We start from the raw sequence: 72,089 nt of genomic DNA, 5'->3' as shown, positions 1-72,089 counted from the left end.
GTTGTGCGAGCTATCGGCACGGCCGTGCCAAAATGAAAATTGCCTATAAATTGCAACATTCACTACTGATCAAAATGTTGGGTTTTTCTCCATGTTTCTGGGCGATTTCTGGGTTCCGAAGTAGTCCTGATCAGACCACTTTGAAGCTTAAAGACCGAGTGGAAGCATAACCGATCCAACCCATCAATTCCTTGCTTGTTTATGGTTCGATTCCTTGTTCTTGAACATGTATTCTGATCATTTTGCAAGTTATGAGCTGATGTTAGTTTATGTTTAATGTAGTATTATGTAATAGTAGTAATGAACTTGTTTCTTGAATAATCTTTATGTTGTAATTTTGTTTGTATGAAACTTTAGTACTTTTTCATGTTTGAATCTTCATGATTATATAATAAACGTTTCATTGATGTTGAGTTCCTGATTATGTTTGATTATTTTGGATAATGAATCTGTGGTTAGTGGGATGGTAACTATTTCTTGATTAATCACTTGTTTGTAAACTTGTTTACACCATGAGACTTGAGAGGGGTATTGGTTTTATCTAAGATATATCTTATTTTGATTAGGAATACTTTCTTGCATGTAAGGGTTCTATTGAATTATATGGTGTTGATTACATGTTCTTGCATGCGGTTTATGATCCTTGTTTAGTAGTTTTGGTCTGAAATTGCTGACATGGTAGATTTGTGTTCAAGACTTGTAAAGGTGAAATATGTTGTTATATGATCTACTTAAATGCTTATCCTCGTGGCATAATTGTGACCATCGGTATTGCTTTCTTTGATAAGTGAGGTTAGAAAACTCGTAGCGGATGACTAATTTATCTTTAAAGGTTCACATGAATGAATATCAATAGCTCGCTAAAGAATGAGTTTAGATGGTTAACGTGTGTTTATCGCGTTAACTTTCCGAAGAATCATCATGTTAGAAAATTCCTAGCGGATGACTAACTGTCTCGAAATTGGAAAATTGATTAAGTGCTTTTGTGACATATTTGATAGATAACATGTTTAGGTTGTTTGTGAAACAAGATAATAGTATATTTATGTTTTAGATGTAATTTTAGATAATTTATTTAAACAACCATTCACCTTTCCTTATATCTGGTAAAACACTGACAAAGATTTAGTACATTATAACGCCCGTGTTCCATGGATCGATATCTGGCTCTTACCAATACTTTGCTGCATATATGACGGGATACACTTGTCCTTTGTTGTGTGTGTTTTAATGTTAAGGTATAAACCATTTTTATAAATATAAAACACCCTTTCGTCGGGCGCGGTTGTAAATGCTATAAATAAATGTGTATAGCCGCGCCCACGTCAAGTTTTTGGCGCCGTTGCCGGGGACACGGCGAAATTAATGGAGCAATCCGAGTTATTATTTTACCGGTGTACAAATTGTGAATATATTTGTGAATACTCGTACATTTTGTATTTATTTTGTTTTGTTTTATTTACTAACTTGTGAAAATTTAGTCTGGCACGCCCAACTAATTTTTCTGTTTTACTTTACTAACTCACTAACATACTAACTTTTTATTTTATTGTTCGACTAACATTTTTCATTTATTTATTTATTTAATTCAGTTATGTGTTCGGAATCGAACCATTTTCTTTTATTCTTTCATTTCAGTTATTTTTAATTCAGTCATTTCATTTCTGTACTTCATTCATTTATTTATCTATTTCATTCTAGTACAGTTATTTTAGTTATTTAATTTATTTTATTTTAGTTTTTTCATTTCTGTTTATATTTACATTTATTTATTCGTTTATTTCAATTCAGTTATTTCATTCGTTTCAATTCAGCCATTTCATTCATGTTTTTATTTATATTTATGCCCGTGTTCGGAATCGAACCACTTATATTTATTTATTTATTTCATTCATTTATTCATTCTTGTTCATTTATTTATTTATTTAACTGCTTTTTTATTTTATTTACTCATTTATTTATTTTATTTTACTCCGCGAAAATAAAATAAAATTTTCTGATGGATTCTGATAAACGCATTAGATTTTCAGAGACAAAAATTTTCACTTCTGATGAAATTACCAGATTTTCTTGTAAATTCTAATGGATTTATCAGAAATTCTGATGGAAAGAAAATTTTCATCAGATTTTTATCAGATCTTATCAGATTTTCTGATATATAAAATAAAAAATAAATAAGTAAAAAAAAGAGAGAAGACTTTCTGATTAAATCATCAGATTTCTGATGAATTTATCAGATTTCTGATGAAGTTATCAGAATTTCATCAGATTTTTATTAGATCTCATCAGATTTTCTGAAAACAAAAAAAAAAAAACAATTTTTGGATGTAAATAAGTAAATAAATAAATAAATACATATGTCTAATAAATTGTATGTATATAGTATAATAGTATTATTATTTATATTTATTTTACTTATATTATTATTTGTTATTTTTCCGTATAATGCATTCTTTATTACTTACAGGTTAATGTCCACAACCCCTGTACCCGCTATTGCTGAGCTAGCCAATGAACCAGAAAATAACCTAAGAAGAAGCAGGCGGCTTCGCGAAAGATCACTTATTGTGGCACAAAGGATTGCGGTCACAATCGACGAACCAATGATACTTTCTTATAGCGAGAGTTCAGAGGACGACAGAGGAAGCATTATGGCGGAGGACGACCAGCCTTTGAATGTGACCGGACATCCAGGAGGAGAGGGCTTGCTACCCAGCTGTGACAACTGGTGATTTACGGCTCCTAATTACGTGATTAACAGATGATTAACGCGACTACGACGGATACCGACATTATTTTTACACGTTTTTTTTAACTCTGAAAATATATTTTTACTAGGCTATGGTGATTTCGGTTTTAAAACGTGTCTCATTGGAATTACGGGCCACTTACACGTGAGATGGGCTTGTGGGCCCTGGGCCCAAGCCCAAAACTCACAAGCCTAAACCTGCACATAATATACTAGATCTTATAAAATCTCTACTAGATTTGAAAATCCTTGCCAAATCTCTACAAAATCTTATTAAGATCTACAAAATCTTATAAGATCTATATAAAATCTTTACAAAATCTAAACAAGATTTACAAAGTCTATACTAGATTTATGAAATCTACACAAGATCTTACAAGATCTTAACATCTAAACTCTATAAACAAAAGGGTAAATCACACAAACTCTTTCATACTCACAACTATATACACACACAAAAGAAAATGACTTTCCTGTCTCTCTCTCTCGGTTATATATCAGACCAACAAACACCTTGCAAACCTAAATAAAAAAAACAAACAAACACAAAGATTTCATTATCTCCATTCAACATCAGATAATTCACACACACTCATAACTTAAATTGAAACCTTGTTCTCACAACACACTCAAAGTTCAAACATCATCCATCTCTCACATCCTACTCTAACTCTCTCGATCCCCCTTCTCTCTCTGATGAAACCGCCGGCAAGGAGCCGGCCGGTACCGGCCACACCCCTTCGTCTCCTCGGTAACCGACCGACAACACCCACCTACACCCCCCCTCTCTCGGCTACAAGGTCCGACCGGTGAACCCGGCTCTGCCGGTGACGCCGAAGATGAAGATGCGGACTGATGTCGAAGTTGATGATGATGAAGGTTGAAGCCGTTGATGATGAGGCTGCGAAGACAATGATTCAGCATCAGCTCCTGAGTTGGCTCGAGCTGGGTTCAGATCTGATCAGATTCAGGTCATTTGGGTTCAAATTTTCAGATTTCGGTTTCAGGAGCCGGGTTTATTTTGGGCTTTATTCCGGGTCAAAGTTACGGGTTCAGGCTCTGTTGTGGTTCGGGTGTGGATGTCGTTGGTGGACGTCGGAGCCGCGCCGACGAACGACGGCGGTAGTGATGGTGATGTCTTAGGATCTGAGTTTGGATTGATTGTGATTTGTGTTTGAATTAAGATGGAATTATGAGTGAGTTGTGCAGCGGAAATTAAATGGTAGCAAACTTTTCACAATCAAACAGAAGAAATGCTTTCAATCATACATTTTCAACACAGAATCAAATGATTAAATTTATTTCAAACTTTGATTACAATGCATGTATGATTCGCAAACTCCCCCTCAGCCCGAGCTCAGTATTTGTTCGTGCAGGAAGAAGATGGTGAATGAGCTAAACAGAACAGTACTCTACAGAACAGTACAGAGTACTGTTCTATTTATAGGCACTAGCAAACTACTGAGCATCTAAGCTGACGTCACCATGAAAGTGACATCTAACCTCCTAACAAACTCTTAATAACTGACCTATACAAACACTGCTATGCTAACTACTGATGTTACAATTCAATACATAAAGTAAACATAAACTGCTGCTGCATCCTTCCACTGCTGTGAACCCAGCAGTACTTGTCATGATCAGCAGTGCTTGAAACAAGGCAGTAGATTGAGCAGTAGAGCTTTAGTTCTTCAATAGACTTTGACTTGATCAACAGTTGTATGTCAGCATTTTGCATGATCAGCAGATAGGAGGTCAGCAGATGTTGAAACCACTTCCAAGGGGAGAGACTTGCAACCAAACATCTGCTTATTCTGGATCCACTACTCTGATCCAGTTTTGGCTTTCATTATTTGTTCCTTTGGCAGGGTTCAATCCCAACAATCTCCCCCTGGAACAGATAATGCCAAAAATCTTCATTATTGCAGATCTTTATTGCCTCATCAGCAGTTCCCTTATTTGCCCTTTGAGTTGCAATTCAAAGGTTAAGGCATCTGTATCATCATCATCATCATCCCTGCTAAGTGGAATCTTCAAGACTCTGGCCAAGAGCTTGTTCCCTTGTTAATTTCTTCACTTCTCCACTAGACTTGAACACTGTCAGTACGTGGGTCTGTTTATCAGTTTTCCACTTTAGTACTTTTGAGCCTGGTGGGTTTCTTGGGAGATTTTTATTTGATGAGGTATTTGGTGATGCTGGCCTATTCATGACTGGCTGAGCAGTACTTGCAGATTGGTCCAACTCAAGAGTTTCTTCAATCATTCTTCTTATGCCTTCTTTCACAAGGTCATCACCAGCAATTAACTCTTGAGTTGTTTCAGCATCCAACTGGTTTTGACTCCTTCTTTTGTAGATGGAAGCACCAGCGGGAGCAGTGGTTCTTTTGGCTTGCAGCTTTGATGGTCTTTTCGAGACCTCTGCTTTGGAGTAGTCAGGCTTTTGTGGAGCTGTTGGATCTTTCTTCCTAAGTTCCTCCAACCTTTTATAGGTGGCCCTGACCCTAGCTTCTCCCCACTTTGACACAGAGTTCCTTGACCCATAATCAGCTGTAATAAGCTCCTCTTTCATTCTCTTCAACTCTAATGCCTTTTCAGCTTCAAACTGTTTGAATTTTTCAGGAGGAGTCTGCTTGACCTTATTTTTGATCATTTCATGAATCCTGGCTACTTCTTTTTCAAGCTCAGGAATGGTCCAGTTTTTGTACATGTGTTTTGTCACACCCCCAAAATCCACCCACGGAGTGTCACCGCTTGGGAGCGTGACTGACCAGGATCAAGCCACCAATCATATAGGACAACGTAAATAGTAGAAGTAAATGTAATTTAACCAAACCAATACATATGTAAGATGTTCAAAACATAAGTATAAATTCAACGTTTAGCGGAAGCATATGAGTAAAAGCCCAACATAAGTAAAGTATGAAATGTCAAATGTTTAATCAAAGCATTCACGATCCTTGTCCACAACGACCGCGCCTCCAGTGCAAGCTCCATGAATACCTATGGTCCTGCAAGGCATGTAACAGAAAGTCAACAACTAGTTGAGCGAGTTCACAGTAAGTATGTTTGCAATAGTAAGTTCGTTGCATCACCATGCGGTATTAACTAAGTCAATTGTATGTTCATTTAGTGGGGGCTTCCCATGTGTGTATGTACTAGACTAGAGGTAACCATAAGTGTTCTTCTTAACCGGAGAACAGTAGTACGTACGAGGTTTACGTAGGTTTTACGTAAGTGTCCTTCTTATCCAGAGGACAGTGGTACGCGGGGGTTTACGTAGGTTTTACGTAAATGTCCTTCATAACCCTAGGATAGTAGTATGTATGAGTTTACATAGGTTTTACGTAAGTGTCCTTCGCAACCTGAGGACAGTGATGAGTACAAGTATACGTAGGTTTTACGTATGTATCATGCGCATCCGAGGACGATGGTAGATAGTCTAGTAACAATGTAAGTACAATCCCATTCCTTCAATCCCATTCCCAACCCCGGGAATCCCATGCCTTGGTAAGAGTGTGAACTCACCTTGGTTTGCTCGGTATGTTATTGCTTCTAGTGTTAATTAATGGTTAGGCCCGTTACACACGACCTAAGGTACATTGCACATAAACTCAATGTAAGTGTTTACGTTCAATTAGGGTTTACAAATTCCTTGATGTCCAAACAACTGTGTTCCGTGTGATAATCGTGTACAGAATGACATGACATAGATTGTTCATACATACAGTATCATCCAGTAACATACAGTATCTTACAGTAATATACAGTAGCATGGAACTTAGCATTAAACAATAACTAAAAACTCAGACCAAGCATCCCCTTATGAAACTCGGATCTTTATAAACATTAACAACAAAGTTCGGTCCAAACATCACCACAAGAAATCCAGACTACACATCATCACAAGAAGTCGGACCATACATATCATATGAAACTCGGACAAGGCATCATAGCATAAAACTCGGACAAACATTCCTTCTAAAAACTCGGACCAACACCCCCTTTAAAAACTCGGATCTAGATACTCCTTTACAAATTCGGACCATGTTAATCATTCATAAAAGTCGGACCTAGACAACACCTCTTAAAAGTCGGACCAACAACACTTCTTAAAAGTCGGATCATGTTCAATCAAAAATTCAGATTATATATTATTCAACAAACCCGGACTAGGCATACCCTCATAAAAATTCGGACCATATGCATTCTTTAATAAAATTCAGACCATTGAAATACTTACAAAACTCAGACTATGTTTCATTCACAAAACTCAGATCAAGCATTCAAATCAAAAATTCGGACTAAGCATTCCACTAATACTCGGACTTTGTGACTTCACAAAACCCTGACACAATCCCCGGACTAAAAATCATGCGAATATTCAAGGCTAATTCACAGTTTTCAATGGAACAGTTACGTTTGCAGACTACGAAATTTTTCATACATTCGCAGTGCAGTAATCTAATCAACAATCAAACATCTCTATCATATCAGGCATCTTAGTGTCAAGCAAGTGATTACACAACTAATCATAAACCATTTCACAATAATCAGAACTGCTCAATAAACACAGAACCATTATTTGGAGAACTAGGGTTTGCAAGAATCAAATAATCATTGATTAACAGCAAATAATCATTAAACATTTACCTTGGATTGATTCTAGATGGATTGGAAGATCAAGATTGATGCAAGAGCACTTGTGTAGCCAAGAATGATGAGAGAAATGATTGTAGAGAGAATGATTTTGAAGTGACGTATGATTGAAATTGGTGAGAATGATTACGGTTAAGGGGTTTTGTTTTATTTTCATTATTACCACTAAACACCCCTAAGTATCATCCTTTACACAAAACACACACACTACATATAATTTACAGTTTCATCACCAAGTTCATGTATTTGTCAAATCATTCGTAAAATAACACATAACCATGCAACAATCACAATACACTTTGTCAAATCACAATGTATACAGTTACAACGCAAACAATTTGTGTAAGTAAGCAACTAAACAAACAGTGAACGTGCAATAAATGCGAAAGTGGAATCTCGGAAACTCGAATTGTCACATGTTTCTCCCCCTTGTATTTCTTGTAGGTCATGATGTTTTCAATGTAGTCTTTTCTTAAGGACTCATCTGCCCTCTCAGAAATTTGCTGACATACATTTTTGGTAAATTGCTCCAAAGCTCTGACCTGTGTGAGTAAAAACTGATAGTTTTGCTGAAATTCTCTATCAGACTTCCCTTGTCTATTTTTGATTGAGATATCCTCTGCTTGCATGGCCTTGATTCTCAAATATTCTTCAATATTATTTGGCCTGGGATATCCTTCAATCGATGGCAAACTCCTTTTAGCAGGGTCATCCTCATAATGGAAAGATTTGATTTCTTCCCTAACTGCTATGAGTTCCAAAGGAAATACAACACCTGCAGGAGGTAATGGCTTTTGGATTTGAGCTGAAGATAGAGGAATGGGTTTTGGAATTGTGACAAGTGCTTGGGATTTTGAAGCTGTTGGTGGTGGTGATGGAGAATCATCATCTGGTATGATCACCCTTCTCCTTTTTATTTTAGGAGAGGCAGTGGTTTGTGATTGACTAACAGCTGTTGAAACAACTGGTGTTTCAACCACTGTTGTCATTACAGCAGATGTTGTAACATCTGCTGTCTTCTGCTTTTTGGCAGGAGGTGATGGTGGAGATGTTGTTTAAAGTGGTGATAAGGCAGTGGTAGTGGTGTGTGGTGAAGTGGTGTGTGTTGAAGTGAGACCAGTTGTTGTAACAACTGAAGTACCAGCAGATGTTGGTACAACAGAAGTTGCAACAGCTGTTTGGGTGGAGGTTTGATGTTGGTGGCTTTTGGACAGTGGTTTTGAAGTATGCTTTGGAAGACTGGATAGTGTGGACTTGGGTTTCCTTACTTTTCTAGTAAGATTTCTTTTTGGTACAGGATTTTGAACATCCTTTACACCAGAACAACCCTGCGCATTCAGCTCCATGAAAGCTCTTTTCTCCTCATTCCACCTTGATAAATCCTTTGCCGCTCTATCCCTTTTTACACTTATGATACCATCATCAAGTGCATTATGGGTAACATCAACCTTCTTACTACCATCTGGGAAGGGAATATTTTTGAGCATTGCATCCTTTTCTGGATCAAGATACAATCCATTATCAATCCCTTTCTTTGTCCACTCCTAGACCCAAATGGGTTTAGTTTAGCCCAAACTCTATTATTTCACTAATACAAAGCTAAACCCGCTAACCGTTTATCGTATAACTAATTACAAGATATCCAAAGACCAAATCTAAGCTGTTGTCACAAACATGCACCAACAGCATTATCTGTGGAGATTTCATCAATAAACAGAACTGTTGGAGGAGCAATGCCAGTGGTTGTCAACAGATGGGCCTTGATAGCCTTGATGTCATCTTTTGTATCCTTGAACCTAGTCTCCATTGTATTTTTCAGATCTTGAACTTGTTTTTCATGTTGCTGTTCAGCCAGCTGATGTTGTTGTTGGAGAAAAGGTTGAAAAAGGTTCCAGAGCTCATTTGTAACGTCTGCTGGTGGAGGAGCAGGTGCTTGAGGTGGAACAGCAGTGGATTGTACCATTTGAACTGTTAATAACTGTTGCAGCATGTGTTTGATTTCTACAACAGATGTATCCAGCTTTTCAACTCTTGCCGTCAATTCCTGGTACTTTAAACCATCACCCAATTTAATGGGATCATTTGATTTCCCACTAGTAGTGGTTTTATCAGATGTTGAGGTAGGGAGTGTACTCCAAACATCAACAACTGATGCCCCTTTGTCTTGGTACTGGGGTCTTCTTCCTTCAACACTTGATAATCTTTTAATGGCACCAGTGGTTAATACAAACTCACTAGCAGATAATAGAGGTGTTATGGAAGGAATTGCCTCCAAGGAAGTCTTATTGATGTAACCACTGACCAAGTGTAAACCTGTAGGTTCAACACTTGTAGTGGCTGCTTCACTTGGATTACCACCAAGAGTTACTTGTAACTCAAGGGGTGTAACCTTCTCAGGTTGTGTTGGTGGGTTAGCAAAGATTGATACATCAAGCCCAGTCTCTTGTTGAGGTATATTCTCATGAACATGTGAGTGAGAAGGACTGGTTTGTGCTAGGTTCAAATCAATTGCATCCAACAGTAGTTTGGTGTTTGGGGGAATTGGGGATGTGAATGTGGGTGTAGAAAGATGAGTTGCCCCGGGTATTGGGCTATGGATGATGGAAACAAGTGCTTCTAGAGCATCATGATGTGGTGACCCTTGTTGTACAACCTGTTCTTTTTGTGAAGAGACAGGAGGAGTTTCAGCTAGGGTTTGAGATATTTTTACCAACTGCTGTGAGGGAGTAGCAGCAGTGGTTTTTTGTGACTTTTGTGCTGTCACAGGCAGTTGCTCTGGTATCTCATCCTCCAGAGTTGCCTTTTTGGTGGGTTTAGGGGGTTTTTGATTTTTCTTTTTCTGTGGCTTTTTGGTGATTTTAGGTGTGGGTTTCAACGCAGTTGGTTGGCTACCTTGATCACCTTGAGCAGTGGGCTCAGCAGCAGATACCTAAGGAGCAGTGTTTGCTACTAAAGTCTGCTCAGGCACCTCTGCTTGTGTTTTGCAAGGTGTTGACATTCTTGTAAATGTTTCAGCAGTTAAGTTGTTTATCTGAAAAGAGTCACCTTGGTTTATTACCGCAATATCATCTTTACTGAATATTTTCTCAAAATAATAACTTAAAAATCTTGGAAACAGTAAAAATGATTTTGTTTCAACATTTTTGACCAAATCATTGAAGATTACCTGGGAATAGTTAAAATTTTCTTCTTGAAGTATAGCATATCCCATATTTTAAATCTTCAATGGTATTTCATTAAAAGAAGTGGTTTTATTTGAAACACACATGAGGAGGGTATGGAATAAAAATCGTGTTGCAGAAGGGAAGAAACCTTTTTGTAAGGTATCCCTCTTCATCATCGTGTCTGCATACCCTCGCTCAATGAAGTCAATTTTTAACTCGTTTTTAGGGAAAGAAATTTTACCTTCCTGATCATCGAGCTGAAAGACCTCTGATATGGATTGCGGTGTGATTCGGACTGCTTTCTTCTGCAGAGTAGAGTTAATGGCTATGACATCTTCACCTTGTTTTTCAAGGGTACAATTTTTCCAAAACTCTCTCTGAGTTTGCAGGTAAATGGGTGCATCAACGGTTAACAAAGTTTTGTACTTTGATGCGTTGAGCATATCAAGGATGGAATCAAATGTATCGATGTTGCCGGGTTTTATGAGAAGACCCAGAAGATTATGAGACGGTTTGTGTGGGATTTCTGTGGAGGTAGCCTTTTGAGAGGCCCCTTTGGAAGATTTTGTGGATGATTTCGATTTTGTCATTTTGAGGATGAGGATCGAAAATGAGATTGTGAAGAATTTTGATGAAATGTGATGGAAACTGCTTTGAGAAGAGAACTTTTAAGAATTCAATTCGACAGTGAAACCCTGTTTGGGGTTTGAAAGGGGGTTTTATGGAGGAAAAGTGAATGCTGACGTGGCAGCGGTTACAAAAGGTCTGACCACTATGTACTGTCCGCATGCCATCCTCTGGTGAAGTGAAGGACAGTACTTTTGAACAGTACGTTATGTGAAAACAACTGGTGAAGACAGTAGTTGTAATGGTAATGGAGAACAGTGGATGCTTTTAACTATCAGTGGATAGCACAGCAGTGGATACCACACTGATTTTGAACATCAGTGCTTATCAGAGGAAAATGAGAACAGGGAATGACTTTCAGCAGTGGACAGACGTTTGAAGTAGAGCAGACTTTTGAACCCATCAGTGGTTATGGCAGACTTTTAGGATTTTTAATGAAAAATTCATTTTTAGCTATTTTTAAGGATGGATTTTTGATTTTCTGAAAACATTTTAATGCTTTTATTCATAGAAAAATAGGATTTTGCCTGCTATTCCATGTTTAGCATGCCAATCCTAGAGATCAAGCTTTCAAAGGTGGATGTGTCTAATGCTTTGGTTAGCACATCTGCCAGCTGATCTTTAGTTGGAACATGATGCAGAGAAATCAAACCTTTTTCATAGCAATCCCTCACAAAGTGATGTCTGATGTCGATGGGTTTGGTGGTTGAGTGGGAAACTGGATTTTTGACGATATTTTCTGCTGCCTGGCTGTCTAACATGAGTGGTGTCTTCAAGGCAGTGATACCAAAATCCAGTAACTGATTTTGAAGCCAGAGCAGTTGGGTTGTGCAGCTTGCACCAGCTATATATTCTGCCTCAGCAGTGGATGTGGAAACAACTGCTTGCTTTTTGCTTTGCCAAGACACTAAGCAATTGCCTAGGAATTGACACCCTCCTGAAGTGGACTTCCTTGTTTTATCACATCCAGCAAAGTCACTATCTGAGAAACCTGAAAGCTCAATTTTACCATCAGCTGGATACCAGATACCAAGTGTGGGAGCACCTTTGAGGTATCTGAATATCCTTTTTACAGCAATAAGGTTTGACTTTCTAGGGGCTGATTGGGATCTTGCACAGACACATGTTGCAAACATGATATCTGGTCTAGATGCAGTTAGGTACAATAACGACCCAATCATGCTTCTATATAAGGTCTGATCAACCAAATCATCCTTTTCTTCAGACATGACCAATTTATTGGTTGCAATGGGTGTACTACATGGCTTACAATCATCCATATCAAATTTCTTTAAAAGTTCTTTGGCATATTTGCCTTGATGGATGAAAGTACCATTTTGCAGCTGCCTTACTTGGAGACCAAGAAAGCACTAGAGTTCACCCATTGCACTCATTTCAAACTCAGCTGTCATGAGTTGCCTGAACTCTTCACACATTTTATTACATGTGCTTCCAAGTATGATGTCATCCACATAAATTTGGACAATCATCAAATCCTTCCCTCTCCATTTTAAAAACAGTGTTTTATCAATCCTGCCTCTGGTGAAAACAATGGAAAGTAAAAAGGTGGACAGAGTTTCATACCAGACCCTTGGTGCTTGTTTCAAGCCATGCAAAGCTTTATTTAGCTTGTAGACATGATCTGGATTAAATGGATCCTCAAAACCTGGAGGTTGACAAACATAAACCTCCTCTTGAATCTTACCATAGATGAATGCACATTTGATATCCATTTGATACACCTTGATGTTGTGGTTGACAGCAAAGGCCAGAAAGAGTCTGATAGCTTCAAGTCTTGCTACAGGGGCAAATGTTTCATCATAGTCAATGCCCTCTTCTTATCTGAAACCTTGAACCACCAGCCTGGCTTTATTCTTGACAACAATACCCCTTTCATCAGTTTTATTTTTGAAGACCCATTTTGTGCCAATTGGACTCACACCCTCTGGCAATGGAACAAGCTCTCATACTCGTTGTCTTCTAAACTGTTGGAGCTCCTCTTGCATGGCTTCTACCCAGCTGTTGTCTTTCAGTGCCTCTTGGTACTTGACTGGCTGATGGAGTGATAGAAAACCTGCAAAAAGACAAATGTTTTGGGATTGCCTTCTTGTGAGCACCCCTTCATTGATGTTGCCAATGATTTGATCTGGTGGATGAGATTTCAAGAAGATGAGCTCTCCTTGGTATGGAATAATGGCATTGAATGGTGAAGGCTGCAGATGTGTATCATCTGAGCTAACCACTGCTGGTGTCTTTGATGACCCAGCAGTGGCTTCAAAAGGTGGTGGCATAGGGGGTAAAGGTGTGGGAACCTGCTGACTTTGATCCACTGTTTGAGGACTTTTGTCAGCAGTGTTTGATGAGGTGGAAGCAGTGGTTCAAGGGCTACTTTGGTCAACAACTGTTGAGGTAGCAGTGGTTGAGCTTTGACAACTGTTTTGAATAACTGATGCTCTCCCTATTGGAGCAGACTTTTGAGGAATGATGATCTCATATCCATAGTCTGATGATGAATCTTCTGATGGACTTGCACTATTAGTCTTGACAGCAGTATTTTCAAAAGTGAATTTTTCAAGATCAAACAATTCTGCAGGGTTTGCAGGGATTTTCATTGATGAAAGTTCATTGAACTTTACATTCAAAGTCTCTTCGACTGCTTTGGTCCGTGTGTTGAACACTTTGTAGGCCTTAGCAGTGGTTGAGTATCCCAGATGGTATCCCATATCAATTTTGGCTGCAAACTTTGAGATAGAATCTTTTAAGTTTAAAATGAAACATAGGCAACCAAAAATTTTGAAATATGAGATTAATGGCTTAATTTTATACAGAATTTCATAAGCAGTCTTTTTGTGCCTGGGGTTGATCAAAACTCTGTTTGGACATAACAAGCAGTATTTACTGCCTCTGCCCAAAAAGTTAATGGCAAACCTGAATCTGCAAGCATGGTTCTGGCAGCCTCAATCAATGTTCTGTTCTTCCTTTCAACAACCCCATTCTGCTCTGGTGTTCTAGGGATGCTGTACTGCCTTACAATCCCTTTCTTCACACAGAAGGCATCCAACTCCTTATTTTTGAATTCTGTGCCATTGTCACCCCTGAAGACTTTTACTGGAAGGTCAAATTGCTTTTCAACCTGTGTCACAAAGTCTTGCAAAATGCCTGCAGTCTCATCTTTTGAGTGTAAAAAGAAGGTCCATGTAAACGTAGAGAAGTCATCAACAATAACCAAGCAATATCTCTTCTTTTTGAGACTCATGACTTGCACTGGGCCAAACAAATCCATGTGCAGCATTCACAAACACTGGGTTGTTTTGGACTCTTCAATGGGCTTGAAAGAGCTTTTATGCTGTTTTCCTTTTAAACAGCAAACACAGTGTTCAGGACATGAAAACATTTTTTGTGGTAAGCCTCTCACTAAGCCATTTTTTGAAATTTCATTGATTGTCTTGAGATTTGTGTGTCCCAGTATTTTGTGCCATAGCTCTGTCTCTTTGTTAGAGACAGCTGAGAACAGACAGGCATCAGCTCTGGGACACTCTCTTGACATATCAACAACATAAACATTGCCACTTCTTTGAGCAACAAGTTTTGTTTTTCCTGATTTAATTATTGCTTCAATCTTTTCAACCATTTCTGGTCCAACAATCTTACAACACTCCTTTGTGAAGAATGTCCCATACCCCTTGTCTCTCATTTGTGAGACACTCAGGAGGTTGAATTTCAGATTGTCTATTAGATTGACATTTTCAAATTTTACATTTCCAGACTGAACTGTACCAGACCCCAGAACTTTCCCTTTACTATTATTCCCAAAGGATATATCACCCCCTCCATGGATTTTGAAATCTTTGAGTAGGGCTTTACATCCTGTCATGTGCCTGGAGCCTCCACTGTCTACATACCAAAGACTATCTAAGCATGCAGAAGCTCCCTGCACATGAAGTAAAAGGATTAGTTCATTAAGGTTTCCAAAGCCAATAAGGCTTTGGATGGGGTCTCAACAGTGTCTGAGCTGATGACAGATGCATGGACAGCGGTTAGCTCAGGGGTTTGAACATTTTTGAGAATGTTTTTCTCTAACCACTATTGGAGGTCTTGACCAATCATCTGTTGATAACCAAAAGGATACCTGTTCACTTTGGGTTTAGAGGGCTTTTTGTAAGTCTCATAAACATGTGGGATCCTATTGTATGATGGTTGTCCCTTACCTCTTTTGAATTGATTGGCATGGGGTGCATCAGTCACCTGAACATCTCTTTGAACAGATGTTTGGTTCAGCTGGTTTGTGACAGCTGTTTGGACTGGGACGAACAGTGGTTGTTTCTTGGTGAACTTAACAGATGATGCTGATGAACTTAAGAATGTTTTTTGCAGTGTACTCTTTCTTCTTTTCATCAAAGTTTTTGAGATACACACATTCCTTAGTTTTGTGGTTATTTTTACCACAGATGGTGCAGCTTTCAGCAGGAACAATGACATTTGTTTTGTTTAGATCATGTGCTTTTAGATGAAAACAATCTTTCTTAGATGATTCCTCTTTTCACAAAAATCACAAAACAGGTTTTTAATCTTTTTTCTTTTCTTCCTTTTCTCAGATTCCTTTGCAACAGAGTTTTGAACCTCTGTTGGGATATCTTTGATAGGAATGACCCTTGCTTTAGGAGCTTTTACACCATCAATGGTTGTGAAATCCATGGGTTTGAAGTTTTCGAGGATATCACACTCATCAAACCATGTGGGTTTAAATTGGTATTTCTCAATTTCTTCAAGAGTTGAAGATCCCACAGATCTTTCCAGAGTAATTTTGTTACCAAGTTTGTTAGTTATTTTAACTTCTTGGCCACTTTTGTTGGTTGGAATGATTTCAGAAGAAACAACTTGTATTGCAGCAGTGTTTACAAGATCATCATATTTTCTATGTCCTATACCAAACTTGACATTGCTTTTAAGCTGTTTCTCAAGCATAACCTCATACCCTTTACAAGACTCCACCCATCTTTCACAGGTGATCTGGGTAGACTCCAACTCCTTTTTGCAAACTTGGTATTTTTCTACCATAGTTTGGATTTGAGTTTTGGTTATGCTTTGCTCTTCTTTTAAACTGCTGATCACTTTATCTTTTTCAGCCAATTTGTTTTTAAGTTCTTTTAATGACTTTTCAAATTTGACTTCATCAGATAAGATTTTATTCCAAAGGTTTTCATTTACCTGTTTGATGTTAGCAAATACATTAATACATTTGTCTGAACACAGTTTTTCAAGAACTTGAGGTGATACCTTAGCAGCAGCCATCATGGCACAGTCACATTGATGATCACCTTCTTCATCAGCTCTCTTCTTTTCCTCTTCCTTTTTGTCTTCTTTGGACCAGGGCTCAGACAGTGGTTCAAGCAGGGTTTCTGAATTTTCTTCCAGCAGTAGTTCACCAGCAATTTCAGTAACCACTGCTTCAGCAACTTCATCCACTGTTTCAGCACTTAGCTGTTCACCTTCAGTTTCTATCCCTTCTGGTATTGACTCTAATGCCATCAAAGAAAATTCATCATCAAAAGTATCATTAGAGGCATAGAGAGCAAAATTTTCATCACCAAGTTCTTCAGGCATGCTGCTCCAATCAACAAAGCCTTGTGTGAAAAAGCTTTGCTGATCTCGTTGTGTCACAGTTGGAGCAGTTTGTTGAGGTGCAACAGGTTGCACTTGTGCCTGAGGAACAGGGGTTTGAACATACTAAATTTGTGGAACAGTGATTTGAACATAATGCACAGGCACAGGGGTTGCAGCATAATGAGCAGTGTTAACATGTGCTGCAGGGGTATATTGGGTATAGTGCACAGTGTTTTGTTGCTGTGGTCTAGGGTTTGAGCCAGGGTGAGTAATTATGGGACCAGTGGTTTGACTCCTACATTCCCTAGCAAAATGACCTAGCCTATTACACTTGTAACACTTGATTTTTGACTTATCCAACCCAACCCTTAAATTCCCATGAAGCCCTAGGAATTTTCTCCCTGTTCTTTTGTAGAATTTGCTTGTTCTAACACTAAGCAAAGCCAATTGATGCAAAATGTCCATCTCTTCTAAGTCAGTGGGATCAAAATGTTGCAAATCATTTAGTTCAAAGCATAAGTTATCTGACATCTGGTTTTCAATATTTGCAATGAAAGCATAATTTGCAGAGTGAGAATCAGAGTTGTTAAAATTACCACCAGCAGTTATGTCAATAAAATGATCATAACTCTGATCCTTACTGCTGCTACCAGATTCTTCCTGACCAAATAGAGTTGTGCTGCCAAATGAATAGTCATCAGCAACTTTTCTAGACTCTTGCAACTTCCTTTTCTGGTTTAACTCCCTTTCATAGCTCAGGAGTCTACCATGGAGTTGGGTCAGGGTCAGATCTTTGAACTCAGCTGAATTTCTGGTGACAAAAGCAATTGTGTCCCATTTTTCGGGCAATGATCTAAGGAACCTGCTATTTTGAGTTGCATTTGGAAATGTAACTTTAACAAGCCTTAGTTCACTGATGAGACAACTGAAACGTTCAAATTGTTGGGTTAGTGACTCCCCTTTGATATGACAAAATGTTTCATACTGTTGATTCAGAATTTCCCTGTTGTTTTCAATAACCTCTTCCGTTCCCCCGAATTGTTCCTTCAATGCATCCCATAATTCTTTGGCACTGTTAATCATAGATTTTGTTGGGTAGTGCAGAGGCTATGATGCTAAATGCTTTGGCATCAAGTTCGAACTTCTGAAAATCAGATTCAGTGTAATTTTCAGTTGGTTTAGGAACGAACTTCTTGGTGTCCTCAGCACTTGGCACCATAGGAACATGAGGACCGAAAACAACAGACCTCCAACATCCAGTGTTTTATTGAGCAAGGATGTGACACATCCTTCTCTCCCAGATGTTGTATTCATTTCTTTTAAGCATTGGAGGTTTAAAAAGCGAGCCAATGTTATTTTTATCATCTTGAGACTGTGACGACATCCTGGTTGTTTTACAGGCACTGATTAATCAACTTTATCGGTGATTAAACCTTGCTCTGTTTTTCAACAAGACGAACAAACTATCAGTATCAACTATTTCGAGTTGAACTATTTACGTCAAAATGATTGTTAAATCAAATTTGACTGTCCAGACTCTGATACCAATTGTTAGGATCTGAGTTTGGATTGATTGTGATCTGTGTTTGAATTAAGATGGAATTATGAGTGAGTTGTGCAGCGGAAATTAAATGGTAGCAAACTTTTCACAATCAAACAAAAGAAATGCTTTCAATCATATATTTTCAACACAGAATCAAATGATTAAATTTATTTCAAACTTTGATTACAATGCATGTATGATTCGCAAACTCCCCCTCAGCCCGAGCTCAGTATTTGTTCGTGCAGGAAGAAGATGGTGAATGAGCTAAACAGAACAGTACAGAGTACTGTTCTTTTTATAGGCACTAGCAAACTACTGAGCATCTAAGCTGACGTCACCATGAAAGTGACATCTAACCTCCTAACAAACTCTTAACAACTGACCTATACAAACACTGCTATGCTAACTACTGATGTTACAATTCAATACATAAAGTAAACATAAACTGCTGCTGCATCCTTCCACTGCTGTGAACCCAGCAGTACTTGTCATGATCAGCAGTGCTTGAAACAAGGCAGTAGATTGAGCAGCAGAGCTTTAGTTCTTCAACAGACTTTGACTTGATCAGAAGTTGTATGTCAGCATTTTGCATGATCAACAGATAGGAGGTCAGCAGATGTTAAAACCACTTCCAAGGGGAGAGACTTGCAACCAAACATCTGCTTATTCTGGATCCATTACTCTGATCCAGTTTTGGCTTTCATTATCTGTTCCTTTGTCAGGGTTCAATCCCAACATGATGGTTATTCTGGATCGATTCAGATTCATTACGGGTCACGGCTTGGTTTCGGGTTCTTACGGTCAGATTATTGGTTCAAAGTTTAAGGTTTGGGTCAAGTTTTGGTGCGGTCAACAGCGGGTCAAACTTCGGTCAACAGAGCAATTCGGGTCAATGGCTTGGGTCAACAGTCAAAGCCAGTTAATGGGTCAGCTTGGTTCAGGACAAATCATGAAGCGCTTTAACCGAGTCAACTCGGTCAACCGGGTCAACTCAGTCAACGTGAGTCAACCCAGTTGACTCGGTCAACTCGGTCAGCCTATTCGACATTCCGATACGAAGATTGGTAAAATATTAACAACAAGAATTAATTACGTTGTTTTTATATACTTTTAACTCATTACGTGAAAACGATCTCGAACTGATCTTTTTAAGTATACTTTACATTTTTACATAACTGACGAAATCTCATATATTGATTATATTGTTTGAATCTTGTTGAATTTGGAGAAATAACGACAATTGGTGTTGTCGAGGCCGTCCAAAAATAGAGGAAACTCTGCCCGTTTTTCGAGAAAATCCGTAAAATAAAACGAGTTTTATTATAAAACAAAACGTACTTTATTGTAAAACAATAATTATTGTTATAAAGGGACTTTTATAAAACAAGATACAAATATAAAGTTTCTTTGGACGACACTTTACAACTTACGAAAACAACAATTTGGAAACTATTTACAACAACAAACATAGTTATTTTGAACTTCGGAAATTCGACGAATCCTTTTATAAGAATAAATATAATTTATATATTTATTTCGAACGTAAACTCGAATCCTTTTATAAATAAATATAGTATATATATTTATTTCAAACAATCGCGTAACACGAATTCGTTTTATAAAAATAAATATAGTTTTTATATTTATTTCAAATATCGTACCACACGAATTCCTTTATAAAAAAATATAGTTTTATATTTATTTCAAACTTCAAACAACCCGATGATATTTTCGCAAAATAAATATAACTTTTTATATTTATTACAAACGCTGAAACGGCGTATACGTATATTATGGCAAATATATCCAAGACGCAATATATATAATACAAGTTTATTATATATTACTTTCATACGAATATTCCTATATACACAAACGACTTCCTAAGACGACTAACGAGATTCTACCGAAATATTTATATATTTTTATATAAATATTTATATATTTTAAATCTCACGAGAACTAAGTGTTTTTCAAAGACTTAGTAAACTATTACCGACATTAGACGAAACTTAACGAATACAACTTCCTCGTTTCTATTAAGTTATGAACGTGCCGTCAAATCGTTCGGTTAACGATTCGGTAGAGCTCGGTGACACGTAGTTTAGTTACCGCTTTTGGTTAGAAACTTATAAGATATTCCGTGATTAGGGATATTGTAGAATGCACGCTAGCTACTTCGCATTCTTGGAACGACATCACGAAGTCGTATATAGCTAGCTTTGCACAGGAATATTAAGGTGAGTTCATAACCCCACCTTTTTACGGTTTTACATTTTTCTAAACCTTTTCGGGGTGGAAAGACATGCACTTTTTGAAAAGCATACAAGAATTACATATTTCTAAACCATTTTACAAGCAAGTTTTAACTGACGCAAATGGTTTACGAAAAGCTTCTGTTTTATACCGATTTTTCAAACAAGCTTATTTTTCGAAATGTGCATACACACGAATTCTAGTTTTCTAAACTACGGAAAAATACAAGTACCAAGAGGTACATTAAACTAAGGAATGACATAATAGATCATGCCACGAATAGGGTAACATAAGCACCATTAATCGTGTACATACTAAGACCGCAGAACAAAAGGTTAGATCTAATGGGTGTTCGGGCAGCCACACTCTTGGTGATAACTAGTACCAAGTAGTGCTTTTGTGTCTCAGTCGTGAATCGACAACTAGAAAAATGCCTATGGTTTGGATGCTTCCTATGTCGTGTCATATGTTAGTGGCCTCGTGAACCATTAACAATCTCGTATTCCTTACATATACAGAACTCAGTTTCAATACGTCTTTATGAATTACGTACTATGCTCTATACAAATTCAAAGCACAAGATTTTGCATGCATGTTGTCAATGTCGGGGTGGACATTGACGGTTATACAAGTTTTACAAACACAAGAGTTTACATTAGCAAGGTTTTTGCGAATATAATGCGTTACAAATACAGAGTTTCCATACAACATGACAAGAAAATGATTTTAAATTCGTTTTCTCAACAATACTTCAAAAATCGGTTAATCAAAAAGATTTGTTTCAAATCTTTTCCAAAACAAACTATGAACTCGCTCAACTTTATGTTGATTTTTCGCATGTTTCTTTCTCAGGTTACTTTTCAAAGTTATGGCACGGTTGGAATAGGAGAACCATGAAGAGTCGAGTACTTAGTGGGCATTCATTTTCTAGAAGTCTTAGCTTTATTTGCTTCCACTGTGCAATGAAGATACCAGTCCAGTCACGCCAGCTCTGATAATTTTGGGGTGTGACACCAGCATCGCCCGACCTACGATAGCAGCACCGAGTTTTGAAATCAAATATAGTATAATTAACATGGTACAAAACTCTGTGCAGTTCGATGGAAAGGATCACGAGGATCCAGGTCGACACATCGCGTCATTTCTCGAGGTATGTTCGACTTTCAAAATTCGAGACGTTTCTTAAGACGCAATTCGTTTGTGACTCTTTCCATTTTCTTTGCGAGACAAAGCCCGATCTTGGCTTTTGTCACTTCCAGCAGGGTCCATCACGACTTGGAACGAGATGGCAGATCTTTTTATGCAAAAATACTTTCCGCCGGAAAAGACAGCTAAGCTTAAGAACCGTATAATGAAATTCAAACAGGACCAAGGAGAATCTCTAAACGCTGCTTGGGAGAGGTTCAAAGATCTTCTGATGGATGTTCCACATCATGGGTTGGCCAAAAGACAAATTGTGTTGAACTTCTACCAAGGACTCAACTACGACTCACAAGAACGCATAGACGTATATGCAGGAGGCGATCTTGGAACTAAAACACCAACGGAAGCCTACGTAATTATAGAGAAAGCTACCTTGAAGTCGAGTTCACGTCACAGTGGAGTGCGAAATAAAGCATCATCTATTCCTGGAGTTCATCAGGTGGATACGTATACGGCTCTTGCAGCGCAGATCGGAGCTTTGGCAACAAGGTTTGATCAAGCTCAGAACGTTTTGAAGGTACAATCATCATGTGAGCAGTGTGGAGTGTCACACGAGCATGGTACTTGTGAGCAGGGTGTTATGTTTACTGGCCACGAAGAAGTGGACTATCTGGGCAATCAAATAAGGCCCTAAAATAACCCCTACAGCAACACGTACAATCCGGGGTGGAAGAATCATCTAGACTTTGGGTGGAAATCTGGTTTTGGGAACCAAAACCCACTCGGATACGCTCATCATGCTCGCGCGCCACAGCAGCCCCAGGCACAGCCTTATCAGTCTCAAGGTTAATCCTTCCAGCCTCATTACCATCATCAAGGCTCCGGGAGCAGTTTCCAGCCTCACGCCTCTCAGAGTAACTCTAAGCTAGAGGAGATGATGGCACAACTGTTAGGAAACTTCAATTGTGCTAATCAGATAGCTGAGAACCGCTACCAACAACACGAGGAACGATTCATAGCTCAAGAAGGGGAGATGCGGAGTCAGAAAGCTTCTATACAGACCATTGAGAATCAGGTTGGACAGTTGTCTAAAATGTTGTCTGAGAGGCCCCAGGGTGGTCTTTCAGGTAACACGGAGCCAAATCCGAGAGGGCATGTCAATGCCCCACACACGTAACAAGTGTGGGGGAGAAGGAGTCTAGTTATCGACTCGCTGACAAATTTAGCGAGTGTGTTTTCACACGCTAAGGTATTTTTGTAAATATTAAATTTATCACATTTATTTCTTTGTTCGTTAACCTATTCTGTTTTTAGTAGGTTTAAACAAAATTGATTCATGTCTTAGGAAGTTTTGAAGTTGGTTTAATGTTAAAACAGGTAAAACCTTACAAAAGTGGTGAAATTTATTGAGAAAAAGGAGTTGAAGAGCATTCTGTTACTTCTGTCTGCAGAATGTATAGATAACACACAGCCGTGCACCTGATCTGCACGACTCTGAACTTCATAATCACATCTGACCAAGAACAGCGTGCATAAGGTGGTCGTCGGACACGCAATACCGTGTGAACCGATTACACTACCGTGCACAGCGGCACAACGTTGCGAACCACAGTACACAGGTTGATGCGCACGTCCTTGTACGACTTTTAGCCACTGTAATTTTTCAGGGTATAAAAACGAATTTTCTGCAAAAACCCTTCAAAATTACTAACCCTGGCCGCACACTCCTTCTTGGCTCTCCCACTCCTAAAAACAACCATTTTTGCAAGAATTTAACTCAAATCTTCAATCAAGGTATGATTCCTTACTTGTTTTTAGTGTGTGTTTATTTTTGTTTAATAATGGATTTGGTTTTACTCATCTAACGGTTTGATCAATAGTAATGTTTGCTGTTTTAGTTAAGTGACGTACTTGGCAGGTTTGTAAGGAATGCACACAGAGTTGAGAAGACTTATATTCAAAATCTATTTCATACAAGTCTACTCCAACTCTGAGGGAGTACCTCTATCCTTTTTCACATTATTATTCTAGCTCTTCATAATCGCTTAACTAGTACGTGTTTCACATTGGGGACAATGTGAAGTTCAAGTGTGGGGAGGGGTTAAGGTTAACTTTGTTTGTCCTTGAGTGTCCTCGTTTGTATATATTTAAAAAAAAACCCTTTAAAATACAAAAACGGTCAGTTGTGTTCTTTAGAAACCATCAGATTTGATCAAAACAAACAAGCCAAATTGATTTTTGAAAAAGATAACTAAAAGCGTGACGAAACAAAAGAAAGACTTGCATGTTTATCTTTACATTTATAACCATTACTTCCGTTTACATGAGCATATTTTTGAGCCTTTACTGCTTTCTTCAATGCTTCTTTGTTTTTGCGGAAAATGAGTGAGCCGGATGTTTCATGTAATTTAGAACTTATCATTTTTATACTTTTCAGGATCATGAATATGTGAAATTGCATGAAAATGACGGAGGCACTTAGGATACCCTTTTGTGTTAGACTTTTTCTTTGTTTATTTCCCGCACCTAACATTATCCATTAGTCCGCCATGTTGAGCCTATTTTCCGTGTTTTTCTAATTTTACCCAACTACTTAGCCTACTTAACCAAATTTAGCCTTTTTATTTTTAAACCTTTATGTTAAAACTCGGCCAAAGTTATTATCCAACTAGCTTGTTTGTAATTTTTCCTTGTTAAAAAAAACTCCAGAAAATAGTGCTCGAAAAACAGATCAAAAGACGATCAAATTAGAGCAATTTTAAGCACTGAATAGTACAAATATGTTGTATAGCTCGAAAAGTGTAAAATCGTCTTTAAGCGTTATTTATGTATAGTTTTTGATTCATTTACGCTAGTTACAAATAACCGCGGAGTTTTAACCATTTAGCCACTTTTAAATATCCATTCCATACCCTTAACCTTAGCCTATCATTTCAACCCCTCAAAGACCTCTTGATTTATGTTTTTCACATATTAATTGGTGGAGATTAGATCTTTTGACAAGCTTATAATATTGCATGATTCATTGACTAGGCATCGAGTGTTTAACATACACATTATATGTATGATTCAGAAATTTAACCGAGTGTGTGTGAACATTGTGAGAAATATAGAGATTTGCATGCTAAGTCCATCGAACGTAGAATCATTGCTTTATAATTATCCTTTCATACATCTAACAAAGCTTGTTTGTTTTAAAATCTTTGATGATGACTTTTTGAAAACCAATTTGACCACCAAACAAATTAGTAACTTTGTAAATATTTAGATTTGTTTCCTTGTTTTTACTTTAAGTTTGCTTGAGGACAAGCAAAGTTCAAGTGTGGGGATGTTTGATATACGTTAAATTATGCTTGTTTTGAGCATTTTTGACCGAAACCGCGACGTTTAGGTACCAAAATCGGTACTTATATATTTTCAGGTCTTAAACGAAGAACAAAAGAAAATTTTGATGAAAACGGACAAATTCTGATGCATTTGTGATGAAACGGGCAAAATTCTGATTACTGCCAGGTGTGGCACGACCGTGCCATCCATCGGCACTACCGTGCCTATCGTTCGATCTCGGAAGCACTACCAGTGCGACTGCCAGTGCCAACATCGACCCGCCGCATGACTGTGCCAAAGCCAGGCCAAGGTTTCTGATCACGATTCTGATGACCTCGCACTACCGTGCGACCAACGGCATGACCGTGCCAATCTGGTGACTCAGACAACTTGTCCACTAGTCCACTTGGCTGACCCGGGATCAGAGAAATGACGTCAGCCGACAAGGCCTGACCGCACGGCCGTGCGAGCCATCGGCACGGCCATGCCAAACTGAAAATTTTCTATAAATAGCAGCATTCGCTACTCATCAAAATGTTGGGTTTTTCTCCATGTTTCTGGGCGATTTCTGGGTTCCGAAGCAGTCCTGATGAGACCACTTTGAAGCTTAAAGACCGAGTGGAAGCATAACCGATCCAACCCATCAATTCCTTGCTTGTTTATGGTTCGATTCCTTGTTGTTGAACATGTATTCTGATCATTTTGCAAGTTATGAGCTGATGTTAGTTTATGTTTAATGTAGTTGTAACACCCTTAAATTTTTTGTTCGTTTATACTAATAAATAACACCATTTTAGTGAAAATATTGTTTAAGCACATGACTTTCATTTAAGAAGTTCATAAGTAACAAAAACCTTAGTCGACTAATGACTAAGTTAACGCATTGAAAAAGATGTTCAAAACATGTTTACATCCCATATACAAAGTTTTAAGGATTCAAAACATAGCGGAAGCTTAGAAATGTAGTGTTCGGTTCTTCATATATCACTTGGTCGCCACCCGTAAGATTTGCAAATTTACCTATGATCAAAACCATTAAAACATTAGTTTTGATGTTAATATATAATATAATCACAAGTTTGAACATCACATTTAAAATAATAAAAACAAAACAACTATTCTGGGTCTACCGTAAATTACGGTATCACCGTAATTTACGGTGAGTCCTGGAGATTTCTGGTCACCGTAAACCAGGAGATATTCACCATAAAATGTCTGACCCTTACCGTAAATTACGGTATTACCGTAATTTACGGTGGGTCCTGGAAATCCATGTCTTGTTTTGGTTTTGTTCATCTCACTCAAAGAAATCTTGTGATTCGCTTTTCTAAGACTCATTACATCCAATTCTAGTAATTCTAACATGTGATAAATGTCAACCAATAACATACAACAATCCATCATATCCCGGAATGTAAATCATGTTTTACTTGATTATTTGACCCGTTTGGCTCGTCTAAGGAATCCTCCTATATGACGACTACCAACGGGTACCAACCGAATTTAGTCGATCAATCGATATGACGACTTCATTGTTTTATTCAAAACACTCTTATTCAAAATTCAATTACATATTTGAATCATCCGATATAATAAATGTAACGGAAACAAGTTACATACCTTTAAAGCAAACCCTTCAAACGTGCGTCCACACCGGTTTGTCCGCTAGATGCCCCGGCTTCCTTCCCTAAGGAGTTCAAGCACTTTATGTTTAGAACTCCATGTTTTACATACATAACGCACATTCGTCATACTTCATAATTATGCGTTTAAAACTTAACAATTCAGTTTTCAAGCCGTCTTTGAGGCATTTCAACAAACATTATGAGGGCAGAATTTCTACATCATTCGTATTCATGTTTATGGCTTGCTAATTAGTTAACTTAACTTCAATAAAGCCATCATATATCAATTAAACATCATATTTTTCTGGAACTATCTTCTAAGGTCAATTAAACCCACAACCCACCTTCAAGGTGTTCATGGAGTTTCCTGAATTTGGTCATGATTTCACATGGAATTGGCTAGGTCACACCTCTAAACACCAAATCAATTCTAAACTAATCAAATAACACACATGCAACATCAAATTTTCAGATTTCCCAAAATCATGAGAAATTCAAGTTACGAGATTTCATTAGATTTTGCATACCTTACAATCCTCTTGTGATGAGGATCATGATTCTAAGCTCAATTTTTTATTTTGACTTGGATTAATCCTTCAATTTGCAAGATTAATGAAGTTTTAGGGTTTTGGAAATTCCCCTGGTCGCCCTCTCTCTCTGTTCGATCGATGCCCACCCTCAAATGGGTGAACTTTGTATTTTGATTACTAATTTACTACTAAACTTTCAGTTTTGGCTAGTTTAGTCCCTCAATTTACCATTTAGCTTTAAGTTTAAGTATTTTAACTTTAGAGTAAGTTATTTCAAGACTATCAACTAACTGGGTTATAATTTCCTAGTTAGTTAATTCTTGTTAAATTAACATCACATTTTAAACACAAAGTTTTATGCTTTTGGGGTGTTACAAGTCCACCCCCCCTTAAATAGGGTTTCGTCCCCGAAACCGTAGTACGTACCAAATAACGTAGGGTGAAGACGTCGCATTTCCTCTTCGGACTCCCACGTAGTGTCCGAACCTTTCCTATGCTCCCATCTGACCTTGACTTGGTCAATTTGTTTATTTCGTAAAAGTTTGACCTTCCGGTCTAAAATCTCCACCGGTCTTACCGCATAATTCAAACTATTATCCACTTCGATGTCATCGTAATGGATATAGGTCGTTTCGTCAGCTAGGCACTTTCTTAATTGTGACACGTGGAATGTGCCATGGATCCCAGTTAGTTCCTCCGGTAGCTCAAGGCGATAAGCTACCTTGCCAACTCTTTCAATAATTTTAAACGGCCCGATAAACCTCGGACTTAGCTTCCCCCTTTTTCTTAATCTAATAACGCCCTTCCATGGGGAAACTTTTAGCATGACCATGTCGCCAACCTGAAATTCGATTGGCCTATTCCTTTTATCAGCGTACGCCTTTTGCCTGTCTTGAGCTGCCTTCAAGTGTGCCCGAACTATATCGATCTTTTCATTAGTGGCTCGTACTATATCTTGATGAGCGAGTTCACGTGGACCCACCTCACCCCAACATACTGGGGTTCGACACTTCCTACCGTAAAGCATTTCGAATGGTGCCATCTTAATACTAGATTGGTAACTGTTGTTATACGAAAACTCAACTAACGGTAAGTGAACATCCCAACTGCCTCCAAAGTCGATTATACACGCCCGTAGCATACCCCCCCAATGTCTGTATCGTCCTTTCACTTTGTCCATCCGTTTGAGGATGGTACGCAGTGCTAATGAATAATTTGGTCCCCATCTGCTCTTGGAAATCTCGCCAGAAATTCGAAGTAAACCGGGTATCCCTATCGGACACGATGGACACCGGCACCCCATGACGTGCTATGATTTCATTGGTATAAATTTCTGACATCTTTTCTGACGTATAAGTCTCACGAATCGGAATGAAGTGAGCACTTTTCGTCAATCGATCTTCCACTACCCATATGGCATCAAAACCGCGATTCGTTTTAGGTAACTTGGTCAGTAGGTCCATTGTTATATGTTCCCATTTCCAAACCGGAATTTCTAACGGTTGGAGTTTGTCGTAGGGTTTCTGATGCTCCTCCTTGACTTGTAAACATGTCAAACATTTTTCCACGTACTTTGCCACATCTCTCTTCATTCCGGGCCACCAATAGTTTTGTTTCAAATCATTGTACATCTTGGTCGCACCCGGATGAATTGAATAACGGGATTTATGAGCTTCATTAAGTAGAAGTGCCTTCACTCCACAGGTATGTGGGACCCATATCCTTCCGGATCGAGTCTTTAACCCGTGATTCCCATCCGACAAATCTTTCAACTGACCAATTATTCTTTCTTTCTTCCAATTCTCTTCTTTTACTGCTTCTAATTGCGCCCCTCGAATACGTTCCAGTATACCCGAGGTTACCACGAGTTGCATCGATCTTACTCGTATCGGGACATAATCCGTTTTTCTGCTCAAGGCATCTGCCACCGCATTAGCCTTCCCTGGGTGATATCGTATTTCGCAATCGTAGTCTTTCACCGTTTCCAGCCATCTCCTTTGTCGCATATTTAACTCCTTCTGATCGAAGAAGTATTTCAAACTCTTGTGGTCGGTGAATATGGTGCACTTTACTCCATACAAGTAGTGCCTCCATATTTTTAATGCAAACACTACCGCCGCCAACTCGAGATCGTGTGTGGGATATTTCTTCTCGTGTATCTTCAATTGCCTCGAGGCATAGACTATTACCTTGCCCCGTTGCATCAACACGCAACCGAGTCCCGATAGTGAAGCATCCGAATAAACCTCCATGTCTTCGACTCCGTCCGGCAATGTTAGTACCGGAGCTTGAGTTAACTTTTCTTTTAGCGTTTGAAACGCTTTCTCTTGGTCAACACCCCAAATGAACCTTTCTTTCTTTCGTGTTAGCTTTGTTAGTGGTGACGCAATCTTGGAGAAATCTTGAATGAATCTCCTGTAATATCCCGCAAGCCCCAAGAAACTTCTAATTTCTGAAGGGTTCTTCGGGGGATTCCATCTTGACACGGCCTCTATCTTTGACGGATCCACCAGTACTCCGTCGGCACTTATAACATGGCCAAGAAATTGTACCTCTCGTAACCAAAAGGCACATTTAGAGAATTTTGCGTATAGCTTCTCTCGTCTAAGGGTCTCTAACACTTCTTGTAAGTGATGTGCGTGTTCAGCTTCACTTTTCGAATATACCAATATATCATCGATAAACACGATGACCGACTTATCCAGCATTGGCTTGCAAACACGGTTCATGAGGTCCATGAAAGCCGCGGGTGCGTTTGTTAGCCCGAATGACATCACGAGGAATTCGTAACGTCCGTATCTTGTGCGGAAAGCCGTTTTCGGCACATCTTCTTCTTTGACCTTTAGTTGGTGATACCCCGATCTAAGGTCAATTTTGGAAAACCAGTTCGCACCTTGTAGTTGGTCGAATAAATCATCTATCCTCGGGAGCGGGTATCGATTCTTTACCGTGAGTTTGTTTAACTCCCGGTAATCGATACACATGCGCATGCTCCCGTCTTTCTTTCTCACGAACAATACCGGTGCGCCCCAAGGAGACACACTCGGCCTTATGAATCCCTTGTTAAGCAGGTCTTGGATTTGGGACATCAACTCTTGTAATTCCGACGGTGCAAGTCGGTACGGGGCTTTTGCTACGGGTTTCGCGCCCGGAATCAATTTGATCCCGAACTCTACTTCCCGTTCAGGCGGTATCCCCGGTAAATCTTCCGGAAAAACATCTTCATAATCTCGTACTACCGGTACATCTCCAATCTTTCGTGATTCTTTGTCGGGTTCATTAGCGTATATCATGAATGCCTTACATCCTCGCTTCATTAGCTTGTGAGCTTTCAACATTGAGCATACTATGGGATTGCCTCCTTTTTCGCCATAAATGGTGACGTGTTTCCCGCTCGGAGATGTCAGTTTTATCTCTTTACGGAAGCACACGACCTTTGCATGGTGCCGAGATAGCCAATCCATCCCAACGACTACTTGAAATTCTCCCATCGACATCGGGATTAGATTTATCAATATTCTTCATCGTCAATGCTCAATTTGCAATTTTCACATACATCACAAACAATAACGCTTTTATTATTACCTACCTCTACTTCTAAGGGCACAGGTAATTTAGTTAAAGCAAATGAAGGATGTCGAATAAATCCATATGATACAAAGGATTTATTCGCACCCGTATCAAATAACACACGTGCAGGAATCGAGTTTACAGTAAATATACCTGAGACCACGTCAGGTTCAATCTTTGCTTCTGCGGCGGTTAGTTGAAAAGATCTTGCCTTTGCTTTAGAGGCTTCACCTTTCGGTTCTTGCCCATCCTTCTTTCCAACCAATTCCGGGCACTTAGATTTCTTATGACCCGTTCGATAGCAATTGTAACAAACCGTCACCTTCTCCGGGCATGATATAGCTATATGTCCCGTTTTCTTGCATATGGGACAAGGCTTATCCTTGTAACGACATTCGCCTTTATGACCCTTCCCGCAGATCCTGCAACTTGGCGACCCGCCTTTTGTATCGGATTTCTTCGCGCTTTCGTTTGTTCGTGCCTTCTTAGTAGGGCTTGGATTAACATCTTGCGCTCTCCGTTCGCCCCTTTCAATACTCTTTTTCAATTCGATCTCCCTTTCCCGAGCAGCATTTATAATCTCGGTAAGGGTCTCGTATTTGGAAGGGGTGATAAATTCCCTATATTCGGCGCTTAACATGTTATGATAGTAGTATATCTTTTGTTCTTCATTCGTCACCAGATCGTCGCAGAACTTCATCTTATCCATGAACGTTGCCGTAATCTTGTCTATGGTTTCATTTTTGTGCCTAAGCTGCATGAACTCTTCCTTGATTTTATTCATAACCGCTTTGGGGCTATGATGCTTCAGAAATGGCGTCTTGAATTCTTCCCAAGTCATAACCTTAGCAGCTTCAATGTCACACCCCAACCAATGGCGGAAAAATCGGGATGAGACGAAGTGTGAAGATTGCTCGAGACATCATAACGCTATTTGTGACAATAATTTAATAACCCAAATTTCATTTCCAAAATAAATTGTCAAAACATTACAAGAAAAGCAAATAACAACATTGTTCAACATAACATAAACAAAATTGATACAACACTTTAAACCTAAACGTCTAAGTGAGTATCTAGGCATCTTTGCTACCCGTTTTCATTTCATCATCATCAACCTGTAACATGTTTAAAAATACAATTCAATGCAAAAGCAAAGGCGAGTATACAAGTTTGGTACATACATAGCATAAGATAAAAGTGTGAACAATTCCTCATTGCAAGCATGCGATTCAAGATAAACATTAAATATGGCATGTGTCTAACATATCAAACCAAGAAAACGCAACTTGCTCATGACATAACCAAAGTTTCAGTAGAGGCGGGTCGTTAATCCTATAGCGCTACATATGTCAAGGTTTGGCTCGTACGAAGTTAATGATAAGTTCAACACATAAGAATCACCCAAATTTAAAGTATCAAGCCATCACATATACAAGCATGTTATAGGAATGTTCAAGTGTTTAGACAAAAGTTCATGTGTAAGTTTCAATAGGTAAACATGTTACACCCCAAAAGTGGTAAAAGTAAAAAAGGGGAAAAGTACGAGTATACTCACGGTTTGCAAGTCTTTAAACTTGAGAATCCGAGAGCAAGTTGGTGGATGGATTAGTTTGGAGCACCTTGTCCTTCTACACAAGGAAACGTAGGTGTGTGAGTTTGGCGTATAAGGGAAGATTATAGATTCGGAGTTTTTAATATATAGAAAGTAACATAGGTGAAAATAATCATCTTGTACACATAACTCTTGTTCTTGACACTATTGAAACTCAAAAGAGTTGGTATGATTTTATGGATTCTAAGATCCATTAGAGTCGTAACAAGGGCATGGTCATAGATGATGTAACGTCCACTTAACAAATAACTATTTAGTCATCATCAAGTCTTAGTTACTTAGATGTATACATATAGAATAACTTAGATATTATATAGTTTTACAAGTCTTATGATTCAAGCATGAGGTAGGAGATTAATGTCTCCATTTAGGTACCTCTTTGTGTAATAGAATACATACATGAGGTAGGAAGAACAAGCTTCCATTTAGGCACCTCTATTGTTCACCACTACACTTGTTGTTATAAACAACAAGGAGGGTCATGAACATACAAGTATTAAGGTAATAACAACAACTAATCTATAGAAAAACATCAAGTAACGAGTGGATTCTTATGAAGGATAGCCTAGGCTAAACCAACCATCACACATACATCAAGTTTCACACTTGAACACTACTTGTGGGTAAAACCCTAATTAAAAACAGAAAGCTTGTGAGGTTTTAACCTCTGATTTAAGTGTCTCAACCATGTTTTTAAGCTTAACCAACCATAAGAGAGGTTGTAAGCATTAGGACATTGGTGTGAGATGTGTTAGACACAAGTTGGATAAGAAATAACATGTTGTTGATTAATAGTAAACAAAACAGAAAGTTTTAGTCCATTTTAGGGCAAATCCAAGCATGATTCTTCCAAGGAAAAACCAAGGATTCAAACCCAAGGACATAACAAAGCAATAGGAAGAAGAACCAAGTGATTTGGTTAAGAAATAAGCAAGTTACACTCACTTTAGTGAAGTTACAAGAATCTGTCCAAAAACTCAGATTTACTGCAGATTGAGAGTGAATTTGTGAAGATTAGAGAGTTGTAAAAGTGTCAAATGGGTTGGAGAAGGTGGGTATTTATAATGAATGAGTTAGAAGGTGATTGGAGGTGATTAGAGGTGGATTAAAGGTGATTGGGTGAGTTGGATTATTGGGATTTCGTGCAAAAATTGAAAGGAAACACACATTCTGCCGAAACAAGGGGCTCGCGCGACGCCAAGCCCCCTCGCGTCACGCGGCGCCCTAGTGCCGGCAAGTTTCAAAGTTTTGCATTTTAACCCCCTGAAGTTTATACTTGATTCTATTAAGTGCAATTTTGATAGTTTAGGGACTTGTTTGATATAAAAGCATAGTATGAAGGTGTAGTTAAGCATGAGGATCATAACCAAAGTATGTTTAAGCATATAAATGTCATAACCAAGTATCGTTCTTGTTCAAAAGACGTTCAATGCATAAGTTTAGATTAATTACAAGTTTCGCACATAGTTTCCAAGAATAACAATTAGACATTGATTGATTCACGAAGTCGAACATACGAGCATACATAGAGTGTGTATAACATAAATGTAACAAAATACAAGCTCCATTAATGATCCAAGTCTCGGTTTGATAAAGATTACAAGGAAAGGAACGATTACAAGAATACAAAGTTTCCAAAAATAGAAATCCAAGCAATGGTTTCTAAATAGGGAAATTATGAAAACGCAGGGCGTTACAGTCTCCCCTCCTTTAGGAAATTTCGTCCCGAAATTTATGAAGACGGAAGGTTTGAAAAGGTTTTGGTAATAAGGTCCAAAAAGGTCTTCAAAACACTGAATTTCTCATGGCACGTTTTACGAGAGTTTGGTAACATGGTGAAAACACTTATATATAGGAAGTACCAGCGGCGTATCCACCATCTTTTGACCATGTGACGTCCGTTTCGTATCCGGTGTCATGTTACGTTCCGTGTATTACCATACACAATAGTACACTCTATGGTTCTCGTACGACTATCACTATAATCCCGTGTGCACCCGCGATTACATTGATCGTCACATGATCCGCATAACTTGTACTAGTTGTGTATGAATTAAGGTATAAATAAATTCTAAAAAAAAAACAAGATTGCGTGCATAGAGGCATAGCATATAAGCATGCTTGTGTTTCAAATAGTATAACAACGTGAGCGAATCTCTCGGGTTTCGCCCGCGTATAGTGCGAAAGTATAAATTTTGTGTAAAAAGCATGAGTCTAGGATAAGTTTAAATACGAACACGCACGAGAGCATAAACACAAAACGCATGCCAGGAGTATGAGTAAAAATACGAGTATATATATGTGAGTACAATTTTGGGCATAAATGAATGAGCGTGAGCATAAACGTAAATCGTATAAATGAAAGTATATGTATAAGTATGAGTCTATCATAAATTGTATAAATGCGAGTATAACTATGAATTTACGTATAAACATAATTGTATTGGTATGAGGAAAATATATGGATGTGTGTATAAGTTTAAGCATAGTTGTATAGGTACAAGTACAAGTAGGATATATGAGTATAAACACGAATCTGAATATTAGCGTAAACTTAATTGTGAGTGTAAGTATAATTGTATTAATAGGGACATAAACTTGGATATAAGTATAGTGTAAATGTATAATTTGGGAACATGAGTGTAATATAAAACGTATGAAAATGGATATGATTATGAGAATTAACATGGATGTGTAAATATAAATATAAGTGTAGACATAAAATGTAAAAATACGAATATGGATATGAGGGTAATAAGTAATAATTTTGTATGTGGTATTAATCGTAATATACGAATTTAAGCATGTAAAAGGCTGAGAAGTTTTGAGTATAAAAACAAAATGAGGGGTATATGCGAATTTGTCGTGAGATCTAAACTAAAACACATAAGGTAGTATGCATGTATAGATGTTTGAGCAAAGTGTGAAGTTTAATTAAAATAGATTGAGTTGACATATAGAATCTAGTTCATAAATGTAAAGAGAGCATAAAATATTTATTGGTTATGCGTGTTATACTTTGTGAAAGAAAGGGAATGCTACTCTTGCTTTAAAAAGGATTTACATTCGTTGAAGATGGTTGGTTCTTTTGAAGTTTCCTTGCCCACACATTTTAAATTAAATTGACGTATTGAATAATGGTTGAAAAGGTTCTAGAAGTAAATAAGTTTGCATCGTTTCAAATGATCTTGCATCAAAGAATAAATTTGAAGTTTAGAGATTTTTGTGACAACGTTAATTCTTAAGAAAAGGGTTTTTGGTATACGATCTTAGTGATTGTTGAAAAGGCGTCTTTAATAAAACAATTTACTGATTTTGAAAGAAATTTTTAGTAAATGATTAAATAACATTGGTTGTATTTTGTAGGTGTGCGTGAAAAAGTCGGTTTGATTCCAAATTGAAAATAGAAATTTTCTAGTTTAAAGACATAAGATGAGTCTTTTCAATAGTTACGTTGAATACAAAATTTAGTGGGCAATGGATTTATTAAACCAACTAGGTTGATAAGTAGCATTTCGTAATTTTTGAAAATCGAGGCATAAGCGTTTATGGTAAAGGTTAAAAATTTTGTGTGTATGAGCTATATAAAATATATATATATATATATATATATTGTAGGATAAGGAATTCGTTCATATAAACAATGCATGCTGAAATAAATAGAGATTTGCCTAATGATAAACGATTTAGATATAAACGTGATCATGTTTACGTAATATAGTCTATTAAGGAAAATATTGGTAACGATCACCTAAGTAAGGGAATCACCCCTAATACGTTGGCGAGGCCGTTGTAAGATGAGAAAAGAAACGAAACGGAGTTAGTCGTCAAGGTAAGGAAATCACTCCCACCTTGATGATATGTCTCCATTTATTGTTACAAGGGTATAAATAAGATTATGTGAAATCATGCATGTAAATAATGTATAAATGTACAATAAAGTATTTGTACGATATATGCGTAGAAAATGAAATTTAAAAAAAAATAATAATTCGAATTCGAAAAGAGGGAGTAGATGAGACTTGGTCATAATGTTTGTTTAAGAAAATGAAATTGATCACATAGCATAAAGGGTCACATAACGTAAAGATTCAAGTTGATTTGTATAGTATAAAAGTTTAAATGTCTCATATAGCATAATCATGAATTCCACATAACATGAATAAATGAAAGCATTGTAAATTTAGTTTGTTCACGAGGGATTATTATTGTTTGTGATTGCGATAACGTGCGAAATGATTAATACGGCATTTCGAAATGAAAGAACGTTCAAGTATAAAATCACATATAAATTGAGTTACATAAAAGAGAGGCTCAATAAAACATAGGATTGTTCCGGGTAGAGAAACGTCGACAATTTCAAAGTGGGTCGAAAGTCCTTTCGATTTAGAGATATTGTGCTTTGGCCTATAAGTAAGATACTCTCGTCGAGAAGCGATTAACGGTATCTTACCCTTCCGGTTACTACACATCTCTAAATGATTGGAACATTCGGGACTTTGGCGAGAATAAAAATCAAGGAATGGGACTTAATCGACAAGATGCGGGTTTCACCCCTAACTTGACGATTTCGTACCCTAAATGTGGTTGGTACTTGACGGCCAAAATAAAATTTTGACACTTTGAAAAGGGTCCACTAGAGTTGAAATGGAAATTACCATTAAGTTGTGGATGTCACTCCTAGCTTAATGGTGAAATTTCGTGCAAAAATAGATTAAAGGTAGAGTGAGAGTCGTTTACCAAATTGTGGGTTTCACGCCTATTTTGGTAAAGTTGTCTCGTTGATGTTACAAGAGTATAAAATAGCATAAGTGTATTCGTGTTAGCCTTAGGAAAGGCGCATAAGTTTAATAACAAGGAGTGTAGCTAGGAAGCATGTAAGGTAGAGTACAAATGTTTTAAACAACAAATAAGAGACAAAGTTCCTAAAACTATAGACTAGGGCAAAAGCATGGCAATTTTTCCTAATTCCCTATAGTTATGGCTCTGATACCAATCTGTCACACCCCAACCAATGGCGGAAACATCGGGATGAGACGAAGTGTGAAGATTGCTCGAGACATCATAACGCTATTTGTGACAATAATTTAATAACCCAAATTTCATTTCCAAAATAAATTGTCAAAACATTACAAGAAAAGCAAATAACAACATTGTTCAACATAACATAAACAAAATTGATACAACACTTTAAACCTAAACGTCAAAGTGAGTATCTAGGCATCTTTGCTACCCGTTTTCATTTCATCATCATCAACCTGTAACATGTTTAAAAATACAATTCAATGCAAAAGCAAAGGCGAGTATACAAGTTTGGTACATACATAGCATAAGATAAAAGTGTGAACAATTCCTCATTGCAAGCATGCGATTCAAGATAAACATTAAATATGGCATGTGTCTAACATATCAAACCAAGAAAACGCAACTTGCTCATGACATAACCAAAGTTTCAGTAGAGGCGGGTCGTTAATCCTATAGCGCTACATATGTCAAGGTTTGGCTCGTACGAAGTTAATGATAAGTTCAACACATAAGAATCACCCAAATTTAAAGTATCAAGCCATCACATATACAAGCATGTTATAGGAATGTTCAAGTGTTTAGACAAAAGTTCATGTGTAAGTTTCAATAGGTAAACATGTTACACCCCAAAAGTGGTAAAAGTAAAAAAGGGGAAAAGTACGAGTATACTCACGGTTTGCAAGTCTTTAAACTTGAGAATCCGAGAGCAAGTTGGTGGATGGATTAGTTTGGAGCACCTTGTCCTTCTACACAAGGAAACGTAGGTGTGTGAGTTTGGCGTATAACGGAAGATTATAGATTCGGAGTTTTTAATATATAGAAAGTAACATAGGTGAAAATAATCATCTTGTACACATAACTCTTGTTCTTGACACTATTGAAACTCAAAAGAGTTGGTATGATTTTATGGATTCTAAGATCCATTAGAGTCGTAACAAGGGCATGGTCATAGATGATGTAACGTCCACTTAACAAATAACTATTTAGTCATCATCAAGTCTTAGTTACTTAGATGTATACATATAGAATAACTTAGATATTATATAGTTTTACAAGTCTTATGATTCAAGCATGAGGTAGGAGATTAATGTCTCCATTTAGGTACCTCTTTGTGTAATAGAATACATACATGAGGTAGGAAGAACAAGCTTCCATTTAGGCACCTCTATTGTTCACCACTACACTTGTTGTTATAAACAACAAGGAGGGTCATGAACATACAAGTATTAAGGTAATAACAACAACTAATCTATAGAAAAACATCAAGTAACGAGTGGATTCTTATGAAGGATAGCCTAGGCTAAACCAACCATCACACATACATCAAGTTTCACACTTGAACACTACTTGTGGGTAAAACCCTAATTAAAAACAGAAAGCTTGTGAGGTTTTAACCTCTGATTTAAGTGTCTCAACCATGTTTTTAAGCTTAACCAACCATAAGAGAGGTTGTAAGCATTAGGACATTGGTGTGAGATGTGTTAGACACAAGTTGGATAAGAAATAACATGTTGTTGATTAATAGTAAACAAAACAGAAAGTTTTAGTCCATTTTAGGGCAAATCCAAGCATGATTCTTCCAAGGAAAAACCAAGGATTCAAACCCAAGGACATAACAAAGCAATAGGAAGAAGAACCAAGTGATTTGGTTAAGAAATAAGCAAGTTACACTCACTTTAGTGAAGTTACAAGAATCTGTCCAAAAACTCAGATTTACTGCAGATTGAGAGTGAATTTGTGAAGATTAGAGAGTTGTAAAAGTGTCAAATGGGTTGGAGAAGGTGGGTATTTATAATGAATGAGTTAGAAGGTGATTGGAGGTGATTAGAGGTGGATTAAAGGTGATTGGGTGAGTTGGATTATTGGGATTTCGTGCAAAAATTGAAAGGAAACACACATTCTGCCGAAACAAGGGGCTCGCGCGACGCCAAGCCCCCTCGCGTCACGCAGCGCCCTAGTGCCGGCAAGTTTCAAAGTTTTGCATTTTAACCCCCTGAAGTTTATACTTGATTCTATTAAGTGCAATTTTGATAGTTTAGGGACTTGTTTGATATAAAAGCATAGTATGAAGGTGTAGTTAAGCATGAGGATCATAACCAAAGTATGTTTAAGCGTATAAATGTCATAACCAAGTATCGTTCTTGTTCAAAAGACGTTCAATGCATAAGTTTAGATTAATTACAAGTTTCGCACATAGTTTCCAAGAATAACAATTAGACATTGATTGATTCACGAAGTCGAACATACGAGCATACATAGAGTGTGTATAACATAAATGTAACAAAATACAAGCTCCATTAATGATCCAAGTCTCGGTTTGATAAAGATTACAAGGAAAGGAACGATTACAAGAATACAAAGTTTCCAAAAATAGAAATCCAAGCAATGGTTTCTAAATAGGGAAATTATGAAAACGCAGGGCGTTACATTCAATACCGATCTCTCTCTTTTTGTTATCCCACCAATCTTTCGCTTGATTTCTTAGTTGACCCGTACCATAGGCTACATAGTCTTCTACATCACAATGGGTCCTCTCGAATACCCCCTCAATATCACTTAGCCATCTTTGGCACACTATTGGGTCAACCTCTCCATTATATATTGGTGGTTTACAAGCCATGAATTCCTTGTATGAACAAGGCTTTCGTCCTCCATGCTTTTCCTTTGTTAAATTTGAGTCATCTTCTAGTTTCTTGATTCTATCTTCTACCATTGATAAAACTGTGTTTTGAATTCTATCAATGAAGCCTGTCAAACTGTTTTCGATCGCCTTTCCAACCTCTTCGGCAATCACTTCCCTCACTTGTTCGGTGACTCTTGGCACCGCATCATCGTTACCTTTATCAGCCATCTCTATTTCTGAAATGTTTACACAAGTTGTTAAAACATTCCATTTATAACACATGCTTTACTTGTTTGATTCAATCAAGTTCATAACTTGATTTAATCGCTCTTGTTTTGATTCAATCAAGTCCCAACTTGATTTGATCGTCCTTGCTTTTGATTCAATCAAGTTCACGACTTGATTTGATCGTTCTTGCTTTTGATTCAATCAAGTTCACAACTTGATTTGATCGTTCTTGCTTTTGATTCAATCAAGTTCACAACTTGATTTGATCGTTCTTGCTTTTGATTCAATCAAGTTCACAACTTGATTTGATCGTTCTTGCTTTTGATTTCTTGTATTTAAATGAGCTTACTTGCTCTTTTCATGTATATTTGTTCATTTCTCATTCTTTACGTAATATAAAATTTATTAACAGAAGTTAGTTCTTATCGGACGGTCGATCAAGCTTGAACCGAACACTTTGTAAACAACCTTAGGCTCTGATTACCAACTTGTGACACCCTTAAATTTTTCGCTCGTTTATACTAATAAACAACACCATTTTAGTGAAAATATTGTTTAAGTACATGACTTTCATTTAAGAAGTTCATAAGTAACAAAAACCTTAGTCGACTGATGACTAAGTTAACGTATTGAAAAAGATGTTCAAAACATGTTTACATCCCATATACAAAGTTTTAAGGATTCAAAACATAGCGGAAGCTTAGAAATGTAGTGTTCGGTTCTTCATATATCACTTGGTCGCCACCCGTAAGATTTGCAAATTTACCTATGATCAAAACCATTAAAACATTAGTTTTGATGTTAATATATAATATAATCACAAGTTTGAACATCACATTTAAAATAATAAAAACAAAACAACTATTCTGGGTCTACCGTAAATTACGGTATCACCGTAATTTACGGTGAGTCCTGGAGATTTCTGGTCACTGTAAACCAGGAGATATTCACCATAAAATGTCTGACCCTTACCGTAAATTACGGTATTACCGTAATTTACGGTGGGTCCTGGAAATCCATGTCTTGTTTTGGTTTTGTTCATCTCACTCAAAGAAATCTTGTGATTCGCTTTTCTAAGACTCATTACATCCAATTCTAGTAATTCTAACATGTGATAAATGTCAACCAATAACATACAACAATTCATCATATCCCGGAATGTAAATCATGTTTTACTTGATTATTTGACCCGTTTGGCTCGTCTAAGGAATCCTCCTATATGACGACTGCCAACGGGTACCAACCGAATTTAGTCGATCAATCGATACGACGACTTCATTGTTTTATTCAAAACACTCTTATTCAAAATTCAATTACATATTTGAATCATTCGATATAATAAATGTAACGGAAACAAGTTACATACCTTTAAAGCAAACCCTTCAAACGTGCGTCCACACCGGTTTGTCCGCTAGATGCCCCGGCTTCCTTCCCTAAGGAGTTCAAGCACTTTATGTTTAGAACTCCATGTTTTACATACATAACGCACATTCGTCATACTTCATAATTATGCGTTTAAAACTTAACAATTCAGTTTTCAAGCCTTCTTTGAGGCATTTCAACAAACATTATGAGGGAAGAATTTCTACATCATTCGTATTCATGTTTATGGCTTGCTAATTAGTTAACTTAACTTCAATAAAGCCATCATATATCAATTAAACATCATATTTTTCTGGAACTATCTTCTAAGGTCAAATTACACTAGAATAATCACTCAAAACCCTAGAGTTCATCATCAGCATGTAAAACCCACAACCCACCTTCAAGGTGTTCATGGAGTTTCCTGAATTTGGTCATGATTTCACATGGAATTGGCTAGGTCTCACCTCTAAACACCAAATCAATTCTAAACTAATCAAATAACACACATGCAACATCAAATTTTCAGATTTCCCAAAATTATGAGAAATTCAAGTTACGAGATTTCATTAGATTTTGCATACCTTACAATCCTCTTGTGATGAGGATCATGATTCTAAGCTCAATTTTTGATTTTGACTTGGATTAATCCTTCAATTTGCAAGATTAATGAAGTTTTAGGGTTTTGGAAATTCCCCTGGTCGCCCTCTCTCTCTCTCTGTTCGATCGATGCCCACCCTCAAATGGGTGAACTTTGTATTTTGATTACTAATTTAGTACTAAACTTTCAGTTTTGGCTAGTTTAGTCCCTCAATTTACCATTTAGCTTTAAGTTTAAGTATTTTAACTTTAGAGTAAGTTATTTCAAGACTATCAACTAACTGGGTTATAATTTCCTAGTTAGTTAATTCTTGTTAAATTAACATCACATTTTAAACACAGATTTTTATGTTTTTGGGGTGTTACAGTAGTAATATGTAATAGTAGTAATGAACTTGTTTCTTGAATAATCTTTATGTTGTAATATTGTTTGTATGAAACTTTAGTACTTTTTCATGTTTGAATATTCATGATTATATAATGAACGTTTCATTGATGTTGAGTTCCTGATTATGTTTGATTATTTTGGATAATGAATCTGTGGTTAGTGGGATGGTAACTATTTCTTGATTAATCACTTGTTTGTAAACTTGTTTACACCATGAGACTCGAGAGGGGTATTGGTTTTATCTAAGATATATCTTATTTTGATTAGGAATGCTTTCTTGCACGTAAGGGTTCTAACGAATTATATGGTGTTGATTACATGTTCTTGCATGCGGTTTATGATCCTTGTTTAGTAGTTTTGGTCTGAAATTGCTGACATGGTAGATTTGTGTTCAAGACTTGTAAAGGTGAAATATGTTGTTATATGATCTACTTAAACGCTTATCCTCGTGGCTGTGTTGTGACCATCGGTATTGCTTTCTTTGATAAGTGAGGTTAGAAAACTCCTAGCGGATGACTAATCTATCTTTAAAGGTTCACATGAATGAATATCAATAGCTCGCTAAAGAATGAGTTTAGGTGGTTAACGTGTGTTTATTGCGTTAACTTTCCGAATAATTATCATGTTAGAAAACTCCTAGCGGATGACTAACTGCAGTGGCGGAACTAGCCCACAAAGTTAGGGGTATCCTAATTTTTTTGTTTTAGGATCAGGGGTATCCTTTATATAACGGAAACGGAGTTGAGAAGTATTTTTACACTACGGAAATAGAGTTAAGGGGTATTTTTACACTACGAAGACAGGGTTGAGGGGTAGCCCGTGCTACCCCTACTAACCTTCTAAGTCCGCCCCTGACTAACTGTCTCGAAATTGGAAAATTGATTAAGTGCTTTTGTGACATATCTGATAGATAACATGTTTAGGTTGTTTGGGAAACAAGATAATAGTATATTTATGTTTTAGATGTAATTTTAGATAATTTAGTTAAACAACCATTCACCTTTCCTTATATCTGGTAAAACAATGACAAAAATTTTGTACATTATAACGCCCGTGTTCCATGGATCGATATCTGGCTCTTACCAATACTTTGCTGCATATATGATGGGATACACTTGTCCTTCGTTGTGTGTGTTTTAATGTTAAGGTATAAACCATTTTTATAAATATAAAACACCCTTTCGTCGGGCGTGGTTGTAAATGATGTAAATAAATGTGTATAGCCGCGCCCACGTCATGTCATATGGTAACAAGAGTATGTTGTTCCAAGATCAATTCCAATTGCAGTTTTTTCAACTCTCCTGTTCCAAATGCAGCTGATGAAACCGGAGCTGTTATCTCGGTTGTTCAGACTACCACAGATGAAGTCAAATGTGATCAAACATGGACATCAGACGTAAATCTTGAAGCGAATATGTGCTTCCCAATTTGCGGAACATAATCCCAGATTGTCTAGAGGAGTTGTTATCTTGGTTGTTCAGTACTTTCGTGTTGGTGCATAATGTCTATCGCATGCGTCATCATTCAATGTCGTGTCAGTTATATGTAATAGGTTTAAATGTAAAGTTTATGTGTTATGAGCCAGTTCGCACGACTTGGAAGGTCAGGTCGCACGAAGTGGTTTTGCCCAACTCGTGCGGACTGGAGCTGTTAGTTCGTGCGATCTGGGAAGCCTATATATAGACAAGTAGTGTTCTTCATTTGTAACTTTTTGGAGAATTTTGTACCGAAGTGCTGTCGGATTCTCTCTATACCAAAACGTATTATATCAATGAAGAACATGTTTAAAGTGACTTTCTACTTTTCTACTCCTGTTCTAACACTGATTGACGGTTTCTAGTCTGATTCCGCCTTTCTAGAAACTAGATCTGACTCTGATTGACTCGTTTTGGACGAATCCTCGATCCTACAAGTGGTATCAGAGCTCAGGATGAGTCAAATCTGTTGATATCAATGTTTTGAACGGTTTAGAATCATATACTTCTACTCTTTCTTGGATTTTCATACGAATTCACGGATAAAATGGACTGAATTTTAGATATTATGTGTAAAACATCATTTTGAATAATCATACAAAGTTTCAGACCATAAATCAAACTAAAACTGATCCAAAAATGACAAAAACTTGAAATTTTGATCAGATCGTGTGAAAATGATGCTCAAATCATGTGAAATTGACCAGATCGTTTGAATTTGTGTCAAACCGTTTGAAATTCATGTCCAGATCGCACGGATTGGACCAGATCGCTTGAAAAGTTCAAACCGTGTGACCAGACCGCACGAATTGAGTGTCCAGATCATGTGGATTCATCAGACCGCACGAACTGAAATTTTTTAACAAGAATTTGTCATCTCGCACTGTGTGAATAGTCCAGGTCATTTGAAACAGTCCAGGTCGTTTGAAAGGTCCAGGTCGTCTGAAAGTCCAGATCGTTTGGAAGTCCAGGTCGCTTGAAATTGAAAATTTTCAAAACTTAAAAATTTTTTGAAACATTTTTCATAGTATAAAAATGGACAATCAAGAGTTTTGCAATGCATTTTTCGGAGGAGGTATAACTACTCAAACTCTAGCAAGTATAGCCCAGAATGTGAATATGGAGAACGAGCTAGGAACCATGCAAAAACCACCTAAACTGCTCAACATTGAAGATTATTCGGGGTGGCAGGATAGATTTCACATGTGGGTTCAGGCGAATCACCTCGAATGCTGGCTGAAAGTTGAAATGAAATATGTAGTTCCTATGAATGATGCTGGTTGTAACACCCCATAAACGGGTTTGGTACGAAAGCTAATGAAGGTTTTTTTGTAGGATATGCTAGTCCGTTGAAGAGAGTTTTTGTTCCGAGTTTGGGGAAGATCATACAAGTTCAACATGTTGACAGTCAACAATTTACTGCTCCGAATCAACTTCCTGGAAACAGGTTGCTATTGATTACGAAAATCTTTGTGAGTCATTCCATTTACCGACAGAGCCGAATGAGGAGGAACTGGCATTCTTATACCAACAACATGAGTCTCTTTCACAAGAACAAGTGCCCAGACCGTTGGTGGTTTCCTCGCCTACCGTGGGTTCAAATGATCATGAGGCTGGTCCTAGTGGAACTGCACATGTACCCCCAGAAGAAACAGTTCCAATATTTGACCAATTTGACGACTCAGAATCGGAAACCGATCCAATTTATGACGAGGAACCAAATATTGCGACTTCAAATGCTAATGATCACACGGGTGACCCGAATATAACAAATTTGCAATCGGAAGTGAGCGTACCGAATACAGTCATGCCAAGAACGTTATCTTATCATCCTTCAGAGCAAATCATTGGTGACCTTCAAAGCGGAGTGAAAACCCGCGAACAAATAAAGAAAGGGCTTACATGTTTTTACGCCTCTGTAGCACATTTACAAGAAGAGTTCTCATTAAAATGTTTTATCTCGAAGGTAGAGTCGAAAACGTACAAAGAAGCTTTGACCGAAGAGAGTTGGGTAAATGCAATGCAAGAGGAGTTACAACAGTTTGAAAAGCTTGGAGTGTGGAGGTTGGTTGATCTCCCGGAAGATCAGAAGTTGATCAAGACCAAGTGGGTCTTCAAATGTAAGAGAGATGATAGAGGGGTTATAGTAAGGAACAAAGCACGGTTGGTAGTCCAAGGATTTAGTCAGCAAGAAGGGATTGACTTTACTGAAGTATATGCTCCCATTGCTCGACTTGAGGCAATCAAAATCTTCTTGGCATTCGCGTCATGGAAGGGATTCAAGGTCTATCAACTGGATGTCAAATCTGCATTCATCTACGGCAAGATTAAAGAAGAAGTGTATGTCGGTCAACCACCGGGTTTTACCGATCCTGTACACAAAGACAAGGTGTATCTACTCGACAAGGCGTTATACGGATTACACCAGGACCCGAGAGCCTGGTACGAGACGCTTTCCCAGCATCTGCTGATCAACGGGTTCACCAGAGGGACTGTCGATAATACGTTGTTCACTAAAGAGGTTGCATGACATCTACTTATCGTGCAGATATACGTGGATGATATAATTTGCGGATCAACGAACGATGAGTTGTGTAAGGAATTTGAGAAGGTCATGAAGAAGAAGTTTGAAATGAGTTCAATGGGGGAGATGAAGTTCTTTCTCGGGCTTCAAGTTGAGCAACTGCCCGATGGAATCTTTATACACCAGACCAAGTATGTGAATGATGTGTTGGACAAAGTCAATATGTCTGAATCATCTCCCATATCAACCCACTGGCTACAAATCATTGCATATGTCCGGATGAAAGTGGTGAGAAAGTGGATGAAACGCAATATCGGTCAATCATAGGATCGCTAACGTATCTGACAGCATCACGACCGAACATCATGTATCCAACCTGCCTCTGCGCCCGGTACCAGTCAAGTCCCAGAGCATCGCACATGATGATAGTGAAGAGGATCTTACGGTATCTCAAAGGTTGCCCAAGCACCGGCTTGTGGTATCCTCGATCCGGTGACTTCTTTCTAACTGGGTATTCTGACTCTGACTTCGGGTGTTGTAAGTTAAACGCTAAGTCCACAACTGCTGGTTGCCAGTTCTTCGGAACTCGGCTAATCACTTGGCAGTGTAAGAAATAAACCACAGTCGCTCTCTCGACTTGTGAGGCTGAATATGTTTCGGCTTCCAACGGTTTTTCTCAGATCCTCTGGATCCAACAGCAAATGAGGGACTATGGTCTGCAATTCTTAGACACACCAATTTTTGTGGACAACGAGGCAACCATTAATATCACTAAAAATCCGGTACAACACTAAAAAACAAAACATATTGAGATTCGACATCATTTTATTCGTGATTGCTACGAGAAAAAATTGATTCGAATTGATTATATTCACACTGATGATTAGAGAGCTGATTTTTACACTAAACCCTTTGATAAAACAAGATTTAATTATCTTTTAAAATTGAACGGGTTAAAGAATTTGTTTTCTGGGAGGGTGGTAGAGTGTGTGGCCGAGGAGGACGGCGATCAGAAGTGATCTGCGTCTAGTTGTCATGTTTTCTGTACAGTTTCTTTACTGCTTTTGATAAAACTAAAAACACAAAAATATGTTTTTGATTTTAGGGGGAGAAAGTTTATAGAAAATACAAAAACATGATAAAATTTCATACATACAAAAACATTGAAAAATAAAAAATGAGTTTTGTTGTGAAAAAGAGGAAATGATAGTACAGTGGACTATCACAACATGCTAAAGAAATGGAAAGTCAAAATGATTTTAAACAAGTCTCACTAATGATGTGTCAGTAGACTTCACACGACTAGTAGATTGAATTCGAGATATAAACCTAAATATCAATACTTGCTTATCTCATGGGGAACATCTCTAGGATATATGGGTAACCCCCGAAATCTTGTTTGGGAGATTGCCTGATTCTGAGATACTAGGTCTTTATACTGTTTGATATCTGGGGTATTATACCTGGTCTTCTGATATTGCGGAAGCAATAGCCTAGACCTAGTATAATACTTAATGCGCTTTATAAGCTCACCCTCTGCATAAAAATTGATAAAATATCGAAAGATACGAATCAATTGCAGTTGAAGAAAAGATTCCCTAAAGGGAACACACCTAAAGTCGAGCCTTCATCTCTTTGACTGAACGGAAGTTCATACCTGAGCTCTCAAGGTCTCGCACTAACCCAGATACAGATATCAGATTGGTATACTCACCTGTAAGACTGAATCTAGGGAATTTTGATACGGGAGTATATTCTGAGGTGGGACACACGAATAAGTTAGTTTCTTAAAACACTAATTCATATCTTGAATCAATTGAAACTTGTGTAGAAGTTTAAGTGGACAACAAATACTGACAATCAAAAGTGAATTTGCTTAAAATTTAAAGTTAAATCAAGATCAACGGTGTTAGTGATAAGTCTCAAAAACTGATATGATTCTTTTACACAAACTCACAAAAAGATGTCTGTAAATATGTTTGTACAGTTTCCTGTTTCTTAAATCCAAAAAGAGTTTCTGCTTGTTTAGCTAAAATGTTGAAAAATCCAAAAAGATTTGATACTTCATCTTATTTTCGACAATAGACATTGGGGATCTGATGATCAAAGTCCCACAGTGCTAAACATGCTGGATCATTTGGGTTGGATAAGAAAAATTTGAGATAAGTGTTGGAAATTGCTCAAAATGTATCAAAGTTCATTAATTTGAACTTAAATTTGTTACAAAATGTCAGTGAGATCAGAATTTGGTCAGCCAAGGTCATTGACTTGGACTTGGCAGGCTAATCAGTTGACCAGGGTCATTAAATTGGACTTGGTTAACTGAGTGTGTTGGTAAAAAGTTAAAAAGTTAAAAAGTTAAAAAAATTTTGAAAAAATGAGATTTTCACACGAGGTGCCACCTCGTGCGAGCTGGCCAAATCGTTTCATATAATGGCCAGACCACACGAACTCCTCAAAACGTTTCAAATATTCAACTCGCACGACCTGGTATCCTCTATATAAAGGGGAGACCAGATCGTGTGAACGTTTCTGTCTCATACTACTCCGCATCACAACACATTCTTAGAGCGATCTGAGCGATTTGTTTGATTTCTTTATGTTCAAGCTTTTAATCTTGTGAACTAATGTTCGGAATCATTGTATAAGTTGGTTCGCACAACTTATATCATGGGAAAGGCATCGAACGTGGTATATGAACCATCACACAATACTTGCTGTGTCTATGATGAAGAATTACCAAAGATGGTTGTGTTTAAAGAGATTTTGCCATTCATGAGGTGTTTACCAATTCAAAAAGCTTTAACGGATTAGCACAAAGTATTCAAATCTCATGTTGATCGATTTTGGAAAAAGGCTAGTTATGATGAAGTGAATGATGTTATTAATTCAATAGTTCAGATAGATAATGAAGATAAAGAGATCATAATCATAGAACAGCTTGTACGAGAAGTGTTAGAGTTTCCAGATGATGATAATTCGCCAACAGGGTTTCCGGAAAGGATGGTCAAAGGATGTATGCTTAGAATGGGTTATAACGGTCCGTTGAATAAAGCAAATTATCTGAAAGCATGTTTTATGAAGCCGTACAAATTCTTTATTCACTCAGTGATTCATGCGCTAAGTCACAGGAAAGGTGGATACGATGTTATGAAAGACTATCAAATGTGTATGGTGACGGCGTTGGTACTAAACAAGAAATACAACTTTTCAAGAATCATTTTTGACTACATGAAAGATAATACTACTTCTGGTAGTCGAAGTTGGGTGTATCCAAGATTTGTGCAGATGATGTTGGATCATGCGTATCCAAATCTGATGAAAGATGAACAAAATGATCTCATGCTGTTGCATCACATGGATAATGAAACGTTAATCCGAATATCCAAGTATACAAAGAATTGGCCTGAACCGAAGAAGACAGAGTTTTTCGGATTCATCAAAGATGAGAAGTATGAGGATCCAGATCCAGTAAATCATTTAAAGTGGAGGAATGATGCTGAAATGAAAGAAAAGAGTGCAATTGATGAATTAACCAAGTTAGAAGATTTCTGTGAAACTCAAAACGATTGGTATACAAAGGTAGAAAAAGAAAAGAAAAAAGGTGGAAAGAGAACTCCCACACCAAAAGCTCAAGCTGAAGAAGGATCATCTTCTCAACCACAGAAGAAACGTAAAAAGAAAGCGGTTGAAACAATGCTAGTTGATGAACCAGAAGTAGACGAGACAGAAGCTAATGTTGAAAAAGATCATGAACCGTTAACTCCTGAAACTGAGCAGTTATTGAAAGATATTGATGATACTTTAGAAGCTAAGAAAGCAGCTAGTAAGATAGTGGTTGATGATGAAGAAAAGAGTTCATCTGGTGCAGAAGGTGATACGGATGATGAAGTTGATCGATGGATCAAAGAAAACTATGATCCAAAAGATAGGGAGAAACAAAAGAAGAGAAAGAGGAGTTCGGATGATCATGATGAAACGTATGTTCCACCAGAAGATGTTCAGGTTGAAAAGACACCATCTTTAGGAGGTAGAAAGAAATCAACATCAAGAAAACGTGTCGAAACTCCAGCAGCGCGAAAGTTAAAATTCAAGCTGAAATTAAAATCTATCCAAGATCCACAAATTCAGTCTACACCAGAACCATAAACTAAACCACCATCACCACCACCACAACAACCATCACTAGAACATTTACAATCATTACAATCACCACCACAACATCATATTTCATCACCCATTCATGAACAACCACCAATAACATCACCTCACGTCCAACAAACACCACCTACCATACAACCACCAGTTCATACTACTCCTGGATTGTCTGGTTTTGAAAATTTTCCACCTATTCCAGAGAGTACAATTCTTGAAAAGCTTGATGATTTTTGCTTTATGAATGATGATCTTGTGAAGAAGTTGCAAAAGAAGGTGAATGAGGTGTTAAGTGAGAAAAAGAAGTTAGAAGAACGTGTCAAGTCTGTTGAATCTAAGAATTCATCTTTGTTGAAAAAGATTGAAGCTGATCAAGCCCACATAGACATTCTGAAAGTTTGAATAGCTGAATTAGAAGAAGAAAAGTCTCGAAGGGATGAGCAGAATGAATACTTCAAGTTGAAACATAAAGAGTTAGAAGCCAAGAATGCTGAAAAGGAACATGAAGAGTATATGTTAAAGAAGGTGTTGGAAGATTTGATTGGTAAACCGATTGAACAAAAGTTTGAAGAGATAGAACTTGCGGAAGTTAGAGCAAGACGTGAAACTGAAATGGAAGCTGGAATGAAAGATAAGGGTAAGGGTGTTCCAGTTGAAGATGATGTTCACATGTCTGAAAGAGAAATTGTTCTGACTGAACCAAAATCTCCATCAAAAGTTCCAGAATCGTCTATTCTAGATCCTTGTCCATTAACTTCAGTATCTGGTATGATCGAAGATGATGAAGAAGACGAGGATGATAATCTGAAAGATGATGCAGATGAAGTATATTCTGTTAATAGTGATAATGATGATGATGATGGAAATGATGATGTTGATCAAGGTAATTCTGGTATAAAAGTAACTGAGGCGTCACAAGAAGAAAATATTGATGAGTATCTTCAAGACAATGCAACTGAAGAACCAGAAAATGCAGGAGGAAAGGGGGAGCATGATGATGTTGAAAAAGTTGATGAGAATGTTGATCAGGGTACAGGTTTGATTCTACATCTTGAACATGATGTAGAGGAAGGTGGGATCTTGCATACTTACACTAGAGATGAGATCATTAAGATGATGCATGTTGAAGAAAGTGAGTTTAATTTCGATTTTGAAGAGGAATTGAACGAGTTTGATATCAATCATCAACCTGCATATCAGTACAAGTATGTTGAAGAGGCTGATAATTATGATAAAGTGGAAGTAGAAGACTGGAGCGATGATGATCAGTCTGAGAATGTTAATGTTAATACTTCTAGCTTTCCAACTCTTGCCGAGTTATTCAGTCAAGCAAATGAGGGTGAGTTAAGAAGAAAAGTGGCTGAAAGTGTTAAGAATAAAAGTTTTAAAGAAATGTCAAAAGAAGAACAACGTGAAGAACGAAAGAAGTGGTTCAGGAAGGATACAGAAAGAAAATTCAAAAGACCACTACAGTATTACAGAAGGGATAGAGATGTTTCTCTGGGTGATATCATAAGCTGGGGTTACTTGCCACAAGTCAACGCTTATGCTATTAGAAGAGAATTTGGTGTTCAATATTTCCAATATATTCAAGATATAATGTCTCTACATTGGTGGGATGTCACGGCCCCTGACCCGGTTTGACCCGTTTCTGGAGCTGTGGGACAGAAACCACGTGATATTTGTTTAATTGAGTTTTGCAGCGGAAAATTTTAAACATCAGGATCGTTGAAAAGCTAAATTTTTCCCGATTATTTTTATTTCACAATTCGGGATAAAACCCCGATAATTTACAATACATAAGTTTAGTGATAACTTCTTATTTTAAAACATCTTTATTCATTTTATACTGAGCCACTATTTTAAGCTTGAAATGCTTCCCAGCACTTTTCCTGATTTACAGCAGATCACCTGAAACATTTTTGAAAAAGATTTTTGTCAGCGGGGAAATACTGAGTGAATCATTCATTTTACTAAAAACGACACATTTGTTATAATTTACAGTATTAAGAGTTTTTACATATGTTTATTATCAACCAACATTTCAAGAATAGGTATTTGTCACAGACCAGCTCTGTGACTGTGGTCATATCACCATTGGCTGTCCCAATGAGTGACGTATGTCACAATTAGGCTCGCCCACCTAATGTGAAGGAAACAATGATAACAATACTGTGCACAATACCCCACATACCGGCTGTAATTTGGTGATTACATAAACTTAATCACTGTAATTATAACTTTTGGAAAATGATTTGGAGTATTGTAAAACAGTTGATAAAAAGAGAATGACTCACATTGCAGATTTAGTGTTGATAGAATTTAGATTTAATCCCTGTTAACCTAATTTCATAATAAAGCACACAAAACAGGATTAGTGATCAATACAACGATTATGATAATTCTCCAAGATCAATTGTGACAATGAATGTCCAAGTGCAATACTTCGGCTCATTTATCAAAATGACAAACGATAAAGTATAGTACTTCAACTCGTATATCGAATTATCGACAACGACAAAGTACAATGCTTCGGCTCATTATCGAATTATCGACAACGATAAAGCATAGCCCAATGTGGCGGCACTTAGATATTCTTTGGGTATATTGATCCTGGAAACTGAATCGTAATAGCGATCGACTAATTACCCTGTTTTGCGGCAGCACCTCGATAATAGTGTGTGTGTGTTGGATTGTTTTGCTTATAACTCGGTCTATGTAACTCCGATTTTCGTCGTTCAAATGCCAAAATTCAAGTCCCAACCCCTGCTATTTATACTGAAATTTTGACACCGTCGCGTAGCGCGAGGGGTACCCCCTTAGCCGTCGCGCTACGCGAGTGACCACCCTATTTTCATAGAGTAGCCCTTCGTGCATGTAGGCTTGCTGTGTCGATGGTTTTATAAATTTCGAATTTTATAATGAGTTATGAAGATAATCGTTATTAGGGTTTTGCCCCCCCTGAGTTTTAGGGGCCCTGCTCCTGATTCTGATTGTTCTGGAAATTCTAGGGTTAGTGCAGAATTACTTGGGTGTCTCAATTAGGGTTTTCTTAATAGCTAATTGCTATCCTAATTATTTAAATTTTAATGAGAGTTGTTACATGGGATGTTGAAGAGTTGTCCCAGGTCAGAACCTTATCATATCCTGTCAAAGTTCATGATATGCCTACGTGGGGCTTGATGAAATTTGAAGCCTTCAGAGATTTTCGACACTAGAAGCCACATTATCCTAAGAAAGTCAAGAGGAAGGATCCAGTTACAGGTATTGAGGAAACAATTCTGAAGATCAAGAAGCCCAGGGTTATAAAGAATATTCCATTGCCAAAGATGGAACAAAATTTTCACAAAGGGTTTGTATGCTGGGTTTATAGTTGCATGACGACCGAAGCAGTGATTGTGTATAAAGTTAGGAATGAGATCAGAAATATTCACCTGTACGATCCGATGTGGATAATGAATTGTTCTGCAAAAGATATTGAATGTCTGTTTGTGAACAAGATTGGATACAAGGCAGAAGATAGAGAACAAGCTCTGCAGTTTCAGAAGGTTGCTACAATATGTTTTCAAAAGGGTATAAATTCTGAAAATATGTGGTTAACAAGCTGGAGAAAGATTGAAAGAGAAGAGTCTTTGAAAGCAAAGAAACTGAAAGAAGAGCGTGAAGAGAAAGACAGGATTGCTAGACCTACATGTTTACAAAGGCTAGCTGAAGATGAGCAGAGAGCTGCTAAGGAAAATGAAAAGCTTAGGAAAGCGTTATTGAAAAAGCCGAAGCAAAGAGAAGAAGTTTTCAAGTCTTTGTGAAGGATGTTTTGAAGACAGGCTGACTAAAGACTGCGGCAATATCTAGGGGGAGTTTGTTGGTGCATAATATCTATCGCCTGCGTCATCAGTCAATGTGGTGTCAGTTATATGTAATAGGTTTAAATGTAAAGTTTATGTGTTATGAGCCCGTTCGCACGACCTGGAAGGTCAGGTCGCACGAAGTGGTTTTGCCCAACTCGTGCGGATTGGAGCTGTTAGTTCGTGCGATCTGGGAAGCCTATATATAGTCAAGTAGTGTTCTTCATTTGTAACTTTCTGGAGAATTTTGTACCGAAGTGCTGTCGGATTCTCTCTGTACCAAAACGTATTATATCAATGAAGAACATGTTTAAAGTGACTTTCTACTCTTCTACTCCTATTCTAACACTGATTGACGGTTTCTAGTCTGATTTCGCCTTTCTAGAAACTAGATCTGACTCTGATTGACTCGTTTTGGACGAATCCTCGATCCTACATTTCGTGAAAAATACAATGTTCATCTTCGTTATCCTTTGCTTTCTGCAATTAAGCAGGCACAGATGCTAAACGTAGTGTTATTACATCCGAGACGATTCAAGTGAATCCTATGAAGCAAGTGTCAGTCTATTCAATTGAGAGGAATCATTGCATTACATCCCTGTTGAAAAACAGAATCGATAAATTTAGGGAAAATGGGGTTGAAAGATGAAAACCCAACAGTGGAGGATCTCATTCTATAGCTTCGATAAATTCAGGGGTATTCTCAAATAATGTTTCCTAGATTTTTGAAGACTGACAAATGTCCAAAGTGCTACTTCTTTGTTCGCGTGACGGAAAGCTACCGCGTGACAGGAAGCTACCTTGCAAAAAATTAAATCGACACCTTCAATACGCATCGTATAGCCCTGTACGATGCATATTACTTTTTGGTAAGGGGACAATGACAGCCTTTGGCAGACATAGAAGTTTGAACCCACCTCAATGCGCATCGTATAGGCCTATACGATGCGTATTGATGGTGTCGATTTAATCCCCCAAGATTTGTCAATAATACGACCCATTATAAATTCCTTCATTCACTCTCATCGGATACATTTGTATATAATAACAAAGATTAAAATAAAATAAAAATAGAAGTATTTTTGTATTCTTACTTAAAAACATTTTGATCTCAATCTTCTTTTGTAAATATGTATGTATTTAATATAAAATAAAATGGTATCATTTTCCCATAAACAATTACACAAAGGTAAATAACAAAAGAGTACACATTCTTCTGTCTCATCGGTTTCCTTTTATACAACAGTCCGTCTTCAATCTCCCAAGAACCAGACCACTTCCCCCAATTCACCCGTCATCCCTGACATCAACTCAACCAAATAAATTTACTTCAAATCTTGCAAACCCTCCATCGGATCTTCATGGGGTTTTCATCTTCTTTCTGATTTTACAATTTTCTTGAATAATATAACCCACCTTTACCTATCATCACCACCACCATCTAGATCGGATAATAGAGTGAGTTGGGTAAACGAGTGTTCTTGATTTTGTCTAGGGTTTCTAGTTTAAACCACTGATCTATATACCCAATTTTGGTAAAGAAAAATGATGTCCTTTTGTTTCTTTTCTCTTTTGGAAGCTACAAAATTAAATGTTTCTATTCATGGAAAACCCTTGATTTAAACACTGGTTTATTCTATGTTTTCTTGAGAAAATTATTATTTTTGAAAGAAAATTTGCCAAAAATAGTGTGTGTGGAACTGGAAAGGATGATGGTTAGGGAAAAAGTACCGATTAAAAAGATTGATAATGCTACAGCAAGAAGGGTGACTTTCTCCAAGAGGAGAAGAGGGTTGTTTAAGAAAGCTGAAGAGCTTTCTGTACTTTGTGATGCTGATGTTGCTGTTATTCTCTTCTCCTCCAATGACAAGCTGTTTCATTACTCCAGTTCAAGGTATGATCTAGGGTTATGTGTGTGTTTTTATGTGTGTCAGTGTGTGTTCTTATCCATAGATAAATGTGTGATGCTTCATAATCGGTTGTGTACTTGCTTTTTTTTTGTAATTTGTGTTGTAGGGTTTGTAATGGACTTTGTTTAATCAGGGTTAAGGATTTAGTTGTCTGTTAGTGTGTGTTTAATTGGATTAAATTAATCTTTTGCTTATGATCTGATTGTCTTGAATCTATTTTTCACTTATAATATGTGATTGAGATTATCTTGCTTTGTACTTCCTTATTATTTGTTTGGATAGTACTTATGGTATAGTTGTTTATAAGGGTGAAGGGGGTGCACACCTAATAGGTGAGTGCCCTCTCTTACGCCAAACCAATCCCCGTGTGCCACGTCAACTCCCCTCTTAAACTCCCCTAACACCCCCATTTGATGGCGCCACTCCCCTATTAGGTGAATTGGTTTTTTTTTTAAAAAAAAAAAAAGAAAGAAAGAAAGAAAAGCTGTGATTGGCTGGAAATATGGGGCCCACCACCTTTCTCCCTCACCGCTCTCGTTGAACCACCACCGTTCTCCCTCACCGATTCGGGACCCCGCGTTGATGGCGGCGGTGTTCCCGATCGGGGAAATGGCTCACCGATGGCACTCCCCGAGAACGCCCCGTTCACCCTAAGCACTCATTTTCATCATATGCTTCTTGGAAAATGTTCCTGAAAAAAGAAAATTGTTGTTCAAAGGGTTTCTTATTCTTTTTGGGGGTGGGGGGATTCTTTGTATCATGTATGTGGTATTTTCTGTATGTTATCTAAAAGAGACGGACCTTGTGACTCAAACCCAGCAACCCATGATCCACTGCTCACAAAAAGATGGAATTCATATTCGATGCTTGATAAGATTACGGTAGCTTAGAGAAGAAACAGCATCATCAGATATCATTGTGCTTAACTGGTTATGGTATAGTTGTTTGGCTATTCTTATGTATGAGCACTCTTTACTTTAGATGTTAAATGGAAAATATTCTTCTGGCATTCTAATTCAGACGCAAAAGCCTGAAAAAGGATAAGAAATGGTATTTAAATGGGGATATTTTGTATGTGGTATTTTCTTTTTGTTATGCAAAATAGACCGGCCCTTGTGATTCAAAACCGTGATCTTCCAGTCGCTAGATGACGGAATTTAAATTACACGTCTAATAGATTTAAGTTGGCTTAAAGGAAATAACAATATTTTTCTTAGCGGTTTGCAAAGCTGGCTGTTCTTTTACTGAAACCCATGATCAATGATGAATGGAAATGAATTTGTTGTTCCAACAGGGTTATGTTAGCTTAGGCAAGAAGTATAAGAAACAAACTACATCACATGGTCACATACTATTTAAACCTTATTTTTCTTGAATCAACTTATAGGAAGTTTTTGAAGCATATTATATTTGTTATTGACATACGTGTAACCAACAAGTTATATCTAGGATGGAAATTTGTAGGTAATTGGTATTCTGTTTGAGAGTTCATGGATATTGCAGAATTCTTTATATGATGTATATGTTGAATTATAAGTCTTAGATTGTTTAGATCCCTAATGAAATCTGGTAATGGGATGGAAATTTGTAAGTAATGGGATCCCTAACTTGATCCTAAAGTGAAACACAAGCACAAAGTTTCTTAAAATATTACTCTAAAAGGCCAAGGTCAACCCCACAAACATGCTATTCCCTATTTCATTAAATTGTAATTTTGACTTGATACATAGTTTAAGAAAATGTGTGGGATCTGTCAAATATCTTAACTATCCTTAGATTAAGGAGGACTACCTAGAGAGGAATCTTGTGGATTCAAAGGATGGTGTAAGTACTTTTAATCCGAAACGTTTAAGAAAAACTATTAACTCAGTTTTGATGCGACATTCCCGAAATGAAAAAGAGTAGAAAAAAAATTTGTCGGCATCATGGGAAGAGGGCATATGAAGCTAAAGATTATTGCAACTTAGCCTTAAACAACCCAAAAAAAAAACTAGAATTCGTTTTTTATAATTACAACTCCAATAAGGATGGCAATCAAACTCGAATCCTACAGGCAAACCGAAAACATTCGGGATGGATAATGGGGCGGGTATTTGGGTTTTGGATTAGTTTTATAATAATTGCTACCTGACCCAATTACCAGAAAATACTCACCTTTTTACACTACAAGAAAGAAGAGCAATGGCCGCGACACTTGACGCCGCTAAAAACCACGAGAATCGCCGCTAAAGGTTTTAGCGGCGACGTGTCGTTGATAAAGAGGACACCGCTAGTTCTTGGCCGCTATTGATCAAAATGCCGCCACTAATACACGCGTCGCCGCTAATGCTCTTGCCGGAAATTTTGTAGGAAAGATTGTCGGAGATTACACAACACAATTCCAGATTACATAACTTGCCGAACTAATAAATTGTTTATCAGAAACTTAAACCAAGGATTCTCGTATCCGCTAATTACTTGTCAGAACTAACACATTTCAAGATTACATAACTTTTCATTCAAATCTCATATCAAAAAATGATTCTATGTAAAATTACACTATACATTTTCTAAATAATAAACAAAACTGGCCGGAGCTTGAGCTTTTCGACGTTATGGTGGTGCTTGACGGAGCTTGTCGGCGGTACGGTATGGTGGTGGTTGACGGATCTTGTCGCTGGCATGGTTTTAAAAAACGTTTGAGGCGTGCGCCTCAAGGCGAAACCGCCAAAAAACGAGTCTGAGGTGCGCCTCATGGTGTTTTTAATGTATATGCGCCTCAGAGGGGCTGAGGCGCTAAGAAAGTTGCGCCTTAGGTGCGCCTCAGGGGGTTTTGATAGTTGTTTTTGATGTTTTTGACTTTTTGTGTCAGTTTCAAGCATTTCATGTCTTTTTTAAGTGTGTTTTTATGAATCTGATGATGAAATTAGTTAATATTATTATTTTTGTAAATATATATAATTTTTATATTTATTTATTAATACCGCCTCGGCCTTACGCCTCGTTTCGCCTCGAGGATTACGCCTCGTGAGGCGAAGGGAAAACGCCTCGAAACTCGTTTCCGTTCTTTTAAACTTTGGTCGCTGGTACGGTATGGAGCTTGAGCTTGTCCTCTTTGACGGATGGTGGTTGTCAACGGTGGTGGCCGTAGAAGAAGCTCCGGTGATGAAGAAGAAGATGGGCATCGTACAGTTGTGTTTCTTTGAGGATAAATGGGTGGATTTTGTTATAACGTGTGTTTTTTTGAAGGCTAGAACTTCAGCCTTTGGATCATGTTTTCATCAAGGGCCACAAGCATCTGTTTCATACATCGCACGGATCAACCTTTTACCGGCGACACCAATAGTGGAGACGTATTGCACGGCGTCTCCGCTTTTGGTGTCGCCGGTATTACCCCGCTTTCTTGTAGTGTTACCCAAACCATGCCCATAAAATATTTCTATTTTTATTTTAGTTAATTTGTTCTTGGGTAATAGAGTAATCTACTACTAATCCACTAACTTTTTAGTTTTTATATATTTATAACATCTTTGGGTAATTATATAAAATATACATAGTAAGAAATGTACTTAAGAATCCGAAAGGGTGATTTTTAACAAACTAACGGGTTTACTCAATACTCGTGGGTAACGAATAATCGGGTACCTAATGGGTATGGGACATAGTTTTAATATCGGATATGGGACTGGGATAACCAACACCTATCACAAACTCGGACCCCATTGTCATCTCTAAACTCCAGTAATTAAGAAAAACAAGTGCAATATACTAGACCTAAACATGCCTAACAAAACATCAGTGGGTGCATTAACCAACTCACTCAGTAAATCCCACCAATAGCGAAGCTCAGACCCTACCTTAGCTTTGCTATTGGTGGGATTTGCTGAGTATGATGATAATGACTCTTTGATATAGAAAATAAATCACTGGCAACTGCATCCAGATTCGGAAACACCTTCTAGGTAACAAACACATTAAGTATTCACCTAAAGTCCTCCATTTATGAGCATGTAATAAACTGATCTAATTATTTAATTGGGAAGACATACATGATCACGTGACTTTGTTGTATAAACATCGCGTGCACATATCAAATATTTTAAATACACGATTTTTCTCTTGCAGTATGGAAGAAGTACTTGAAAGGCGTAGCCTTCACTCAAAAAATCTTGAGAAGTTAAACCAACCTTCTCTTGAGTTACAGGTGAGCATAGATGTTTTTTTTTTGTTTCTTGCTCTTTCGGTATTTCACAATTGTTTTCTTTGTTTCTTATTAAGGCTTGGAACAACCTTTATGATTGTGACAGTGGTTTAGTCAAGTCGAACTATAAAAATGACCCTTTGCAAACTATAATTAAAAGATTACAATAAAAAATCCTCTCTTCACCTTAATCTGCTTTATTTTATTTCATAATCTCATGTAATATGATGATCAAGTCCAATATCTGTAGTTGCAAATATGGTCCTGAATTTGGGAGTCTATAAGGGATGTCAATTCCTATTTTAGTTCCAATGCAACCTACGTATAAAGATTTCATCTTGTCATTCAGCTGGTTGAAGACACCAACTATGCCAACTTAAGCAAAGAAGTTGCAGAAAGAACCCTTCACTTAAGGTACATACCAATACACATATACATGCAGACACAAACACATACATGCACACATTAGCATAGAGTAAATGCACATCTTTATATTCATGTAAATAATTTGAAATAACTGATTATATATGTGTGTGTGTGTGTATTTATGTATATGCACGTATGTTTGATCACGAGTGTGATTCTTTATGAAAAGCAGACGGTTGAGAGGGGAGGAGCTGCAGGGTTTAAGTATTGAAGAGTTGCACCAGCTCGAAAAGTCACTTGAAGCTGGATTAAGCCGGGTTGTTGCCAAAAAGGTGTAGTTGCTTTGTTTTAGTTTATAGTTACTAGTTTCCATTCTGTCATGTGAAACTTGCAAAGTTTCTGGTTTTCCAAATTTTTCATGCAAAATTTATCTATTTGTTTATTATATTATGGAAGGGTACTCTACACCGCGTAAATACGTTCTATTTTCTATCGAACTGCTTCAATCTCATCTGAAGCACGCTTCTCTATTTGTAAAGACATAAAGTTCTGAACAGTTTTCATAAAAAATAAAATAAAAAAAGGTATGTAAATTAGATTGATTGAAAAATGCCAAAAAGTGACCCTTGCAACTGAGTCTTTACACATGTGCTTATTTATAGTTCTACTGTTTCAGGGTGAAGTGATTATGAACGAGATTAATCATCTTCAAGAGAAGGTCTGTACTCGAGCTTAATGATTTCTTTTTTTATACTTTGTTTATAAGATATGCAAATAGTGAACTGTGTTAGAAACCTAGAAATTTGTGGCACCAAAAGAGCATTACCACTGCCTTTTAGTGTTGCAGAAGATCATTTTGTAGCTATTTAACAACTTGCTTTAAGTCATGCAGGAAGTGAACCTCATGGGGGAGAATGACAAACTAAGACAAGAAGTACGACTCATGCGCTCTAAAGTCTAAGCTAGTTTTCTTTCGGTTTTCATCTCTACTTGTATTAAGATGTTCACCCCAACATACTTATCTTTGCCTCCCATTCCTCCTTTACAAAAAGGGTGATTTAGCATTATTAACCATATAAACCTTTGTACGAGTTCTTCGAGACGTGTTACCAACCCTTATGTTTTAATGATGAAAAAAGGACACAAAAAAGCACACAAAAATGGGTTGTTAATGAGAAAAGTTGTTGGCTTTGTTTGATTATTTTTGCTAACTTGTATTTGAATGGTGAATGAAGCTTTTGAAGATATCTAATGCTCGGAAGCAAATTATTTGTGATTCTGGTGATGATCGGGAGTCCTCGGTATCTACCGATATCTGCAACTCTGCTGGCACTCCACAAGATTATGAAAGCTCCGGTACATCCCTTAAGTTGGGGTGAGCAAAATTCCTGGTATTTAATTATTTTTCTACAAATATATATTAATTTAAAACACGTCCTTTTATCTAATAAAAATTTGGCTCCAACGAAAGAATCTGCTTATGATATATTCATATATCAAGATAAGGCCAATCATTTTTTAGGAATTATAAAGTAGTTCTGTCAAAAGTTTAGTTGACAAAATTTTATATAGGAACTTCTTTTCTTCATCTGTGTTGCATGTTAAAGCAATAGTCTTTAGTTTGTAATTTGTAATTAAACTGTAAATTCAGGAACTGGAACCTTATTCTTTCTTTTGTTTTGTAAAACCAAACTGGATGAAATGTCATGTCATTGTATGTTTATTGTTTACATGTTTTTTCAACTACATGTTTAATCGAAAAGGTTTATAAACTACATTAATAACATCATCTCTGGTCATGGTGCAGGTTACCAAACTCAAGGTGGTGAAAGCTTTATAGGATATCTATAACTATCATGTATGTAAATGTAAGCCAAGAGTGTTAAAACAGTAATTCATTCCTTGGAGTTTGGACCCCCTATGACATTTGAGTTATGCTTGTTGGATGTACAAACTATGTTCCATTACTGACTGCTGCAAAATAAAATAAAAAAACGGTTGCAAGTTAGTAACTGTTATTTTATGAATTTGGCTCGCTAATGTGACATTTTTCGGATGAAGCCCAAACTTAGAGATGGAATAGTTGGTGGACTATTGAGTTTTGTTAACACATGTCTAGTTTTATGGTTCTATAGATGATTCAAGCATGAATACACATGCTCCTTCAACCATGTCAAGGCATAACTTGCACATTCGTCACTTATTTTCTTACCATCTATTTGTGTGACCTCATTTCTATACCATCACTACATATGGTTTACCTCTTGCTTCACCGTGTAAAGTTTAACTCACTGAGCTTCATATTATTATGTTATTCATGTGAGACCCAAATATCTTCCATAGCAGTTTGGGTGTTACACTCCTATACTCGATACTTACTCGCTATAGGTACACTACAAGAACAGGGCACCTTTAGCGGCGACACCTTTAGCGGCGACAGGTCAAATGTCGCCGCTATTGGTCGATCCGCGTCACAGGATCTCAAACACAACCCCATCCGTTGATCAAAAGCATGATCTGACGGTTGGGGATTAATATATCATTACCGGCGACACGGGTAGGGTAATAGCGGCGACAGCTGGTCTCCGCTAAAAGTAAATGTCAGAACTTTAATCCCTAGCCACACAAATCTTATCCCTGGTCAACCTCTGGTCAACCTCATTAAAGTCTTTACCGGCGACAAGCATCAATACCGACGACAACCTGTCGCCGCTAATGGTTGAACGACCCAAACCCCTATACAGCGCCAACTTCTCCCTCCTCTTTCACTTTTCCCCCAAAAAAACTTCCGAACACCGCTGCTAACTCGCGAAAATCGTCCAAATCGGTTAGTTTCACTTTGTTTTTGTTAGATTTCTTCTCTACATTTGTTATATACATGTTATAGGCTTTAATTTTTGCTCATTTTTGTGTATTTTCGTGTTTGTGGAAGAAATATCCGGTCACCACCATCTCAAATATCCGGTCACCACCATCTCAAATCCGGTCACCACCATCGGTTAGTTTCACTTTGTTTTTGCTCTTCTTTTTTTTTAAAGTTTAGAAATTTTATAATTTAGTTTAGGTATGTAAATGTATAATTTTTGGTTTAGTTGTATGTAAGTATCTTGAATACGTTTTTTTTTTTTTTTTTTTTTTTTTTTTTTTTTTTTTTTTTTTAGTTTAGAAGTAATGAAAATCTATTGATTTGTGTATGTATGTAGGTGTATCTATTGATTTTTTTTAAGTTTAGAAGTAATGAAAATATATTGATTTGGTTTAGGTATGTAAATGTATAATTTTTTTTAATTTTTTTTTTAAATTTAGGTGTATGTAAGCATCTCGAATACGGTTAGTCTATGAAGTAATGTATGTATGTATGTATGTATGTATGTATGTATGTATGTATGTATGTATGTATGTATGTATGTATGTATGTATGTATGTATGTATGTATGTATGTATGTAGGTGTATGTTAGTATGCCAAATGTATAATGTAGGTGTATTTGATAAAAATGTGTATATGAAAATCTATTGATTTGTGTATTTTGGTGTATGTAAGCATGTATGTGTGTATGTAAGTTTATGAATGTATGTATGTAGGTGTATGTTAGTATGTAGGTGAAAAATGTGTATGTTAGTATGTATGTTTGTATAAAGTATGCAAATGTGTATGTAAGGATGAATGTTTGTATGTCAAATGTATAATGCAAAATGCGCAACGCAAAACTCTGGGGTGGAAGTGGTTGGAGAGAACGGTGTGAAATTTTATGGCCAATTAGAAGAAATTATTGAGTTGCGTTATACAAATGATTATTCCACTGTCTTATTTCGGTGCAAGTGGTTTGATACTCAAAGGGGTGTAAACCATGCCAATATCACCAGTATAAGCACTGAACATGAATGGGACAAAGACGATCAACTCATATTTGCTTCGCAAGCCAAACAAGTGTTCTTCATCCAAGAAACGTCTCGAAACCAAAAAAATAAACATAGGTGGGTAGTCGAAAATGTTAATCATCGAAGAATTTGGGATCAGCCATTAAGTGATGACCGCGTCAATAAGGTTCAAAATGTTGGCAAACGCTTAGAAGATAGTGACGTTGTTGACAACAACTCTTCATCTGACTGTCCACTTGTCATTGACTTGACCCAATACTTTCAAATTGGATCTTCTCATGTTATTGCGGGTGAGCCTTCAATTGAAGTTGATCCCCCAACGGCCACCGTCGATGAAGTGTTTGAAGTCGAGACTGATTCTGATGAGGTCGAGGCTGCTTATGATGAGGATGATCCCGATTATGTGGAGTCTGACTAAAAGAAAAGTTATTGTAATTTTTATTGATTTGTAATTGATTAACACTTGTTTGAAATATTTATTTGAATTTGAGTTACACTTGTTGTACTTTCCCTTAATTTGTATTAGATACACATGCTGTAACATTTGTAACTTTATAGGGAGTATGTTTTCGATATTGTTGATATTCACGTATCTGATGGCTGATGTGGCCCCCTGGGGACATGGGGGTGACGGCGCTGGTGATCCGCCGATTCCTCCTGGTGGATTTCGTGGCACACATGAGACAGACGGTAAGTCTTTTACTAAATTATTTTGTAGTCCTTATATTTTATATATTATAAATGTTGTTACTAATTATTTTTGTTTTAATTGCAGCGGTTCCCCCGAAGAGGGTTAGGGGGAAAGCAAAAAACGAGAAACTAAGGCGTCTGGTAAAAGCGGGGGGGCCTGTATCGCTTACGTTTGACAGGCAGGTGACGTATACCCCTGTTGGTAAAACAAGGGATATGTTTTCACGGGAGGCCGGCCTGTATATGTGGCGGTCCATCCCCCTCAATAAAATTGGATGGGATAATGTTGAACAACATTACAAGGATGCCCTCATGAACCACTTACGGGTAAATAACTTATATGCATAAAATTTTATCAAATATTTAAGCACATGCAAATCTAATTTATATATGATATTTTAACTTTTTTATTTAATTTGTAGGAAAATTTCAATTTTGATGAAGTGGAACGTGATATAGAGGCCAAAAACTTGACGGGTGGCATTAGGGCTGTGCTTATGAAGCGGTACTCTGACCGCAAGTACGAGGCTAAAAAATTATTTAAGAGCAAGGGAGGTTACAATGATCTTGAGAGTGCAAGGGCATTCCATCCCAAGGATATGCCCTATGATAACTGGTTGAGAACCATTGAAGGTTTCCGGGAAGCTAAATATATTAAAAGAAGCGAGGCCAACACACTAGTACGCGAGAAACAACAATTCCCATACCGTGGGGGGACATCTTCGTACGGTAGCACCGCCTATAAAAATGTAATGTTTTATGTATGTGTGCGTGTGTGTAAGCTTTTGTTTATTTAATGTCTAATCTAAGTTTAATGTTAAACAGGATATGGATTGGGTACCTACGTATGCTAAAACCCACACGGACAATCAAGGGAATTGGGTTGATCCGGTTGCTGAACAAAATTACGTAAGTATTTCTTTTAAGTATTATTTTCTATAACAAATATATATATATATATACACACACATATATTTAATCATCTTCGTAAAATACAGCGAAACATACAACAGGCCACAAGTCAATGGAGCGGTGAGGGTCCGCCAATTGCCCCGTATCAGGAAGCGTTGGGTGAGCGGCGAGGATGGTACCGCGGGATGGGGCCTAAACCTTCTTCCAACCCGTCCTCGCACTCGTCATCTAACATGTCGTCTTCGCAAGCTCGGACGCAAGAACCCTTTTCCGAGGTAAACTGCGCAATTTAAAAAATGACAAACGAACGCATGTTTCCTTGTTAAATATATGTTGGTAGCGTTAATTAATATGCTAATATACGTTTTGCTATCTATTATTGTAGGATTTTGTTAACAGCTTGTTCCATACCCCGTCATTTTTGAACCAACTTAACAACTATCTTGCTTCACAAGGAAAAGGAAAAGGAAAGTCAAAAGACTACGATTCTGACAACTTATTCGATAATGAATCCGACGATGAACCCAACGATAACGATGACGATGAGTGACTTGTTTTTAATGTATGCTTTGGATTTAATTAAACGTTGTAGGATATAATGTACGACTTAAACGTAGTTTTTAATTATATTACCTTTAGTATATGTTGATTATGTTCATTGCATATGCTTGCGTTGTTTGAAAATAGGCAGGTTTTGTTTTTTCGGCCGTAAAACTGGCTGGGCAGCTGTATATACAGCTGCTGTATTAAAAAAACAATAGACTTTTAGCGGCGACACGTGTCGCCGCTATTGCTCTTCACCCTTTACCGACGAAAGTCAACACCGGCGACACAGTTAGCGACGACAGCTGTCGTCGCTAAAAGTGCAGCATCAATACCGGCGACAGTCAGTCAATAGCGTCCGAGCAATACCAGCGATGCTTTACCGGCGACATGTCGCCGCTAATAGTCAATAGCGGCGACAAAAGCGATCAATACCGGCGACACCCGTCGCCGCTAAAGGTGCCCTGTTCTTGTAGTGGTATCTTCTTATTTCGTAACTCGTTCTAGAAATGACTTCTCAAACTTATGATTTACTTATACAATTTAGTAAGGCATCATCTTACTTTCACGTCTAGTAGACTTAAGTCTTTACATATAACGGGACATACGAGTCTTATCGTACACAGGAACAAACATCATCATCATCTGGTGATAGGCATGCCCTCAAGCTTTTAGAGTCGCTCTTCCAATCAACATTACATAAACAACTAAAGCGATTAGATGAATTTCTGCGTCCAATATACATAAATACTCTTGCTACCACATCACATCATTTTACACATCCTTTCTTTCAACTTATTTCTCCTATAACCTTATTTCTCAAGGACTCGTGTACCTCCTCTTATTAATATGGTTTTAAGTCTATGTTAGCTATATTAAATACTAATCCTCTTAACAACAATGATTGTACCAACTTGTTACAACACGACTTTTTACATCCAGGTCATCAAAATTTCTTATTAATTGTCTAAAAATGTTTCACAAGGATAAGATACACTCTTTAGTTTAGAGAACATTCAAATGATAGTTACTCTTACTTCCTCTTGCTTTAGAACAAAATATCTGAAAATTTGGTTTAACCTACTCCTTACAAATTTTTTTTTTTTTTTGGTTCTTGGAGGCTTTTAACTCGTCTTTGTCTTCCACATGGGTATCTTCTTTAATCCTCTATGTACCATTGGACACACATCTCATTCACAACTAAACTATAAAGTGTTAAATTAAAATCTCATTATGAATAGTGACACTAGGGACTAGAATCAAATACAAAGTGAATAATAAATAAGAAAGATTTTATTGATCTTAGATTTGAATGAGTGAGATTAATTTTAAGGAAAAGAAAAATTGTGGAATGGCATAAAAGGAATCCTATACTTATTGCATTTTTAGTAGGGTTTCTATACATCGTGTTATTATCAGAACTTCTAACACAATGTTAATTTGGGTTCTGTCCATTGCGTTTTTATCAGAACCTATGACACAATGTATGACACAATGAAAATAGTGTTATATTTGGGTTTTCTATACATAGTGTTATTTGTTCTGATTATTGTGTTTTTCAACCTGATGAGTTTCCTATACGTTGTGTTATAATCTCTGGTCATTGTGTTTAGTCTGCTATCCATTGTGTTTTAATATGTTTATTATGTTTTTGTTTTGTTGGCCATAATATTTTAATTTGTTGTTCATTGTAGTTTTAGTTTGTTGTCCATTGTGTTTTAGTTTGTTATTCATTATGTTTTTAGTCTATTGTCCATTGTGTTTAATCTATTATGTATTGTGTCTTTTATCTGAAGTCATCATTTGTGTTTTACTCTACTTTTTATTGCATTTTTAGTTTGATACTCATTGTGTTTTACGTTATTTCCATTGTGTTTTAATTTGTTATCCTTTGTATCTTTTATCTGTAGTCATCGATTGTGTTTTTAGCTTGATACTCATTATGTTCTACATTATGTCCGTTGTGTAATACGTAACTGGGTATTCAACTTTTTTTTGTGAAAAGTATAACAATAGTGTACTCGTATTAAGGATAAAAAGACGCTCAATTTAGTGGTATATTAAAAACAACAAATGAAGCATAAAAAAATAGGGGGGGGGGTAAATAGCATGTGACTTACATGTGCATGTTTATAGGTATGTGACTTGCATGTGCATATTCTTTTTTATCTTTTGGACAAAATTATACTTTCCACTTGATCTCTCCTTGGACATATGTCACTCTATGGTGCTTCTTACCCTTCCTATTTTTAACCCCTTTGTACTATAACACAACCCGTAACACTAGACCTTAAACTTACAAGTTGGTGTGTCTGAAAGACAACATGTTATTATAGTGTTAAAATCCATATTTTGATAGTTTTTTTGTTGTAAATATTGCTTGGAATGTATTAAATGTTTGTTTCTAAGTATTTTGTAGGTTCCTAGGTAAAATGAAGGATGTCCGGGTCAGAACTAGAGATTACTAAAGTTGCGTGGAAGGCAGACCCAATCTGCCTGTTTGCTGGTCGTAAGCAAATGAGGGGAATATAAGTTGTAGGCTCCAAGTTAATGCATCGACCTACAGATTGGAAACCCTAGAGCGATTAGGTGACACGTTGCTTGTTTACGGGTCATAACCCCGGGTCCGGTTTACGGGTTGAAACCCTCAGAAGTGACGAAATCATAAGAGAAGAGCAAAAAGGGGTCAAGGATTCAAGATCGGATCATTTGGGATAAGATTCATGGAAGAATATCGTACAAGAAGTCAAGAGATTGATCTTTATTGAGTTAAAACCCTTCGTATTATCATTTCATTGATATCTATCATGTATTCAATGAATTCATTAGCTTTGTTTGTTACTATGAGTAACTAACCGCGTTATAGCCGGTTAGGGTAGGATGATTCTTATTACTTTGCATTGAATTGGTTGATTTGTAATGAAAGTGTGTTTTTAGCTAAGTAGTTAATGTGGTAAAATATTAGATATCGGTCATTTGAAATACCGGTTATCGCGGTGGGATATCGGTAATTTTAATATTATGCTAAATTTATATATATAGCAATTTAACACTAACAATTTAATACGCTCTCCTACCATTAACAAATTAACCTTTTGCAACGTGCAAAATACTAACAATTATAGCAATTGGAACCGACTAAGACTTAAAACACTAATAGCAGCAAAATAAAAAAGACAAGTTGTAGAAATAAGAAGAAAGGTACTGATATGGGGAAAATCAGTGATATATCGGTCAAATAACGGTACAGATATTTTGACCGATATCTCGGCAGGGAACCGATAATCAATATATCATTGATATATCAGTGATATATTGGGATATTAACTGCATATGTTTTTAGTAAGGTTTGCTTATGAACTTGTGATAGCGTAATCTGTATGATGAGTATTGATGTTCAAATGAGTTTGTGTGGATGATTTAGATCTTTCTATGAGGTTATGCATCTAAGATCTGTTTTATATATCTTTAGGCTATATAGCGATTTCTAGTCTAGGGTTAGATGCTTAGTAGGCAAAGGACAAACATGTTTGGGTGTTGGTAATTCATACGGGTCACCTATTGGGAAAATCTGATTAAAAATGTTTGGAAACTAGATAAGAGTTTTCTTTAAATTGAGTAGCCTAGATAGTAATACGCTAGGTTCGTGAATCTGTAGTTGCTAGAACAATATAAAAGACTCTTAGATAAAAAAAATGATTAGTAAATGACGTAATTACTTAGAACCGAATAATTGCATGTGTCTATAGCCTGGTTGTTTGGGGACATGGGGCTAACCCGAGAGGGCTCTAGCTTTTTAACAATACACCCTCGTTACTAGTGTCAATTATGGCGAACCTTCAAAAGAACCATAATCAACTGTTTGCAAAAGTAGTAACATGATTCTAAACCTAACTAATTATTTTCTTATCATTGTTTTCTAAACATAATTAAATACGTTGTTTAGTGTTTTCTGATCATTAAAAGTTAGTTAGGTTAGATTTTACAAAAGAGTCAGGTTAATAGATCTTAGTGTCCATGGATTAATACTTGGGTACTTACCTACGCTATACTATATACTGATAGGTACGCTTGCCTAGAACGTGTGTACTTAGAACTAGTGATTTTGTCCTTAAAACTCGGTTGTGTTATTTGTCAATTTTATTGTTACCATCTAAGCACATCACAAGTCACATGGGGACACAAAAATAAATAAGTAAAATTAAAAAGAAACCTGTTGAGAGCCCGATAGATCCATCTTGAGATTTGTTATGGGTATGTTTGCATGAACGCACAAGGATTGGTACCATGGAAACCAAAAATTAAAGACATGCCCAACAACCACATATGTGAAGTCCTTGCTCGCCATTATCAACGAATGACATTAAATGAAAACGGTGAACTCCTGTGTGCTCCTTCACATAAGTCAGATGTAGTGTGCTTTCTCTGAACAATCTCCCAATACACATGGTTTAACCGTGTAAGATTCTAATGACCAAATAACTATCTCCCATATGGTTTTATAATGATGCAAAGATTAGAATGCATGATAATGAACAAACCCACATGATAAGTATGATACAGTAAAGATAAAGACTTCAAGATAAATACGATCAAGCATAATGATGAAAAAATCATTTAAAACGACAGGCAAAGCCTTGTGATGAGATGCTTGAATATGTTGAATCATAATTACCAAGCTTAAGGACGAGTTAATGGTTCGAAAAATGTTTTATTATAACCATTAGTATTTATGGCTGATATCCTTTCTTCTTCTTCTTCTTCTTCTTTTGTAAATCAATATGTATTATAGGTTAAGATAATTAAGCATGATTTTGATGAAGAATGGGTATACTTACCGCACTTAGCACATTCGTATTTACATTTATTTTTATAATGGATTTTAATTATTTGTTATACTTATGTTGCGATGTACACGAGTAACGCCTACAAAACCTAGGAAGGGGACCGATAACCAATATATCATTGACATCG

The 72,089-nt window shown here is 37.2% G+C and overlaps 3 protein-coding genes and 2 long non-coding RNA genes across 6 annotated transcripts; 3 read left to right on the top strand and 2 right to left on the bottom strand.

Annotated features, from left to right (window-relative positions):
- Positions 1-25,958: 25,958 nt before the first annotated feature.
- On the bottom strand, positions 25,959-27,352 carry LOC110910895. The gene is made up of 3 exons (XR_002576559.2): positions 27,222-27,352; positions 26,690-26,756; positions 25,959-26,089 (listed from the first exon to the last, which is right to left on the bottom strand). It is a non-coding gene; the product is annotated as an uncharacterized LOC110910895 (long non-coding RNA).
- Positions 27,353-40,921: 13,569 nt separating this feature from the next.
- LOC110910894 lies at positions 40,922-42,362 on the bottom strand. The gene is made up of 3 exons (XR_002576558.2): positions 42,232-42,362; positions 41,652-41,718; positions 40,922-41,051 (listed from the first exon to the last, which is right to left on the bottom strand). It is a non-coding gene; the product is annotated as an uncharacterized LOC110910894 (long non-coding RNA).
- Positions 42,363-51,302: 8,940 nt separating this feature from the next.
- On the top strand, positions 51,303-52,433 carry LOC110914620 (protein PFC0760c-like). The gene has a single exon (XM_022159407.1). The coding sequence runs from the start codon at positions 51,303-51,305 to the stop codon at positions 52,431-52,433; it is 1,131 nt and encodes a 376-aa protein (XP_022015099.1).
- A 3,378-nt stretch (positions 52,434-55,811) lies between these two features.
- Positions 55,812-63,117, top strand: LOC110912960 (MADS-box protein JOINTLESS). 2 transcript variants are annotated; one of them, XM_022157800.2, is made up of 8 exons: positions 55,812-56,528; positions 60,649-60,727; positions 61,074-61,138; positions 61,323-61,422; positions 61,767-61,808; positions 61,983-62,024; positions 62,326-62,465; positions 62,898-63,117. In XM_022157800.2, exons 1-8 carry the CDS (start codon positions 56,344-56,346, stop codon positions 62,917-62,919), a joined length of 675 nt encoding a protein of 224 aa, XP_022013492.1. In that variant the 5' UTR covers positions 55,812-56,343; the 3' UTR covers positions 62,920-63,117. The 2 variants fall into 2 exon arrangements, with proteins under 2 accessions (XP_022013492.1, XP_022013493.1); XM_022157801.2 differs by having other exon boundaries at positions 62,326-62,481.
- A 474-nt stretch (positions 63,118-63,591) lies between these two features.
- LOC110912959 lies at positions 63,592-67,224 on the top strand. The gene is made up of 8 exons (XM_022157799.2): positions 63,592-63,917; positions 64,023-64,088; positions 65,529-65,660; positions 65,746-65,987; positions 66,083-66,409; positions 66,486-66,569; positions 66,659-66,847; positions 66,958-67,224. The coding sequence occupies exons 3-8, from the start codon at positions 65,534-65,536 to the stop codon at positions 67,120-67,122; spliced, it is 1,134 nt and encodes a 377-aa protein (XP_022013491.1). The 5' UTR covers positions 63,592-63,917; positions 64,023-64,088; positions 65,529-65,533; the 3' UTR covers positions 67,123-67,224.
- Positions 67,225-72,089: the final 4,865 nt, after the last annotated feature.

This window comes from Helianthus annuus, chromosome 7 (assembly GCF_002127325.2).
Source record: "Helianthus annuus cultivar XRQ/B chromosome 7, HanXRQr2.0-SUNRISE, whole genome shotgun sequence".
In the NCBI taxonomy this organism is placed as follows: Eukaryota; Viridiplantae; Streptophyta; class Magnoliopsida; order Asterales; family Asteraceae; genus Helianthus; species Helianthus annuus.
The sequence above is the reverse complement of the archived record's forward strand: the minus strand, read 5'-3'. Positions and strand labels throughout refer to the sequence as shown.

What these genes read in the sequence shown, in the direction of transcription:
- LOC110914620 (XM_022159407.1), top strand. Translation starts at nt 51,303, where the DNA reads ATGTTAAAGAAGGTGTTGGAAGATTTGATTGGTAAACCGATTGAACAA.
- LOC110912960 (XM_022157800.2), top strand. Translation starts at nt 56,344, where the DNA reads ATGATGGTTAGGGAAAAAGTACCGATTAAAAAGATTGATAATGCTACA. An exon ending in TTTCATTACTCCAGTTCAAG is followed by an intron (nt 56,529 to 60,648) that starts GTATGATCTAGG and finishes TTTCTCTTGCAG; the next exon opens with TATGGAAGAAGTACTTGAAA. An exon ending in GCCGGGTTGTTGCCAAAAAG is followed by an intron (nt 61,423 to 61,766) that starts GTGTAGTTGCTT and finishes CTACTGTTTCAG; the next exon opens with GGTGAAGTGATTATGAACGA.
- LOC110912959 (XM_022157799.2), top strand. Translation starts at nt 65,534, where the DNA reads ATGTTTTCGATATTGTTGATATTCACGTATCTGATGGCTGATGTGGCC. An exon ending in CCCTCATGAACCACTTACGG is followed by an intron (nt 65,988 to 66,082) that starts GTAAATAACTTA and finishes TTTAATTTGTAG; the next exon opens with GAAAATTTCAATTTTGATGA. An exon ending in CGCAAGAACCCTTTTCCGAG is followed by an intron (nt 66,848 to 66,957) that starts GTAAACTGCGCA and finishes CTATTATTGTAG; the next exon opens with GATTTTGTTAACAGCTTGTT.